This window comes from Malus domestica, chromosome 11 (genome assembly GCF_042453785.1).
Source record: "Malus domestica chromosome 11, GDT2T_hap1".
NCBI lineage: Eukaryota > Viridiplantae > Streptophyta > Magnoliopsida > Rosales > Rosaceae > Malus > Malus domestica.
Window position 1 is genome coordinate 10,640,550 of NC_091671.1, and position 70,793 is coordinate 10,711,342.

At 38.0% G+C, this 70,793-nt stretch overlaps 6 protein-coding genes across 9 annotated transcripts; 1 reads left to right on the forward strand and 5 right to left on the reverse strand.

The window, feature by feature from the left end:
- Window positions 1-2,173: 2,173 nt before the first annotated feature.
- On the reverse strand, window positions 2,174-14,521 carry LOC103412999 (phototropin-1). 3 transcript variants are annotated; one of them, XM_029088457.2, is made up of 24 exons: window positions 14,054-14,521; window positions 10,517-11,282; window positions 9,142-9,324; window positions 8,142-8,233; window positions 7,224-7,503; window positions 6,918-7,125; window positions 6,750-6,820; window positions 6,497-6,603; window positions 6,148-6,197; window positions 5,934-6,038; window positions 5,766-5,825; window positions 5,596-5,685; window positions 5,062-5,138; window positions 4,764-4,848; window positions 4,550-4,630; window positions 4,255-4,358; window positions 4,049-4,098; window positions 3,838-3,944; window positions 3,623-3,745; window positions 3,468-3,519; window positions 3,129-3,241; window positions 2,690-2,830; window positions 2,490-2,597; window positions 2,174-2,398 (listed from the first exon to the last, which is right to left on the reverse strand). In XM_029088457.2, the coding sequence occupies exons 2-23, from the start codon at window positions 11,278-11,280 to the stop codon at window positions 2,493-2,495; spliced, it is 3,048 nt and encodes a 1,015-aa protein (XP_028944290.1). In that variant the 5' UTR covers window positions 11,281-11,282; window positions 14,054-14,521; the 3' UTR covers window positions 2,174-2,398; window positions 2,490-2,492. The 3 variants fall into 3 exon arrangements, with proteins under 3 accessions (XP_028944290.1, XP_028944291.1, XP_028944292.1); XM_029088458.2 differs by lacking the exon at window positions 14,054-14,521 and adding an exon at window positions 13,619-14,012; XM_029088459.2 differs by lacking the exon at window positions 14,054-14,521 and adding an exon at window positions 11,382-11,576.
- Window positions 14,522-17,852: 3,331 nt separating this feature from the next.
- Window positions 17,853-20,315, forward strand: LOC103447819 (uncharacterized). The gene is made up of 3 exons (XM_017335964.3): window positions 17,853-18,914; window positions 19,237-19,779; window positions 19,975-20,315. Exons 1-3 carry the CDS (start codon window positions 17,982-17,984, stop codon window positions 20,074-20,076), a joined length of 1,578 nt encoding a protein of 525 aa, XP_017191453.2. The 5' UTR covers window positions 17,853-17,981; the 3' UTR covers window positions 20,077-20,315.
- On the reverse strand, window positions 20,283-21,869 carry LOC103447820 (uncharacterized). Its single transcript, XM_008387020.4, has 2 exons — window positions 21,507-21,869; window positions 20,283-20,708 (listed from the first exon to the last, which is right to left on the reverse strand). The coding sequence occupies exons 1-2, from the start codon at window positions 21,784-21,786 to the stop codon at window positions 20,524-20,526; spliced, it is 465 nt and encodes a 154-aa protein (XP_008385242.2). The 5' UTR covers window positions 21,787-21,869; the 3' UTR covers window positions 20,283-20,523.
- A 5,449-nt stretch (window positions 21,870-27,318) lies between these two features.
- Window positions 27,319-31,327, reverse strand: LOC103447780 (probable serine/threonine-protein kinase PBL5). 2 transcript variants are annotated; one of them, XR_001791544.3, is made up of 6 exons: window positions 31,065-31,327; window positions 29,905-30,179; window positions 29,479-29,668; window positions 28,956-29,347; window positions 28,097-28,458; window positions 27,319-27,692 (listed from the first exon to the last, which is right to left on the reverse strand). XR_001791544.3 is itself a non-coding variant. In XM_008386988.4 (5 exons), exons 1-5 carry the CDS (start codon window positions 31,150-31,152, stop codon window positions 28,156-28,158), a joined length of 1,248 nt encoding a protein of 415 aa, XP_008385210.1. In that variant the 5' UTR covers window positions 31,153-31,327; the 3' UTR covers window positions 27,319-28,155. The 2 variants fall into 2 exon arrangements, 1 of the variants encoding a protein (XP_008385210.1); XM_008386988.4 differs by having other exon boundaries at window positions 27,319-28,458.
- Window positions 31,328-36,590: 5,263 nt separating this feature from the next.
- LOC139189426 (uncharacterized) lies at window positions 36,591-38,516 on the reverse strand. Its single transcript, XM_070808375.1, has one exon. The coding sequence runs from the start codon at window positions 38,514-38,516 to the stop codon at window positions 36,591-36,593; it is 1,926 nt and encodes a 641-aa protein (XP_070664476.1).
- A 7,933-nt stretch (window positions 38,517-46,449) lies between these two features.
- On the reverse strand, window positions 46,450-49,692 carry LOC103447818 (mitochondrial hydrolase YKR070W). The gene is made up of 12 exons (XM_029088461.2): window positions 49,450-49,692; window positions 49,237-49,340; window positions 49,114-49,149; window positions 48,937-49,010; window positions 48,792-48,832; window positions 48,403-48,474; window positions 48,078-48,279; window positions 47,721-47,816; window positions 47,528-47,595; window positions 47,114-47,321; window positions 46,925-47,008; window positions 46,450-46,797 (listed from the first exon to the last, which is right to left on the reverse strand). The coding sequence occupies exons 1-12, from the start codon at window positions 49,563-49,565 to the stop codon at window positions 46,738-46,740; spliced, it is 1,161 nt and encodes a 386-aa protein (XP_028944294.1). The 5' UTR covers window positions 49,566-49,692; the 3' UTR covers window positions 46,450-46,737.
- Between the last annotated feature and the right edge of the window lie 21,101 nt (window positions 49,693-70,793).

Here is a 70,793-nt window from a genome sequence, read left to right on the forward strand (position 1 = left end):
GTTCGAGATGAGAAACTGGTATTTGGGTACAATGCCATCAACTTTTCTCAAGTTTGCTTTTGTTGTTGCGCAAAATGATTTATGAGATTACGTTACGGTCTGTTGTTCAAACGCGAGGGTGAGTGATTATTCTTGAGACAGTGCGGTTGAGTGGATGTTTATACAAGGATAAAGATAATTCATAACAGAATCAACTCAAGTGCCACATGGGTGGACCAAATGATATTTAGGACTATCACCATCGTTTAGTGTTGTGTATGCTCACTACCTTATTTATCACCGTTAGATAAGTTTAAATTTCGAGATTCGTGTAGTGGATAAGCACAAATCTCAAAATTCAAACTTATCTAACCATGATAAATAGAATGATGAACGTACACCACATAAATAGTGGCAAACAAAAACGTGCTCATCACACCAAAGCTGCTCCATTGGCCTTGTAATATTTGTGCGAAGTCAATAATAGAGTGACTGTGAGCCTGAAATTATCGGCCCAATAAATGCGTGAAAAATGGGTTGACATGTAACATACGAAAATTCTAGCATGATTTGATATATGAAGGTAATGCTAAGGAAATTAAATTTAAAGATAAAATTTACAAATTAAATAATGTGTCACTAATAGGTATGAGTATGTTTATCAACGTTTAAGTAATAAACCAATTATCAACTTCCATATCATTTAGTTTCTAAAATTTTGTTTACAAATTTAGTCTTCCTAGCATTACCCATAAGAAAATCTTGGTTTAATAAGATAATACTCATGTTTCATCACATGGGAACGTACATATCTCACTTCTTTCGAATACTGTATATTTATCTTATGAAATTCATAATTGGACCCGTTCAATTTATAATCTTCATTGGAAGATGATCCCTACAAAAAAAAAAAATATTCGAATGGAGTTTGTTTAGTCATCAAAATGTATGAAACAAATTGACGATGTGAATACCTAGTAATATATTCATAATGAACCGTCTATTTATTTGATACATTTGGTTGACTAAAAGATTTCTAAATCAAATAATTTTTCCGTATGATGATCTTCAAACGAGATTAAAAAAACCGAACGATATTGACTATAGAGTTTATATGATGAAAATACACTTATTGCAAAAGGTAGAATATGTGCATTCTCCCATTGAAAAAATGCAAGTATTATTCAGTTAGGTAAAACACAAATATTATACCGTAGGAATAAACTTCGGATGAGATTAAAAAACTAAACGATTCTGATTATAGAAAGAAAAAAAAAGTTCGTATGGAGTTTTTTTAATAATTTGTTATGGCTTTCTTGTTTTTAACACTCACGGTGGTTTCAGTTTGGTTAAAAAATTAGGGCTTGGCATCAAGTATGCAAAGCCATTCTGTTGTCATTTCGAGTGAATTGGTCAAAAAGTTTGCTTAAATTTTGAGTTTTAAACAAACCATGTGCGTTTAAATTTTGCGGAGGATGAGTTGTCACTTCCACAAGCGAATGCCGGCAGGGCTGTACACTCTCACATCACAACTTGGCATTTTGTAATATTCTTGACACTCATCATCCATTCGAAGAATCGTAGAAATTATGTACGCCCCCAATAATTTTGTGGACTCACCACATGACAAAAGACTTGCCAAAGTGAAAGGACAAGGACATGATGTGACATTTCAGCTAAAACTTGACTTGAAAATTGCTGAATCAACCGGCTCATAACATTAATCGACATACATGGTCTAGTAATTAAGGATATAATGGTTGTGGATCTCTATTCATGTTCTGAGCCGGTCTATACTAGACAAACTCAGCTTGATTCTCGCATTTTTCATGAGTCATGTCTGAGTTTGTAAGTAGTCGGCATGATTAGTCAGTTTAATATACGTTATTCGTTTATTCTCTGACATCTTATAAGTTAATTAGGTTCTCACCTTTTTCCTATGTGGTACTATTAGAGCTCGATTTGCAAGATGTCTAGGTTTACCCAGGATGATACTTGCGTTTTTTTATGGGAGAATGAATATATTCACTTCTTTTGAATAATGCATATGTGCATCATATGAATTTTATAACCAAAACCGTTGAGTTTTTTTATCTTCTTTAGAAGATCACCCTTAAAAAAAATCATTCAAGCCGAAGAGCATTTAGACCATCTCCAATGGAGAAGGCTAAAAGGCAATGGAGTAATAAAGACAGACAGAAAAACAGGTTAAATTAATTAATTAAATTTCAAATTTTTGGAGTACAAACCAACATAGATTACAGAAACATCACACTTTGCAGACATCGGACGAACAATTATTAAAAACCTTAAAGTTCTATCATCTACACCGGAATGTTTGAACGAAACGATGAGCTTTTCTTCGCAATTTCCCGAATGAGATACAGTTTAAGTACTCAAAACGTGCACCAGAAAATTCCTGACCAAGAAAGCAAAGTGTTAATCTACCAATAATGCTAGCAACATTCAGAATTCTTCGAAACCGGGTGGAGAAGATATATTATATATACCTCTTAGAATATGTTTGTTTGTAAATCTTGCATCTCAGGATCTACAGCATCTGCTCCCCTTTCGGCTTCAGTTTTTGCAAAGAGGGGAGCATCGAGTTGAGGAGGGTTCTGCAAATTTAAAAACTTTTCAGTATGAACTCCTTGAACTTTCTAAATTTTAATGCTTCAGGCAATGCAATTTGTAAGCCCTTTGGTGTTACCATGCAGCGAACAAGAGCCCAGTTGATTCCCTTGAAGAACGGATGGCGCTTAATTTCATCTGCTCCTTCCTGTGAGCCCAATCTGTTTTTGGGATCACGGTGCAACAACCGATACATTAACTGCTTTGCTTGGAGACTTGCCTGCATCAGGACACAACTCCATTAGCATCCAAACCAGGGAGGAACATTTTCACTTCGTAATTTCTAACTTCATGCATATTATATTTGGAACTCAGAGTTGCAGTTTGTTAATGAAGAAAAATGTATATGTTCGTCTGCATAATGCTCTCACTACAGATCCTAATGCCTCCACCAAAGCACATCAAACAAGCGATCATAAACGCATTGTGAGACATGTGAACCTACAGAATTATAGGTGCAAGAATACACACATTTCATATAGGTATGTGTATCTATACACGCAAACAGTAAATCTTACCGATATACTTCCTGGAAATTTAAGATCCTTGTGAAGAATATTGGCGAACGTCCTTTGCCTTGTTTTCCCCCTGAATGGTGTATATCCATAGAGCATTTCATACAGAAGAATACCTGAAAAATAGATGCATTTGATCAGTAGAGGTGGCAGATGGTAGATGAATGATTTAATTTCAGTCATGCATATGTTTGTGCTAAAGTAAATGCTACTGCATCACTTGAAGAGGTAAGACACTCCCATCATGAGGCGATGAAGATAGTTTCTTATCATTCTCATGCAGAGATGACATACTAAAAGCCGGAAAAATAATTGAAATACGAAATTGAATAAATTACGTACCAAGAGCCCACCAGTCCACTGCACTGGTATGACCTGCTCCAGTTATGATTTCCTGCAAAGGTAGTGGGAACACAAAGCAGTATATATGAAGAGTCCTGAAGTTTGACATATCTTGGAAGAAAAGAATAAAAAAGAGCGTGTTCTAAGTGTCACACCGGAGCTATGTACTCTTCAGTTCCAACGAAGGAATTTGATGCTCTCATTGGTTCAGCCATGAAGATCATATTTTGTTGAGATTTGCGTTGTTTTTTCTTTTCTTTGATGCTTGGAAGTAGAAGCTGAAAGGAAACATAATTATTACTTCAGAACAAAAAGGACTTTTTCTTTTAGTTCCCAAGTAAGATATGGTTTGTAAGATGTGGTTGGATACCTGTGGTTTGCAAGATGTTAAACACGATAGATCAAAATCTGTCAGGGACACATGCCCATTGCTCTGAAGTAAAACATTTTCTGGCTTCAAATCCCTGTATATTATCCCTGTGAAAACAACAGAAGGCTCAATACAATAACTTGAAGATACTGGGAAGGACAAACATCATTGCAACACAGAGAAAGACATGTGAATGATGCACACAACTTACCCTGACAGTGAAGATACTCCAGTGCAACAACTACCTCTGCAACGTAAAATCTACAGTTCACACAAAACAGCATTCAGTCGTTTGTTTACAATTCGGTAAAACCTTTGATCGCAATCAAATTTGAATATTATTTGACTAGAAATACTGAAATATTCAACTGCAATTGTCTGTGGCCTATTGCATCATTATCATTTCTCGTGATTTACCTCGCAGAATCCTCCTTAAGAACCTTCGTCGGTTGTCTGTCCAAAAGCACGAAGAGTTCTCCACCCGGGTAGTAATCAGTAATGAGGCAAACATGTGTTTTGGTCTGCAAAATTTATAGATGTTGAAGTTTGAAAAGAAATCCATATGTAAGTAAGCAACGTCTAACATATATAAATGATAGTTTTAATCTGAAGTCAGGTGTTGCCTTGTGGCAAAATGAATGAGGCAAAAGCAAGAGTGTGAAAGAAACAAAAAGATGAGTTCTGCAGAGAGAAATCATCCATTCTTGCTAACCTGAAATGAAGCATACAATGCAGGAAGAAAAGGGTGATCCAATATGTCGAGGATCTCTCTCTCTGCGCAAGCTCTGTGCACCTGCAAGAAAGGAACGACAGGAGTCCTGTAAAGAGATATGGAAGTGGCGGTACCATAACGTTCCTAAAAACTTGACTCCAAATAAATCGTAAAGCAAGGTAATCAAGACACATAAAATCATGGATTTCAGTACCTTGTTGCGATTGAGCATGACACCCTTATCCATAGCCTTCATGGCGAAGTAGTGACCGGTTCCACTCAGTTCAACCAAATGCACACTGACATAAGAACATACAATGTTGAATGATTCGTATGAGTTTGCAACTAAAAGACTTTTCCTAAATATCGACAAGTAAAACAAATGTATACTAAAGATCTATAGTTTTATTCAATGGATTTCGATCAGAGCCACCAAGTAATTAACATTCCTCAAGTTCATTATATTAATAGTGAAAACCGGAGGTAAAAATGCGAAGATAGAAAATACTAACTTGCCAGTATCACCAGATCCCAAGGGTTTTATAGGCCTAAAATGTTTCAATCCGATCGGCTCTCCACTGTCTAGAATCTGCAGAATCAAGGGTTCCTTCAGCAATCTACCGTAATATAAAGGGTGAAGATATTCAAGAAAATCAATAGAAGAAAGCCCTAACACTTAATAGACCAAATATATCTTTATGTATGAGATAAATCTGCATTATTAATCAAAACTTCCATGCATAGTGCAAACATAAATCCACAAAATGCAAGTGATTTTCTATACCACAAAAATGAATGCTAACCCGTAAAACAAAAAAGAAATTGCCAAAGTTTGAGCTTCTACTCTAAATTTTAGTGGATAATAAAAGGGCTAAAGTACATTCACATAAACCACGTCTCTGAGAAGAAGCATTACTTCGCTCAATTTTAGTTGCTTGCAACTCAAGGTTCTTAAAATAAATCCTGAATTCTGAAAATCGAGAGAGGTTTTCTTTTCCCACTACACGAAATCCATAAACCATGCGTAACTGAATGATGATCAGTACCTTTTGGATAGCTACCCAAGAGGGGGTATATTTTCTATGAGGCTTTGGATGAACAGCCTTCGAATGGTTCATCCACAGATCTTCTGGTTTCTGCAGTAGAAAAGGATGCTGTCAAATTCGTAAACATATAAAAAAATTTAAGATGACGAGGATTTAAATCAAGACATTACCAAATTGGCATCAGGAAGTTCTCTCGCTGCCTCATCGACATTTTCTGCAGTTTCTCTGATCTAAAAGTAGAAATCGAATACTGTATAAATAAGCTTAATTCTGAACAGAAATTCAAGAGCAGAATACAGGAATAGAAAAAAAAAAAAAAAAGTGAAGAAAGTTGAGACCAGTTTTTCGCTCTCTTTTACGGTATCTTCAGGAATAGCGTTCTTAAGAGGCTCAATATGCTCACTGCCATCTAGTTGCACCCCAATAAAATACTGCACCTCCCCCTGTTTACCGAAACAAGTAAAATATCATATGTCATTCAGTTCCGGAGTCTTTTCTATTGCAGGTAACTGTAGTTGCATTGTTTTCGTTCAATATCTGTGTAGATCATACCTTTTGATCACGCATAGGCTGCAGATGAAATACATTCCAGAACTTTTTACCTGGATCGAGTGCAAACGGATTTTAATTAATTATGGTGTTAGAATTCCTCTGTCCCACATCGGCCAGAAGGCTTGAGAACAAGCCTTTTAAATAGAATTACCCCACTCTAACTAATACCGAGATCTTTTGCAATAAAACCCCACACCTAACGGATTGAGCAGGTGGCCAAGTGGGGACAGTATCGGTGTTGCTAGAGTGGAAATTTGAATTGGAGCTCAAGTATAAACTTATTTTCCTTATTATTTGTTAAGTGTAGTTAATTGATGTGCCTTGCGTCAAATGGAAAAAGGAAACATACCGCTTTTCGAATAATTGATGAGCTGCACGGTAACTTCAGTCTGGTTGTTGATTGCATCTCTTATTTTCTTCACGGTTTCCGGATCAGTTTCAGGTCCTTGCAGGAACCTAAAGACATCCAAACAACAAAACAAATTAGAACCCTCTTCTAAGTTCCGAACATTTTGGGATGATCAGATCCCGAATGAGGATCATTGAGCTTCTTAAAGCAACTCGCCAGACAACAAAACCAGTTTATTTATATTGAAGTACACCTGCAATTTCTTCCCAATATTTCTTCGCGGCTGTACTCTGTAAGCTCTAAGAAACTGTCGGACGCAAATATCTGAAATGCAAACGCTCATAAATATCACATGCTTAAATCTTGCGTTAGTTAAACCTCGATTGTGAAAATTTAATGACAAAGTTTGAGTGAAACTTACAATGGGATTATCAGGCAGCCTTGGATCAGTAATGACAAAGTTTTTCTCAATACGTTCGAGTGTTGTAGCAAGATCAATACCCTTCCTCATTTCCTTCTGTCTTACTTTGTCGTCAAGACTGTCCGGTCTCTCCTCGTCACTCTCATAGCTATCCTCAGGGACTCCGGTGTCAAAGCTTTCCTCAATAGTTTGGCTTTTCCTAATCCTCCTAAAGTTGTGAAGTAAAATCGTAGAGGAAAGTATTAAGTCTATGCATGCCTTAACATTTTTCAGTAGTTATATTCATATGAATAGATGAAATTATACCCCATGAAAGAAAGCCGGCTAGTTTTTTTCGGTTTCTTTTCAGGCAACTCGTTGATACGCTGCATTGAGATTTTTGGATGATCCCCGCGTGAGTTTCGCCTAGGTACACCAACACTCTCAGAGTTTCTCCTAGCTGGAGGCTGATCTGTTCTCTCCTCTGCCCTGCCACCTTCTGACTTTCTAAAGAAGGGACGATTTGCTGATTCGCTAAGTGATCTTGGTCTTTTCACTGCCTGTACCAGTTCAGATACTGAGTTTGAAGCCATCTCTTTCTGACGAGCTGCAACAAATCCAATTATCAGTTAGCTCAAAACCTAAGACAATGTGACAATCATTTGCATGTTTCAGTTTTAGTCTTCGAGTCGCTATCTCAAAAACGCCGGTAGTACTTCATACTCGGAAAAAAAAAAGCTAGAGTTTGATGACAGTTTAGTACAAATTTGACTGGTTGCATAACAATACTAGCAAACTTTTGGTTTTAGAGAAAGCATATAAATTTTAGATATGTCACTGAGTGTTCATCTTCCATAAGAACTCGAAAACAATGACAGATGCTTTCATATGCAGATTTCGCAATCTATCTCTAGCTAGCTAGTACTACATTTTAATTGGAAAGAAAAGGTATTTTCTAAGTAGTATCAGTGATTTCAAAACTCTGGGAAGCAACTTTTCTGTATCACTCTCACCATGTCGATTTTTCGTTAGTCTTCAAATTCCTTATGTCAAAACAAACACCTTCGATTTTCGTTTTGGTTTATTGAGCAAATTCTTTTTACTCGAACTTATGATTTTTTGTTAGTCACTTGTTGAGCTATGAAATCTTTGTAGTTCATGGCTGGTACTAGTTCAATCATATCACCAAACAAAAAATCTGGAAAAAAAAAACAATTGAATTAGAGAAATAATTAGAATATATACCATCATATCGAATCAAGGATTCGGGCAATCCATTAGGACGCAGCATCTTATCCTTGGACCCCTCTGTATGCTTGCTCACTTCCACTTGCATTCTGCCACGTCACGAAAGTAGTAAACAAAAGCATGCATGGATAATTAGCATCGCATGCATTCCCATGCAATGCTTATATATAGTTGCTAAAATGTCCATATCCCCAACATTCTTGTCTCTCTAGGCCATGTCCATCCATCTCCCTCCCCACCCATCAAGTATCATGTCGGCAAGTGCATGCATGCATGCATGGGAAATAGCTTACTAGTTACTGAACCCTGTATTGTGTTTGTTTTTTTTTCTCACGTGATGTGTAACATGAGAAGAGAGATAGACACGAGAGCCTCACAATTGAATACAATACACGGTGCACATGTGGTCTATGACAGGAAGGTCCACACACACACGACACTCCATCACAATCATGTCCTATACAGGCTAATTGAATCTAGTAAGATTATAGAGACTAGAGAGGAGCAAGGCAGCCCCAGTTGGAGAAAAAGTAGAACAATTATTGGACCTTTACATGTGTGTCTATACCCACGTTACTAGACAGTCCATGATGCGCTCGAGCATATTTGTACTACCTGAGAGATTTTTCATTATGCCTAGAACATCGGATGGTGCACCTTATATCATTATCCAAAGAAAAGTTTTTTTTTTTTTTCAAGTATCCCTTCACTTGTATAGTAACATATGTCGTATGTACTTGTGTTTCAGACACATTGAAAAATCTTTTATACCCGACACATACATATGATTACATACAAGAAATTTGTCACATCAAACAATCTAAAATGTTATATAATTCATAACATCAGGCGACATGATATGTTATGAGACTGATAGTATGACAACTCTGTGCGTCGGTGAATCTAACCCATAAATATTATGAGACTGATAGTATGACAACTCACACTTTCAATACGAAAAAGTATTCAACATGAAGAAAGAAAGAAAGAAAAATACCCAATGAATTTGAGAACCTTCCCACTCTCGTCCTTGATGGGAGCAATAGTGAGTAAATTCCAAAAAGGGGTCCCATCTTTCTTATAATTCAGCAACCTCCCACAGTAACTCTTGTTCCCTTGCAAAGCCTCCCTTATCTGTGCAACATCTTGCGGGTCCGTACCCGCCCCCTGCAAAAACCGGCTGCAAAAAAAAACAGGAAACCCCAACAAAACCCCGAAATTGTCAAAACCACCCTCATCACACTTCAAACCGTTATTACCGTTACCATAAATATAGCAAAAAGTTGAAAATAAAATTAAGGATATCACCCTTCAACTCTTTCTCCAAATGTATAATTAGGACCATTCATTTTTTTTAGGGAACTTGAACGAAAAACATCCGGTACTGTTCACTTTAACGAAAAACTACATTTTTACACTAAAAAGTCAATCCTGGTACTATTCACTTTACCCTTTATTTTGTCCTTATCATTAAAATTCAAAGTTTTCAAACCCTTTTTATTAGTTTTCCTTTTTTTTATATCATTATCTAAATATTATCTATGGAAAAATGTATTCAATTTATAGACCATTCAGTTATACTATATGAAGTCCACACACTATGTATGTGTAAATATAAAAGATTTAAAAAGAAGAAAAATATACATGGAAAAGAGGGAAGTTGGAGAGATATGTGAAAGAGAGAAGAGAAACTTTTCAGTGTTGCAGGAACACGATCCAATACACCAAGTGTCTTAATACAAGTTGTTGGATATTTCAAAAAATAACTTCTAACCACTTGTACTAAGACACTTGGTGTACCGGACCGTATTCTCAACGCACTTAAAAAAAATTCAAGAGAAAGGGAAAGAGAGAACTTGGGATTTAAGGTTTTTATTTTTATTTTTATTTTTTTTAAATTAGAGATATGCTTTGATAATATGTGGGTGATAGAATAAGAAATATAGCATAATTTGTTTTGTGTGAAAATACTTTAATGCGCATGAATTTTTTTTTCAAGTATGCATGAAAGGGTACAATAGCATTTTCTTGATTTTTAGTTGAAAAAAAATGTTCTATTAATAGTATTTGTCTTAATTTTTAGTTAACGAAGAGTGTTCTATTAAAATTTGTATAGATATATAAAGAAAAAATTGTCGGTTTCTTATGAAAATGCTACTTATTATCATAACGGTCTACTTATTTGATGCATGCAATATAATTGTATAAATGACTTAATGGTCACTAACTTGACTGAATTCTAAAAATTGATCTTTAGATGGCAATGTAAAATAAAATAGATTATATGGTGAAATGATGAGAGGGGTAACTGAATGAGGGGTATGTTAATAAAATTAATAAAACGGTAAAGAGTAAAAAAGTTAAATAATTACCAGTTCCTGCCGATGACCTCCTTGGAGGTGTACCCGGTCATTTTAAAGAACCCGGCGCTGGCGTAAAGAATCGGGTAATCGGGTTTGGTGGCGTCCGAAACGACGAACGTCTGCTGAAACGTCGACAGCGCGTCTTTCAAGTCATTCGAAACTCTTGGAATCCCTCTCTCTTTCCCTCCGCCGAACACGTCGTCCGACGACAACTCGCCGGAGCTCCGAGTCGAGTTGTTCGAGTTCCTTCTCGAGGCCTCAGTTCCTCCGCCAAGACTCGGTTTGGAAGTCGAGTCTTCGGGTCCGCCCGAGGTCCGGACGCCGACTCCCTGCGGCTTCCCGGTCTCCTCGTCCGTCTTCAGCACCAGACCCCACTCGGCAGCCCTCTGCGCGGCGTCGTCGGACGGCTTGTCGTTTGCATCGACAGAGGAGGAGGAGATTGTCTGCTGAATATTGGACAGCGGAGATGGGGTTGGGGAGTGGTGGGCGACGTCCTTGAGGGCCATCCATGAGGTTGTGATGTCGGCGGTGCGGGTGGACTTGGAGGCGAGGTTGGGTAATGGGTCGGGTTCCGGGGTGGTGGCAAGTGGGTCTGTCCAGCTCTGCCACGTCTGCTGGGAGCGGAAGGCTGGTGAACCGGTTGTAGTTTTTGTTGGTTTGGCGGCGGTGGAGAAGGTGGAGGGGTTGAAGACTTCGAGAGAGCCGCGGGAGTCTCTTGGGAATGGCGGGATGAGGGCGGGTGCCGTTGTGTCTGAGAACTGTTCGTCTTCCATCTCTGCATGGATATTTTGTGACCAGATAATTAAAAATTAAAATATGAAGCCTTATTATATTATACAATCTAAAAAATAAAAATAAAAAAATCATGCGTCACCGGGAAAATGTTCTCGTTGATATTTGCAGAAGAATATAACAAAATTGAGGACCACTTTACGCTGCAACAATACGTGGTTTCATAATTTAACCTTCTATTTGTTCACTATTACATTTTATTTTGAGAAATATTTATGTAAAAAATGTTGGGGAACTCAAAAATTGTGTAGCAATTTTGTTAGAATCATGCTAATTTCAACGTCCACTGGAAGCACCATGTGTATGTATGACTCACTCCGCATTAGATTTTTATGATCCGAATCGTCTATTTTTTAGTTTGCATTTTATAGATCATCCTTACAAAATATTAGCAAAAAATCGAAAATGTTTTAGGCATCTAATTGAGTTCATATAATTGACGAACATTATTTTCTAAGAAACATTCAAATTTTATCATGAAAATCAGCGAGTAAATGATTTCAGATTAAATGGATTTTTTGCAAAAATTATCTATGAATAAAGACTCGAAAAATAAGTGGTTGAAATCGTTGAGCTCGATGTATAAATGAGCCCCACAACTAGTCCTATTTAAAAAAAAAAAAATCCTTTAGATAAAGGCTCTTTTTTAAAAGGTCATTAATTATATACTTGCTAAGGATAAATTTTGACTTTATTTAGTTTGTTTTATTATGCCTGATTCGTGATAATTATTTATAGTGCAGCTCCCCTTTATTCCAGAACTGCCTTCTAAATCTGAACAGGTAATTTTTTTTAATAAAGTGAAAATTGATTGTCGTTAGACTAAATTAATAGACATAGAATACTACAGAAAAAGTAATGCATAAAACGGGAAGAAGAAAAAGATAAATGGTTCGAAACAAGGACACCACATTGCAAGCTGGACTTAGTTCACAACACTTTGGAAGATATTATTGAAGATATTACAAAAATAGGAGTGAAAGAGAATGAGCCATGTCGCGACATAAGTGATAGGAACAAGATGTGGACTAATGCAATGTTAATCATGTTGTTTTCCTTGCACCCAATGCCTACACTGACCATAGCTCTTGTGGGGCTGTGAGAGTTGGGGACTGGCCAAATTTCAGACTAGAGGGACATGGACGGTGATGTGTAAACTTTTGGATTGATGTGAACTCATGACACAAATTTTGAAAGTAAATAAAAAGGATTGTCTTAGGTTTCATGAGCAAGCAGTTAAGTTCAGACAATCTCGATGGAATTAATAAAAAGCCACTAATTCAGCTGATAAATCTTGACATAATCATGCATATATCCAACTAAACATGTGTTAGGTATAGGGTTTTAGTCCTCATTGAAACTTTGAAAAGCTCCTGAGTGGAGTGATGAGCACCTCATGTTTCAACTGCAATTCTTTGTGCTATACCGGCTTATATGGTACTTTGAACAAGAGGTCAGGGTGGGAACTAGGTGGGTGTGCTATTTAATTAAAAAGGACACTACAGCAACATCCTTGCTCCCATTTCTTTCCCGCGATCGATTGTGATTTATATAATTCACAGTAGAAATGCATGGTCATATTACAATAATTAATCAATTTATGTAAGGTCATTAGTTGAAAAATATGCAACATTAATGATATAGAAAGCAATAACTTAGGCAACAAATTGACCAAAAGCATAGTTGGAGAGGAGAATCATACATACGGTTGTTATAACCTAAGGTGAATGAATTGATGAAGTAGGAATTATTAGAGTTCAAATAAACATGTCGTGAGAGCATCTCCAGCAAAGGTAGCTATACTATTCACATGATTAAATTTGATTCGTGGATAGCTAGCTAGTTTCTTGGAGAAGTGCCTTTGAGCTCATTGACTGAAAATGACTTAATTAAAAGTGAGTTTAACTAGTCTGTTGGAGATGTTCTAACTCTAAGTTTGGCATTTCATTTGGCTTCTACGTAAACTCAAAAGACAAAAATGTCATTCAAAATCTTGCAATTAGAGTAATATTTAAGGATCACATAGAAGTAGGAAGTGATCAACTGATCATGCATATTGAACTCAAATTTACCAAGCTGGATGTATAGTTGAATTTGAACTTTCAAAACTGCAAGAATCAGTGGACCCAAAAAGTTTGTTTAAGTAGTTCAATTTTCTGTCATCATGCATCTTCCTAAAAACCCATTAACCAATAGAGTGTTGTAGAAAAATTTTATTCAGCCACACAAGACTGGTAGCTCAGTAGCTGGAATGGTTGGCTATATTAAGAGGAGAGAGAGAGAGAACATTCAAAGATTTTGCATATACAGAAGAAGTACCTGATCAGCTGAACTTGTGTACTGCTAAACAAGGCAATTGGGAAATAAATGAGTTTCAATTCTTAGCAAATTCAAGAAGCTCATTTTTATGGCTTTTGTTTCAAGAAAATAATTGGTGAGAGAGAGAAGAGAAGATAGCACAATATGGGTGAGGGAGCAGTTTTTAGTGGGCAAATTAAAAGATTGAGAGAGAAAAACAAGAAAGATAACATGATTGTGAGAAAACAAAAGGTTTGGCCTCCCATCCCTCCATACCAAATACTCACATGCCCTCTTCCACATCTTGTTATACCAATCCCAATTCTTAAAGACACTATAGAGAGCGCAACGGAGGATTAGGCAAGAAAAACTACACATGCTCCATGATATGATTGAGATCAAAATTATAAACAGTATTAATTTATTTTGTGCTTCCATTATTAATATCTTTCTTACCTTGCCCCCAATATATGATTGAGCTTCTGGTATCTTTCTTTACAGACTGGAAATTGGTTGGCAGCAGCTAAAACAACAAAGGCAGGCACAGGCACAGAAGCAGTAGTAGATCTAGGAGCCCTTCATCCGACCCGTATAGCTCGATCGGCAATGCTTCTTGTGTTTTTCTGTCGTACTAGATAGAAAGTAAGATTTCTATAATTTTGCACTGGAAAAGAGAGAAATGATGAAGACCATATACCTAGATATATATACATATATATATATATATATATATATATATATATGTACACAATCTAGATATATATTTATATATATATATATATATATATATATATATATATATATATATATATGTGTACACAAACAACTCGTGGCGGTGAAACTTTCTTGAATGTTATGATTAGGTTTGTGAATTTGTCAGCATTATTTTTTTTCTTTTAATTAGGACAAAGATTTATCCTTTTTGGGGGTATCAAACTGCTTGTGGCTTTAAAAGTTTACCTGGGTTTTGGGATAAACTTTCCGAAATTGGTAAGATAAACTATAGAAGCATAATATTTTGTCCTGAGGTGGAGTGGTCATGGGTAAGAACTCTGATGTAAGTGGAGTACACATGCACATGGCAATGTTGGGAGGGCTAAAAAGCATTTACCTAGGTTTGTCGAAGTTACCAAATTTGCTCATGCTAATGGAACAATGGAACATGGAAGAGTTTGTTCAAAATAGCAGGATTCTCTTCTTTTTTTTTCTTTCCCCTTTCCCTCCCTCAATTGGCGGAGAGAGAACCTACTTGATCAAATTAGTTCCTCAAGTATGCGTTACTATATATTGGATGGGTTGAAATAAAAATAAAAAAATTGACAATGAAATTCTTAAGGAAAAAAATCAGTGTAAGTGCTGTGGTTATACCAAAGCATAAGGAACTTGAAGGAAACTGTACAAGTCTTACCCTATCCTACAGGGTATTGTGTGTTTTGGTTTTTAACACAATCGATATTAGCAGAGGGAGATGAATGCTAACATTTATGTTACAATTTGTGATATAATTCGATGCTATGGAGTACAAGGAATTGAGTTTTGCTTCAATACACGAGTTGATCATCGCTAGGGTTTTGTTATCGATACTGGTGGCAGGTTTTCACGAGGGCGACTGAAAAATATTGCCCTCACTACTCACCGTTTTTACTAACCTTGGAGTTCCAAGTCATGAGGCAAGGTATCAACAGTAGGAAAAATAAGCAGTGTGTGTAGACTAGGCTAATTATAAATTAGAAACTAGAATTTGTGGTAAATGTTATATATAGAACTTGATTCTTGGGGAATAGAGAGAGATGTTTTTGGTTTGAAATCCATTGCCAAATCGTGAGTTACAAACCTTGGCAGATACGAACAAGAAGTGGCTAGCTGCATATATTTCTCTTCAAAAAGCACAAACTTTTAAGTTATCGATTTTTGGCTTATTTTTAGTTATGCTAAACTCTATTTTGATTTCACTGTGCCTCTTATAATTACAATGTTATCACTTTATTTCCTAAAACTCAAAATTCGTACTACTTTGATATGTGGACTCTCTTTTCTCCTGAAAACTTATAAGTAACCTCCTAAAACATAAGTGAGACCTAACACTCAATAAAACCCACAGTTCAACAATCAGAGAATGTTAAGTTTAAAAGAAATTGAAGAGATGAAAAAGATGAAAAATAAATAAATTACTTAGCATGGCGCACTCAAATCAAACCTACATAAAAAATTAATAGATCTAAGGCAATGTGAAGCGAATTTCGAGTTTTATAGAGATGATTTTCAAGTTTCAGAAAGCAAAATTGAATCAAAATTGAATGCCAAAGAACAAAAGAACAAAATGAAGTGAATTTTGAATTTCAATAAGTAAAATAATGATCTTTGAATTACAGAAAGTAAAATAAAATTAAAATCGAATTCTAATAAACGGAACTAAAAATAAGCCTCAGTTTTTGTTAACTTAATATCAAATTTAAGTTGGGGTGAGATTTCTGCTTTTTCCAGTGACATATATGATACTCACCTTTAATTATGTGGTACTCACACATGTGGTAGGTCCTAGAACCACGTGAACAAACTTTTCACACAGAGACATCTTATCCGTTCACGGCCTGAAAGGGTCACATCCGACGACACAACCTCCCCTCATGCTCAAGTGCAGCCCCTTTCCTTGGTAGGCCCCAACCTCTAGTCTCTCTGGCAGATAGAACCACCCCCAGAACATGGTCCCTCCCGGAAGAGTATCCTCTCCTAAGCTCAGGATAGCGATTCTTCTGACCAACTTATCTAGACCATTTAAATTTAATCCAAAGATTTCAAACAGTAAATTTTTTAAAAATTATAATAATTACAACCGTTGGATTAAATTTGAACGGTCTAGATGAACTAGTTAGGAGAATCCTATCCTGAGCCCAGGAGAGGATCCTCTTCCGGTCCCTCCCAACGATTGTGATTGCCTCAGAGAGAGAGAGAGAGCATGGGAGTCACACCACCATGTGTTGCTATAACGTTGTAAAGGGAAGTTACACAGCTACGAACTAACTTGGGTTGTCTGATGTCACACTGGGATTACAGCTTCAAAAAAATTTAGGTGCTCCGGAGTATCTTGTATTTTATGTCTTTCACGGAACTTCCTTCTTAGGTGTTTTCTTGCAGCCTTATCACTTTTTGAATTCTTCTTCCTGATCGCTTTTTGAAAAGTGGGAACGTAGAGGTCATGATAATCCAATGAGAGGGATCTTTTCACAAAGTCCGAAAGAGTTTTGAATTTTTGAATAAAGATTTAACGGTTAAAATATAAAAAACACTAGATAGTGGATACACCAAAAAAAAGTCTCAGCTATTTCTTTTATCTCTGTCACTTTCACGTCATTATATGGGATTGTTGGGTGATGGCCCAAACTAAAATAAAAAAAAGGGCTTTTTTCAACATTTTGGCACAGTGATAGCTCAAGGACTTGAGGTGAGTTTGGGGGGCTCCAGATTGCTTCATAACCAAAAGAACAAAGAGTCCAAAAGGCAAAGAAAAGAGATTTCTGAGTTCTTGTGGGCTCAAGGTGGACCGTGATCATCTATCAATTACTTTACCTATACTAGTAACATGCAAAATGGAACGTTCTCGATTTATATTGTCACGATATATGACTATAATCGTACAATTCTCTCTGGTATTGAGATTTGGGAGAGAAGACTCAGAAGAGGGGGAGAGATAGAGACAAGGAGGAAGAAATAGGAAGAGGGAGGAAAAGAAAGTCGAAGAAGAAGGGAAATAAATTAAATCAAAATCCGACTGCAAGATCTGAATCAAACGGCTAATATGACTTGGTCCTCAGTATCTGGAGGCACGGGTTTGGAGAGGACCTGAATCCTACAATTCTATTGAAGAAGACTGGAGTGGAGAGTGCCATTTTCACCTAGCACACCAAGTGGTAGGTCCAATTCAGTTCACAAGTTACAAAATTTGAGTTATTAAAACACAAAATACTTATAACACATGACAACTTTTGTCACTCAACTTGCCATGCCCACCCAAATTTTGCTAATCATATGACCAATGTTTTTCATTTCGGTTACAAATCGTAAGACCAAAATCTTCATGAGAAAGAGGTTGGTGTGCAAAAATATTTCTCATAAAAACTGCCTGCTCTCCCACAAACCATACAATTTTTCCTTCTCCTAGCAATTTAGACATGATCAATATGTGTCATTTTGGCAGAAAGGTCAATAAACTTCCAACTTCCTCGCAGTCAACTTCGTTCATTCCATAACAAACTTTAGGACACAACACACATCCCCCTCCCTCTCCTCTCTCTCTCTCTCTCTCTCTCTCTCTCTCTGATCCGAACAATTTTGAAAGGAAACCATCTTTCTGCCACCTCCTTTCTTGAAACCAAACTCAACAGAAATGGGAGGTAGCAGCACCAACAGCAACCACAAACTCCAAGACTCCGAAAAGAAATCGTCACCTGCACTAGTGGCTCCTCCAATGATAGGCTTCAGAGCCACCCTCACTTGGGTTCTCCTCACCGTTTCTGTTCTCTATGTCATCTACTACTCCAACCGCCTTCTCTACGACCGCCAAGATTGTCCAACCACCGCTGTAGATCCCTCCACCGAACGGCACCTGGAATCCATCTCCAATGCCACTACTTCGGCTGATCTAAAACTCGGGGAGGACCACAAAGAAGGCGACGAAGAATCCCCACAAGTGGCTGCACTTTATCAAAAGCCTCGGGGATACGACACGGAGCTTAAACACATTATGTTCGGGATAGCTGCTTCCTCAAATTTGTGGCAGAAGAGGAAGGAATACATCAAAGTTTGGTGGAGGCCTAACGAGACTAGAGGGGTAGTTTGGTTGGACAAAAGGGTAAGGACTAGAAGAAGTGAGGGGCTACCCGAGATTCGGATTTCAGGAGACACAAGCGGATTTAAGTACACGAATCGTCAGGGGCGGCGATCTGCATTGAGGATTTCAAGGGTGGTTTCGGAGACATTGAGGCTTGGAGTGAAAGATGTGAGATGGTTTGTGATGGGGGATGATGACACGGTTTTCATCGTGGAAAATGTGGTGAGGATTCTCAAAAAGTATGACCACACGCAATTTTATTACGTGGGAAGCTCGTCGGAGAGTCATATTCAGAACATATTTTTCTCGTATTCTATGGCGTATGGTGGAGGAGGTTTTGCTATAAGTTACCCTTTGGCAGTGGAATTGGAAAAGATGCAGGACCGGTGCATTCAGCGCTATCCCGCATTATATGGCAGTGATGATCGAATGCAGGCTTGTATGGCTGAACTAGGCGTGCCACTGACCAAGGAAACTGGATTTCATCAGGTAAGAGGGAAACAAAACATGAAAAATGTTTGAAAATTGGCAACTGATCTGTGTTTTTTCCTTTTTCTCTGAGCATTGCTTGAATCCGAAAACTTTGGATCAGCCATTTTCTGTGTCATCTGCTACTTCATTTGGTGACCAGAATTTTGTGATTCTAGTACTTTGCATCAGCCATTTTCTGGCTTCATTTTTCGTGGATTTTTCATCAATGAAATTGAATGTGATGGAGTTTCAGATGTCATTTTACATTTCTTGGTATGCAAGAATTGTTGAAATAACTTGCAAATACAAACTATGAACTCTGTTTCTTGTGCTTGTGCAGTACGATGTGTATGGAGACCTACTAGGCCTTCTGAGTGCACATCCTGTGACTCCTATGGTGTCACTTCACCACCTTGATGTAGTTGAACCAGTTTTCCCGCACATGACTCGAGGGAAAGCGCTTCATCATCTATTCCAATCCGTCAAGCTCGACTCGGCTAGTATAATGCAGCAATCAATCTGCTACGATAAAGATCGATACTGGTCCATCTCTGTTTCATGGGGCTATGTAGTTCAAATCATTAGGGGAATCATGTCTCCAAGAGAACTAGAGACGCCCTCAAGAACCTTTCTGAATTGGTATAGAAGAGCTGATTACACAGCATATGCATTCAACACTAGGCCTGTGCCCAAGCACCCATGTCAGAAACCCTTCATTTTTTACTTGAGCTCAACGCGGTATGATCAAGGTGGAAAGAAAATTATTGGCTACTACACCCGTCACAAATCTCCCATTCCTCACTGCCGATGGAAAATGGCGTCACCAGAAGTAGTTGATTCCATCGTAGTCTTAAAAAGGCCGGATCCTCTTCGTTGGGAAAAGGTATGATTTTTCCAGCACATGAAATTTGACTCGTAACTCGAACGCATCGTTTCTTTTACAACACATAAAAGCATGTATCAATCAAAATTATGAATTAGGGTTACTGGTTTTACTGCATTCACATTGATCCTAATACTATCCTCATATATTTCGTTCATAATTCCGTTTCTAACTGAAAGAAACTTCCTTTTGCAGTCACCGAGGAGAGATTGTTGTAGAATTCTTCCATCGCAGAAGAACTCGACCATGTACTTATCGATCGACAACTGCAGAGTAGGTGAGGTTAGTGAATTGTAGAGGCTTGTAGGAATAGGGAACATCTCTCCTTGATCTATTTTTGTATCTGGTTCTGTTTCCCGCGGTCTGAGAGTTTAGAGGGTTATAGGAATAAAATCAAATGGCAAGTTTTGATGGGAATAGAATACGAAAAGGTCCCTTGTTAAATTTAGCTTCAATAGAAAGTTCATAAAATATCATCAATGGTGAAATCAGACAGCTACGAATTGGAAATTCATTGCTCTTATTTTTTATGTAAATTTGAACCGAGTACACTATTCACCGTTGTTATCTCTGTAAAGTCTAACTACGACAAGTTCCTTGCCGGTGCATCAGCGTATCAAGTAGATACATCTATGAACGTCTTCTCCTAGCTTCGCATGAATCGCAGTTCTAAGTTGTTTACAAGATTGACAAAAATAGATTCGTAAAGCTGTTTTACTGTGGTGAAAGAAAATTGGTTATCTTTCAGTTTCGCCCACCACTTGGAACTTCAGTTGCATTGTTGACCGTGAGATTCTGAGGAACTGTGGCTACTGGTGACATGGCCACGGCTGCCAGGATTGCAATATCAATTCGAGTCTCGTTGAGAAGGAGCGGTATCTCAGTTTCGACTACAGATGTAATTCTTCCGTCGATGTTCACCACTTTTACTGCTTTCGAACAAAGGCAACAGATGGTTTATCAGAAAAAATTAAATTCCTCTCACTTACACAAACAACCACATGATCATATTCAGAGGTATCATTTTCTTGAAGAATCAAAGAAATAACTCAATTTTCTTTCCCGATAAACCAGTTTAGAGCAAAAGAACAATACCCCATTTCCCCAAATGGTAATTTATCTTCACAAACGTAATGAACAAGAAATCGAAACAAGCAAAACCAATTAAACCAAGAGATTGAAACTTTGTCCAAATCTGCAAGCCAGAACAACCACCCCATAGTCATATACAGAAGTAGCGATTTCAAAAGAATCAACGCAATTTCTCAAGTTTTCCTCCCAAGAAATGAAGTTCGGAGCAAGAAAATACCCTTTTCCCCAAATGGTAACTTGTTTTCACAAACAGAATGAATTATGAAGTAGACATCAAATAAGCATTTATCAAGAAACAATAACATAAACCCATCAAAGAAATCAAGCAGAGAACCCGAAGAGATCGAAATTTTTGACCCCGTTACAGTACCTGATTCTGAACAGAAATCACATGTATAGCAAAAAACTCATAATTCATATACAGAAAGGACCAATTCCCCAAAGAATCAAGGCAATTAGCAATCACCCAATTTTCTCCAACCAAGAAACAAATTTCATATTAAACAGAAAGTTCCCATCTAACCAAACAGAACTACAGAAATTTATCTTCAGAAACAGAATTAAGAAGGAACCCATCAAAGAAATCAAGCAGATAAAACCAAGAAACCCAAATTTCGTGTCGAAATTTGCAATACCTGAGACGGAGAACCACCAGAGCACGAAGAGGCAGAAGAACACGATCACCGGAATGGCATGGACCCACTTCTCCACCGACCTTGAAGAATCCTCTTTCTTTCCCGCGCCGGATCGCGGGTCGTAGACGGGGAGTTCATCCGCGCTGGCTCTTGGAGTGCTGTTGTGGTGGTGCTTCAGCTGTGGCTGCTGCTGCTGCGAAGCTGCGCCGCCGCCGACAGTCGCAAAAGCTTGATCTTCGGGTACTCGAGAGGAGTAAGGCGACCAAAATCTCTGCTGCATTTTGGGTTGTGAAAATTGTGACCGAGAATTTGTGGGACTCTGAATTTCTGAGGATCGCGATTTGGGTTTCTTGGGACTGAGGATTCTCAACGACTTTGGGCGGGAACGAAGTCTTCATCACGTGCGTTGCACGTGAGTTGGATAGGTCGGCGACTTCTAGGAGTTTTATTTTCTTTGTTATGGGGCAATTGGGCCATAGGCCCAATATAGAATGGACACCCAAATTCTTTGCCCTTTCCCACTATTTCTTGTTCTGCGTCAAATGAAATTTTAAGTTTGTTAAAGAGTTGAACCTTATTGTGAGAACGGGTTAGTACTAACTTTATCTTATTGTATATTGGAGGGATTCAAATTTGGATTTTGTCAAAATTCTAATCTGTATATCACCTTCCTTCACCACTTGAGCTAACCTCAACTAAAAAATCAAAATCGAAGAACAAGCAAGAATAATCCAATCAACATAAAGTAGAGCTGCATCAGGCCGAGCCAAGTCAGGCGAATAACAATTATTTATGAAAACTCATAAATACGTTCAATCGACAAGCTAAGCGCTTAAATGTATTTCTTCTCAAATCAGATGACTCTTTCTCCGCCGGACAGTGGTGCTCTCCATATCTAGTCCCTACAACCGTACAAGCCTAATTTAGGAGGTACAAGCTTTCCAAAGTGTATGAGACAAGACATTATAGTAAAGGGCTCCGAAATGTGTATAAAAATTTTGAGCCCGCCACGTGAAAGTTGCAAAGCATAACTTTCTCGCATCGTCAGTTGTAGGCCCCTTGCACACATGTTGCCCTCTCTCTTTGTTTTATTATTGCAAAATTTACTGCAACTTCATAACTTATACTCAATTCTCTCATTTTATATAATTCGTTTTGCTTAGTTTCCTGATTTATTTTATCCCTTAATGGAGGGTTCAAGTCAGGCTCTAACCAAATGTGGAATTACTCAATTGAAGAAGATGTTGCTCTATGTCATGCTTAAGAAAAGAAATAATTGATCATGACATAATCCCATAATGGAGCCATTTTAGTTACGTTATTGTGAAGAAAAAAGTTTGGTGTCAGAATTTAAATTTTTGTTTGTCTAAATGTTCACAAAAAAAAAATTATGACAACGTAGTTTTTAATTAATTCGAAATTTTTAACACATACAAAAAATTGCACCTAAAAACGTAAAAACCTTAGATTTATGGTCTAAGGACTCTCACATTGGAGGCAATATTCTTTTAGGAATAGAAAGATTCCCTTTAAGTCCCTAATGAGTCTTCAAAAGTAGTGATGGGAGTTCTTATTTGATTGTGTTGAAGATGGCTAAGTTGGAAAATAGTGACTTAAGGCCATAAAGTGCTTTTAGAACACCGAAAGCACTTATGACCATGTTTGCTATAAATCGCTTTTTAAATACTAAACGTAATCCTTAGATGAGTTTCGTATAGACTATAGACACACTCCTAAACACAGAATCATACCTTCCACGACTAGAACTTGTAACCAATTATAACTCGATGAGAAAAATGAACATTGTTGATAGATTTGATGACTTCCAAAAAGAATCACTCTTCTTCTCACGCGGTTTTTCCTGTACCTTTCCTCCCTCTGTTTTCAGAAAAAACGAAACCCTTCTAGTCCCCGCTTCTTGCTCCGACTTGGGGTTGGCAGAACCCAACTCACCTCTTTCTACCATCCTTCCTGACACACCCCGATCTAGACCTAGGCATGCTGGCCGTCACGTGAGGGTGACGTAGTTATGTGCACAGTGCGGAAGCAATAGAGATAAGGAAATGCGAATGAATAAAAACCGTACTACTAAAAGTACTAGTTAAAATAAGGTGCTAGTGCGAGATTAAGTGTGAAATACACAATCATAGCATAAATAGCTTAAGTGCAGTCCGACTGGACAAATACTAATTATACAACACCCAAATGTGATCCTACATTTGTAATGTTCTGTCATAACCACCGTCGAAATCCCCGTGAGCCACCAAAGCACTTCAACCTAAAACCTGAAGGGGCACAAAACAGAAAGTGTGAGTGGGCCAAAACAAAGCTTTTCAAATTCATTTCATTTATCAAAAGCGCTAACCCCTCGCCGTAAAACCTGTATAATTTCCCACAAAAATAATATATGCTATATCAGAAATCATGCTCAGGATGAAAATCCATAGAAATATACCATGCCAAAGTATCTCAATGAAATGCCATAAGTAATCCAGTTAAAATATATCAATGCCATATATCATATCAGCTGGATCCACCTAACGTGACCTGCACGGCTGAGTCTATAGCTCATAACCAATCTTAATCATATCAAATCCTGCACACGAGTTGGAACCACCTAAAGTGGTTTGTACGACAAGACTAGGTGTAAAATAAACATGCTTTGGTGCTACGATCACGTGAAGACCATACGAATGATCGCGGGTCACCTACGAGTCGGAACCACCTGTAATGGTTTGTACGACAAGCATGTGCACCTAACTTGGATCCAAGGTGAGCATATGGTGTGAGAGGTGAACATCACGTGAATGACTGTGCCTTAACTCTGGGCGGGAGCACTAACACTGGGGTGGAGGTTTATGAGCTCTCAATGCATCACATCATATCTCCCATAACTAAAGCAATCTCATATATTTAATTTATGAACTTACCTGACACTTACTTGTGCGTCCGCAGCACCAATCATAAATATATGCAACTACTAATGCATAAATAAAAATAGGCAGATACTTTGCATGACATTTCAAAACGTATAATCATTCAAATTTATTTTTTGCGAAAAATCTCAAGTATATAGGTATATATGGAAAACCAAAAGCCCACTCACTGGTATGTTGAAGGGTTGTAGCCACCGAGCCTCGATTGATGGTGCTCGTCCTATGGATAGGTCTCACCTATATGCGAAATAACTAAATAAACGTTAATTAAAGCACACAACCAAAACTAGCTAATAACTTCTCATACAATGCTCAAATGGGGTGTTTGAATATACCAACGTGATCTACTCAACCTCATGAACATCCCCATATTTTTAAAATAATTTTTGGACCACCCACGCGTGGCCAAAGCCTAACTGAGCCTAACAGCCATTAGGAATATTCCGTTAAAACCTTAATAAAAGTTAACGGCGTTACCTGACGCCGTTAGAATATTTTGTCAGACTTGACGAAATATTCTCTTTCGTCTTCCTTGGTTCGTCGGAGACCGTCGTCGGCACCACTGCGATTGTCGGTTTCTGGAAAATATTCAAACCTTCATTTCTCACTCATTTTTGCACCAAAATCCATGAAATTTGTCTCAAAATGAAAATTAGAGTGAGTAGAACACATTCTTACCACTTTCAAGCCTTGAAATCCACAGAATCTCGCTGGAGAAACCTCGAAAACTCTGGCAACCTCTGCAACTCGATGAACTCAAGTTTCCCGACGTCTAAAACACTTCAAAATTACTCCCCGAGCTTCGTGAAGACGTCCTAAAGTTTCCTAGAACCTTAAAACTCATTGAAAATTCCATGATCACAATCACATGAACAGTGCTCAAAATCTGGGATTTATGGGTTCTCGGGTTTTCGAAGGATTCACGTTCTAAAAATGGTATGGATGTGTTCCTGAGCTCACAAGGAACGTGAAGATGGCTTCCAAAACCTTGATCTGTGCCTAAATTGATTGGTTCATGAGTTGACTGTACAATTGTACGGATAATGGATGAAAACCGAGAGAGGGAGGAGAGAGAAAGGTCAACGGGTAAGGGTATGGATGTGTGTGAGTGTGTGTGGTCCTAGTTGGCAACAAAACAACCAACCACAAACTAGGAAAAATTTAGTTCTAATTGGGTCCAAACAATTAGGACTTAACATGAATTGGACCACAACCAAAACATATCACCCACAACACCAACTAACGTCTAAGGGCAATTTAGTCATTTCACGCCATCGATAAAAATAATTCAAGACGGGTTATGACACTTCCCTCTTTCTCTTCCTTCTCCACCCTATGCTTCTTCCTCTTTCCCAATATTTTCCCATCTTTCCACCATTTTCCCCACCTTTTTGTAGCCCTCCTTCCCTCTTTCCCATCCATCTCCACCCTCTGCACCTTCCATTTCCCATTATTTCCTTCATCCTCCCCCCATCTTTCTACTTAATTAGTTTTTCATTTTCTAAATTTTTTCTCTTTTGGTTTTTATTTTGACTTCCATTGTGCTTTGTTCGTTTGAACTTTGTCTCAATTCCCATGAGATGGTCTCAGATCTGGACCTTCATGGCCCTCTCCACTCCGATGCTACTTTATGTCACACGTCCTTTACCATCGGCCTCTGCCACTCGCCCCACCTCGAGTGATAAGTACGACATTCAGTAAGAAGTAAGCCAAGTTTAGTGATCCTTGAGAATAAACTATTAAGCAGAGGAAAGAACTGATGACTCACATCCCACAACACAAGAAGGATGGAAAGTCGTGGAATTGATCAAAGTTAGCCAAGTTCTCTTAGCCGTTACGTTAGGGTGACTCGAGAAAGCTTGAAAGAATAAGATACATAGAGTGTGATCCAACTTTGGAACAAGGTATGATCTCTGTTGAGAGTTCTTCTGTTCACAATGGAACAAGTAGTAGTCTAGCCTCTTCTAATACTAGGGAGGCTGTGGTTACTGGATGTTAGGCTTTATCCCTTGGACTTGTACACTATTTCTAGCTTTTAGGGACAAATTTCATTTGACCATGACTTTCGAGGTGCTTTTTCTTGGTAGCTGTTGTAGGGGTTTTTTCACTATTTGGTAGGATTATGGGACCGCTCACTGCGCGGGTGGATCGCTCACCCCCATTTTCCGTTGATCTAGTTGTTCTGTTGGTTCTTTCCCTTGGTCGTGGTGGTGGCCTTGCGATGGAGGCGTATTTGGTGGCTGCTGCTGGTTTCCTTTCCAATTTTAGGGTTTTTTTGTTATTGTCCAGCTAGTCACTTTTGGGCCTATCTACCATATTTTCTTTTTAGTTGTTGGGCTTGTTTGTAGGCAGTGGGATGCCTTTTCCTTGTACTTGCCTTTTTTAATTAGTGGAAGTTTTTTAGTTAATTTTGGTACCACTCTTCCATAAGAGAGTTTGCACGAATCTCTCTCTCTCTCTCTCTCTCTCTCAATAATGTAATAATAATGGATGGCCTTTTGGGATGATGAATGCCTTGGTTTTATTAGACAAAGCTTTGAATGTGGTATGCTTTCCCAATTCATTAACCCTTCGAACGATTCATGGTACTTGATCTTGTCACGTCTTGTCACCAAATAGAGCACCAAAGCAATGCAAACGTCCTCTAAAACCACTTTCCCTCAGTACCCTATATATCTCAAGTGGATGACCCACTGCAAAAAATCCTATATATCTCAAGTGGATGACCCACTACAAAAAATGGCTTGACTTGTCCAAATTTTTTCTTTTCTTTTTAAATACTATGTAGCATTGACTGATACGGATTATGAGCATATGAGATTGAAAATAAAAATCGTAATCATTGTAAAAATCATATCTAATGGCTAAAGCACATGTAAAATTAAATGATACGTAACATTGATGTCATCCCCGTCCAAAAATGCAACTCTTATCCTCTTTTTACCAACAAGGTTAAAAGTTGAGATCTTTTTACAAATTTGTTCAATGTTACTATGAAATGACACAATTCATAGTACATTTGACGGCTCTATCAGCACTTCTCGTGCAAGGATGCCAAAAATCTCGAAGCTCTTTTGGCAGCCTATAAGATATTTACCCTCCTAAACCCTAAACCCTCAAAACTCACCACACTCAACCCCTGTCACACAATAACAAATCATTCACTGGAACCTCCACCGTCCCCCTTTGAATTGGGTTAACCAGAAGAGAGGCATCTTAAGCTCTCCAACAACGATGTTCCCGGCATTACCTGCATCGATGGAGACAAGAGGAAGTAGATACGTCCACTTTGTTTTTACGACAAAGCTTGTGCACGAGAACATCCATTATTTTGCAGCTATATTGTGCTATAGAAAATGAAATTGAAACAAAAGCGCAAGCATAGACGCCTGGTGGGAAACAAAAAGAGAAAAAGGAGGCAACCGGCCAAAGAATGGAACTTTTATAGAAATCAAGGGTAACTAATCCAATGGGAAAATGTTCCTACAACGAAGCATTTTACATACAAGAAACGCCATCTCTCATGTAGGTTGTACCCAGTGCACAAGGCTCCCGCTTTACGCCATCTCTCATGTACACCGCAAAAAAAAAAAAAAAAGAGAGAAGAAAAGGCAGAAATTCTCTGTGTATGAATATTGAGGATGGCGGCAGTACCTGTTATCTTCTATGATGCAAAAATTGATAACTAGGCACATTTAACTTAATCCTCCGGCTCAGTCTCTCTCTGGCCTGTCACCTCCAATCTGCGTTATATCATCATCACTCTTCAATCTTGGAGAAGATGGACCCCTTTTCGAGGTTTGACCAGGATTGGTTCGGGGGTCATATTTCTGGGATGCAAGGTAATGCAGCGCTGTAACTATGTCGGTTATGACAGGCCGCATATTGGGCTGCTCTTGAACGCACATCGCAGCAATAGCAAGAGCTTGGTATAATCCCCTGACTGGATACTGACCTTGAAGCAACGGGTCCACCATTAATGAGAATTTCTTCCGATCTTTGAACATGGGTCTTGCCTGAAAACAATATAACGGTTAAGGATACACTCGACAATTCTGAAACCAAACTACTGGTAATTATATACATTGAATTTCTATTTACTCCACTAAAAATACTACTAACAGCCAGTATTTCAAATCTACAAGGATTGCATCGGCTAGTTTCTATGCATGTGGGGGTAAGTCAGGTGGAAATACTCGACAATTCTACTTTGGATATCAAAATATAACTTTACAAGACAATAGGGACAAAAAATCAACCGCAAAATGAAAAGAAAATAAGTACAGAAAATAAGTTTCAACAAACTGAGATTATAATACTTATATCCAGCCTCTTGGGCGGTTGGGCCCGACCTAATTAACAAAGGCTGCCAGAACCATCAGCATTTCCGATATTATTGCATACCACACAATATTTCAAAGGACAGCAGCTACCATGAAATCAATATATTCAATTCCACAGAATAAAGTGCAATAGTAGATATCGAAGAAGAGTGCAACTAGAGCTATCTTACCCATGCTACCAGGTTCTGCTCTCTGATGGGTTTTGTATTATCAATAGCTTTCCTTCCTGTGATAAGCTCCAAAAGAACAACCCCAAAGCTATAAACATCTGATTTGAAAGTCAGCTGACCTGTCATGGCATAATCCGGTGCACAATACCCATACGTACCCATAACCCTAGTAGAAACATGAGTTTTATCTCCACTGGGACCTACTTTAGCCAAGCCAAAATCCGATAGCTTTGGATGATACCCCTCACCAAGCAAAATGTTTGAGCATTTCAGGTCACGGTATATAACAGGGGGCTGCATTTTCTCATGCAGATACTCTAAACCCCTCGCAGCACCAGCTGCTATCTTCATTCTTGTATTCCAGTCAAGCACATTCCTTCCGGGTGAAAGACCTGTAAAGCAAAACAAATGTGATACTTAATTCAAACACATTGCGATAATAAGGGGCAGATGTAAAACAAAGTGAAAGGGTAATCTCGATCATACAACAAGAGCAGGATTTTGGATTGTTTCAGCTGCATACCATGCAAATGGTTTTCCAAAGATCCTAATGGCATATATTCATAAACCAATAGCCTCTGCTCTCCCTCAGCGCAGAATCCAAGCAGTTTGACAAGATTAGGGTCGTCAGCCAAACTAAGCGTCAATACTTCGACAACAAATTCCCTAAGTCCTTGGCATCCATTACGATCAAGCTGTTTAATAGCAACAACCTAGAACCACAAAAATAGCAAACTAAGGTCAGTCCTTGAGCTTATAAGTCATTTACTAAATGAAACTCAAGGAACAAAACACAGTTTTTGATACAATGGCATAAAAGGGTACGAGTAATGTCCCAGCAGAATTCAATTCCACGTACAAGTTCAAACAGTTGAAAACAATTGTACCAATTTGAGTTAAAAACGCTCAATTTAATGATAGAACTAACATTCACATAAACACTACAGACCTGATTAATTTTCTCCAAGTAACCCCTGTAAACTTTTCCAAATCCTCCTTCACCTACAAAGCAATCAGACCTGAAATTGCCAGTTGCTGCTGCAAGTTCAGCAAATGTAAATGTTTGTGCCCGCTTGCCAGTCGTTTTTCCATCGTTGGAACCCTCTATTATATTCAACTCCTTTACATCCAACGATAACTGGTCATCCTTCATCGCCTCCTCCTTTTTTACACCCAGTTCCTTTTCCACACCCAGTTCCTTTTTCACAGTCCCATTCGTATTCACTTCACGGATCAAAACGGGCAAATATACATCCACAAAGACAGGTAACTAAATGAGATTTGAGAATGCCAAGAAAAAAGACAAAAATACGGCACATGGAAACTAAAATCCAAAAATTCGACATTGACTAATTCTATCAATTTATGGGGTGAAAAATCGGAGTCATGCAAATCTAAATGCAAACAAAGAATACAAACTGACAAAATTCGAAACTAAAAGGGGTGTGGAAATGTGGAATATAGATTGGACCTTCCTAGCCAAGCAAAGAAACAAACAAAATGAATGAGCAACAGTCTGTCTCAATGAACAGAATCAAATTAAATTTATTAATTCAGCACCAGATGAGAAAATTAACAATTTAACATAAACCCAGATGAACAAAAAGGATTCAAATTTCATAAATGTGATTAAATCCCATTTCACTAGACAAAAATTCAGCCATAATTCTTTCCTCATCCGCTGCAAAATTTCAAAAATTGACACTAATCTCATGGCAAAGTCAAAAGCACCGACCTTTTAAATCGATTTTTAGGTGGAAAGAATGACCATCCAAAACCAAATTCAAAAAATTCAACCCAAGAATTATATAAAGTAAAAAAATGGAAGAAATTCAAGAACTCATACAATGGATGAAATTTAATGGCTTTTATTCACAGATTGAAAGACACACGTAAACCCAGGTAGGGTAAAGAGTACTACCCACAAAATTCAAACAGATTTAGAAAAAGGAAAGCAAATTATCAAATTATAGCATCCAAAAAATAAAACCCACAATGCCAAAAATAAAATAAAATCATCCAAAAAAATCAAATACGATCATATAAAACTTGGGTTTTATCTCAATGACCCCAGAATTAAATCAAATAATTTCGGAAAAGAATTCTTACCTTGATGATTGGGTTTGTTGGTGTTGATGTGGGTAATTTTCTTCTCTGATTCTTTGGTTGATTTCTTCGAGCAGCGAAAGCAGCTCATCGTCTTCCCCTTTTTCTTTTCTTCTTGTGCTCTCACTGCTTTTTATCTCAACTGGCGCACAAAAACAGAGCACCCAAAAAAAAGCATAGAAAACCAGCCAACCAAGAAAACAGAGCAGAAAGAAAGGAGAAAGCGTTTGCAAAACTCAGCCACAAAGTGACAGAACTCTCTTTGTACTTTTTTGTGACCCTTTTCTTTAATTTATATGGGGGAGGGGCTGGTTTGTGATGCAAATTAACCGCAAAATAAATTCCATTTTTTACCAATTAAATATTGCCACGTCATCAATTTCATTTTCAACACTGTTTCTCGCTTGTTTACTACCGCGTCTCTAATTGAAGTGAATTCTACATTCGACGTTTATTGACAAGTAGATTACGCAGTGTCGTACATGTGGTGTTGCTATGTTTAGAATTATGATTATAATTCAACTGATACGAGGTGTATCAGATAAGTATACAATGTGCCCGATTTGTATACAAGGTGTATCGTAATGGATTCCATTTCCTATTCTATGTTTTATGATAGGGATGATATTTATGTTCAACGTTTCTTGACAAGTAAATGCGCCATACATTACATGTAGCATTATTCAACTTTAAAATTATATTCATAATCCGATTAATACAATGTGTATGTATACAGTATGGATATAATTTGTATTCGACGTGTATACAATGTGTATTTGATATAACACGTTTAACCTTTCCTTTTGTATTTAGGAAAGAAGCAAAAACAAAATCTCTTTAACCAAATAATTCAGTACGTTTTAGTTAAAGTACATAGTAGAGTTAATTATAAGGCTGTTTTTGCTTGTTATTAAGTTTCTTGTATGTAAGCTTTGGTTTGATTTGTGAGTAGGAAATTTTAAAGCGAATATTGAACGACACTCTTATATGGTAAACACATTACTGAAAATCTGATGCTTTTAACTACATATATCGTATACAAAATTCCGACTAGGTATGTAATTTACATGCCTCGAGAATGCGTTTCTACGAATCAAAATTAATCTTAGGTATAACTTTTCATATACTAAAATTAAAAGTACCCTACAATTTTTAAATTTTTTACAGGTGCACTAAGGACAACATGGAGTTTGAAAATAGTGCATATTTGCTCACCATCATATATGTGGTGTATGCTCAACATTCTATTTATCACCGTTAGATGAGTTTGAATTTTGATATTTGTGCTTATCCATTACACGAATCTCAAAATTCAAACTCATATAATTATGATATATAGGATGGTGGGCATACACCATACTAAATGATTGTGATAAAAAATACTTCCATTTGAAAAATAATCACTAATTTTACTTCTAGAAGTAGAACGACGGGGGCCGTAATCTGCTGCATGTGTCCGCACTTGCAACAACAACCGCGCCGAGGGCCTCGTTCCGGCGCAGAGGTTTGTTTGGTCAACTCCCATTACATGTACGGTATTTTTGTTTTGTCTTTTACGTGTTCCTATCACCCAAATGCTCTGCCGACGTGGCCGTTTCTCATTGGCCAGCGTGATTTTAGTTGCGAGCTGGTTCGCAACAAATCTTTGTCCTTTTCCTCCGGCGAGCAACCAAGTCTCTTCCTTCTCAGAATTCGTCCTTCTTACCCGCAGGTGATGCTCATCAGTCACAGATCGTCCCCGCAGCCGTCGGATCTGTAATAAAGAAAAGTTGATGTACGGGGAAGGTCCGACTGGATTGCATTAAAGGGGCCCCTCTGACTGTACGCGGTTCCCCATGATATTGCTCTGCTGCGAAAGGGAAGGTCCCAACGGTGATCGACGCGCTCGCCTGCCATAATTCCGCTGCGTATTTCCCAGGGGAAAAAAGTTGGAAAAATAAGTGTTCAACAAAGTTAATTTGACATGTGGCGATCCCAGCCGGCACTCGGGTTTGACTGTCCGTGTGAATTTTGAACCGACAAGTTGTTTACGCGGGTTAATTATGAGAAATATTTTAGTGTGTTGGTACAAGTGGTTAGAAGGTTTTTTCAAGTATCAAATTACTACTATAATGATGCTTTAGTATATCAAGCTGTATTTTCAACATGAAAAATGTCTTGTAAATTAGGAGAGAACATTTTAAGCAAAAGTATGACAAACGTGAACAAAAACACTCACATAATAGCGTTTTGTACTAATAAATAAAGATATATGTAAAGTTTTGTTCAGATATTATTAACTCACTAACAAAGAATATCAAGTGACGCTGCACTTGTACCATATAAGTTGTTCTTTTTATGTAGATGAAAGAGTACATGCATTGAGAATCTTCTTAGATGAATTTGTCTCCCCATAGTTTCATTCATAATGCAAAGCATTGTATAGTTAAATGCATCAACGTTATGTAGTTAAATTGTTGTGAAACACTACATGTTCGTTAGTTATGAGAGTTATTATGGACATTCTACAATATGTTTATCAAACACTTGCTTTTTTTGGTATAACGTCAACCCGTTTGTTGATATAGTAGGGGAAGAGATGAAATTGATCCTATGACCTATATAAGTAATAATCTTAATCCGTACTTGAGTTACAAGTTCCTTACACGTAAGAAGTTAACTCTTAACTTTTAGAAGATGTGATTGATTAATGTTAGTAAAAATAGTTTTATTACTTAATGGTAAGAACATTCATTCCCGTATTTGAAAAATATACGATTAAATAAAAAAAAAACTATAAAAAATGACGATCTAATTTAACTTTTACGCGCCAGGAAATTCTTTTGGATGTATAAAATAAGAGCTTATTGTTAAAAATAATAATAATAAATCCCCTACTAAAACAAGCAACATGTGCTACAATCCTTTCTTTTATTATTAATGTTTTTTCTTCGTAACTCCGAAAAAACATTATTTATTTTATTGAATTTGGAGCTTAAAGTGTCAAACCAAAGGACCAATTTTTGTATGCTTTTGCAGCTGTGACTTATGTTGGCTGTCTTCACCGCAATATGAAGTTTCGACGAAATATGTTTCAACACTTTATGTAGTGAGCACAAATGTTTTAAAGGAGAACTAATGAAAATAGTTTAAAAATTTTGAGTTTTAACAATAAAGACAAATAAAGGGTAAAATGAATAGTATAAGGATTGATTTTTTAGTATAAAAATGTGATTTTTTGTTAAAATAAATAGTACATTAGCTTTTCGTTAAAATTCTCATGTTTTAATTTACAAATGAATGATAAGCACATCATAGATCTTAGGGTATACGACTTTAATAATATAGTCTTTAATTAAAAGGAAACCAAATAATGAGGCATTTCGTGACATTGTCAAAAGAGAGCTGCTCTCCTAAAATAAGGGCCTATGAGGTTCTGTTTTTTTTTATTTTTTTTATATGAGTTGTCTGATTAATTTTACGATAGATTAAACTATCAACTTAAATAGTTCTTGTTCCATGGAAATAAAATACTAATTCATAAAATAAAAACACAATAAAATAAGAAGAGAGAAGAAGGTTTCACGTCTATCGAATCCCTTCCATTTGCAAAACCTAGTCTTCTCATCGAATATCTAAACCTAGCAAATCCAATTGGATAAACCCTGATAACTTTACACATCCAATTTCATCCAATATTTTATCAATAATATTCAAACCCATTTAGTTACAAAGCACCAAAAAAATTGACTTTGAAAATTAGAATCCCTTCTTGAACGCGTGAGCCCTTTTTTCTTATGAAATTTTCCGACGAACCTGAAAATTTTGAAACAAGTCATTCTCCCTTTATCATACGTAAAAGGAAAAAACAAAAAAAAAACTCAGGAGGAGAGAATGAAAGTGAATGATTGAGAGAGAGAGAGAGAGAGAGAGAGATGGAGAGAAGAAGGCGATGCGAAGAGAGAGACGGTAAGGGAAGAAGACAAGAGATTTCACGCAAGAATCTTTTTTAATTTAATTACTTTACACAATTATTGTGCTTTGGTGTAACATGAATTATTTAAGTTGATAACTCAATCTATCATTGCATCAATCTGATTAGTATCTATAAAAAGGACCTCACAAGTCCTTAAAATGAGGACCTTAGAAGAGCAGTTTTGCTACTTAATACATAGTTTTTGAGATGGGCTTCGAAAAGGACCGGCGGGAAAGATGCCATTCAGCACTTTCTCAAGCAGATTTTATTTATGTTATTCGAGAATTTTCTCTCCCATTTACTATTACCTTACGTTTTATATTTAGAGAGATTATATTAACCACCCCAATTTACTTCTCACACATTCTTTTAATTTTTTAATATTTTCTAGACACCATTAACACTTGACAAAAAAATATTAAAAAATTAAAAAATATGGATAAAGTAATTTGAGGTGTGTGTGAATATAATCTCCTTTTTATATGCACGCCCTAATTAAGTATATATACTACCCATCACCAAATAGTACACCAATCCAAACCAAATTAGGATAACTTTAGGAGCCCTTAATTCCTAAGGCAGCCAGGTATATGGTTGAACTGTTAATTGAATTCTAGTATTTACACTCTTAACAATAGTTTAATTAACTGTTATACCAATTAGGCATATTTGGCGTTGAATTATTGCTTTCAAGGATAATACTTGCATCCTCCTATGTTGGAATGCATATATCCTCTATTTGCGAATATTATATCTTGACTGAATGAAATCAATGATCAAAGCAGTTCACTTTATTAACCTTCATTTGAAGATCGCTCTTACAAAAAATCATTTGAATTTGAGATCATTTAATCATCCAAACACATCAAATAAATGGATGGTTCATCATGAATATATTACTTAGTAGTTAAACTGTAAATTTGTTTCATCCACTTGAATGGCTTTTGTTTTTTCTAAGAAAAATTTATTATTATTAAGGGGAAATGTGAGAGTTCGAAACTGTTACAATAATCTAAAAGAGGGGAGAGTTTCGAACTCGGGATGCATGGGTGAAAACTCAACACCCTATCTATTGGACCACATGCATCCTACACTTGAATGACTAAATGATCTCCGAGTGAAATAATTTTTTGTAACGGTGATCTTCAAATAAAGATTAAGAATTGAATGGTTCCAACTATAAAATTTGTACAGTAAAGATACATTATTTGCAAAAGAAGAATTAACTCAAACCCCCAAAAGGGGAATTAAATTATTATCACTCACACTGTTAAATAACTTCTGTTGTTTTGGTTTGATTATTCAATCCGACGACTCTAAAAATAGTGTGAAAAACTAAAAAACAAGTATGAAAATCACCTCCTTCAAGTAAATAGTATAAACAGTCAAATATATTTACCATAGTTGCATAGGACAAACAACAAGAGGAACTTATAGCCAGTGGCGGAGCCATGAATCTTACCACAAGGGGTCTTAGTGTAAAAGTCCAAATAAAAATTTAGGATGGAAAAACATATTGAAAATGAAATCATAGTACTTTCATTCATAATTCATAACGGAAACAATATTACAAGCTATAATTGTCCATGACGAGGTTTCATATTTTGAAAACGAAGCATTATAGCTTCATTTTCAATACAAGCAAAAATATCTCTCTCAATATAAACAAGCCAGCTATCACTCAACCATTGATCTCCTATTTTGTTCCTAAGTGGACCCTTAACAATATTCATGACACAAAATACTCTCTCCACTGAAGCAGTTGCAACTGGTAAAACTAAAGACAATGTAATGAGCAAATATACATAATTGAATACTTGATGCATCATTGTCTCCACCATTTTTTTTGCAAAATCACCAATCCCTTCCAATTGAGAGAAATCACTACTGGAACACACATAATGAATATAAATCTCAAGTTGATCTTCAAGTGCCAAACGATCCTCATCCGAAAAGTCTTGAGGATAAAATTGAGCAAGACGAAGTAACTTTGGTTTATCAAAAGCTACATATGAATCTTTCGGATTCAAACATGCCAAACAAATAAGCAACTCAGTATTTACCTCATTAAAGCGATCCTCTAACTCCGTAATTTGCTCATCAATGACATAAATAAAGAGCTCTACACGATAATGATGATGATTTGTCTTTATTGGAGCATTACGCCTTGACCTCCCTGGAAGTATAAATGCCTCTTCCATGTTAGGAACATCAATATGATGTTTTTCACAAAAAGAAGATATTTCATCAACCAATGCATCGAACCCATTATTCCTCATCCAATGTAGCTTTTCCTTGCATGATTTCACTAAAGCCATTGCATTCACAATTTCTTGATCTTTCCTTTGCAATGCTTGTGACAAATCATTTGTGAGTCCCAATATGACTTTCATCAAGAAAAGGTGAAACACAAACTCAAAAGTACGTATTTCTCTCATTAACTTATTTGCTTCACCCGCACTTTCATTGGGATTATCATCAATAACCATTTGAAGCACATGAACCACGGATGAAAACATGGAAATGATGCTAATCAAGGTACCATAGTATGAGTTCCATTGTGTGTTATCGGCACGTTTGAGACTTGTTTCTTGATTTAAGCCTCGCCCCGTTATAAGACAATCATTTTCAAAAGCTATCACAAGCTCTTCTTGAAGTTGCTGTCTAAGTAAATCACGCCGCTTACAAGATGCTCCAACATGATTAACCACACTATTAGCCGTTGCAAAAAAAGAGGCAATATCTATATTCTTCTTTGCTACGGCAACAAGAGCTAGTTGAAGTTGATGAGCAAAGTAATGAACATAATATGCACAAGGTTGTTCTCTCAATATCTTTGTTTTAAGGCCATTCAACTCACCTCTCATATTGCTAGCACCATCATAACCTTGTCCTTGTAGCTTGGAAATGCTCAAACCGTTGCGAGAAAAGAATGTGTCAATAGCATCCTTTAGTGAACTTGAAGTAGTGTCGGTAACATGTTGGATACCCACAAATCTTTCAATTACATGCTCGTTGTCATCCACATAACGTAACACCATAGCCATTTGCTCTTTCACCGACACATCACGTGCTTCATCCACCAATATTGAAAAGAATCTATCTTTTATACCATCCATGATAGCATCAAGTGTTTCAAGGGCACATGAATTCACAATTTCTTTTTTAATGGAAGAAGCTAGTAATTTGAGATTCCTCAGAGCATTTTCCATCACAACTTCTCTAACTTTATCATCATTATCTGCAATGAATTGCAATAGCTCCGAGTAATTTCCCCTATTGCTTGAAGTGGCACTTTCATCATGGCCACGAAAAGTAAGACCTTGTCGAAATAAAAACTTAGTGCACTTGATTGATGCATTCAAGCATGTGCGATAAGCCTTACGAGCTTGGTCGGAGTATTTTCTCACTGCCGTTTCAATAAGTGTAGGTTGATTCATCAAATTTGTAGCAGCTTCTCTAGCCTTATTATGAACACTCCCAACCGGTCCAACATGCATCTTAAATCTTTCTCTCCCTTTCTTCCATGTCTTAAATTCATCTCTAGTGAAAGCTTCACTACCCACTTGTTCAAAATTGGTTTTAAAGAGATAGCAATAGAGACAAAATGTCGCATATTTAGATATACTATATTCCAACCAATCAAACTCATCAAACCATTGGGGAATGAAGCGTCGATTAATTCCCGACATATTAGTTATTGGGAAATTATGACCTCTAGGTTGATAAGGTCCTTTTTGTAGATACGATATTCGGACCTCATCTCTCATATTAGCATCATAATCTATCATTTGAGTTCTTAATCCAGAATCCGCTTGAAGATTACCCAAAACACCATTAACTGACTTTGTCTTGAACTTGGAGTTCTTAAACTACCAACAGTATTTGAACTATCAACATTATTCGAACTACCCGAACCCGATGATGACTTTCTCTTAAAAAACCGTTCCATAATAATTCTACATATACAAAATATTCAAAATAAATACTCACAATATAAACAAACCATCAACATAATCAAAATAAATATGAATTGGATTTCAATTAAATTAAATATATCATACATTATACATAGGGTTTAGAACTTACTTGAATTGTGAAATTTCACAATAACAATGAGCAAATAACAAACACAGGAATCCACTAAGCCACGTAACGAATGATAACCACCAAAAACTAAACTGAAAAAAAAAATCAGCATACCCTGTGACATAAAGAGACTGAAGTATACTCCATATTATGTAACAAACTAACTTTTCCCAGCTCAGAATCAAAAGTAACAGAGACAATGCAATCAAGCAGGCTAACAAAAAAATTTAACATGCGCCAAACTATGAAAAAGGGGATTAATTTTGAGCTGCAAGAACCATGCTAACATATATTCGCTCGAAATAAGGCTTCTCATAGATTAATTAAATCAGCCCTTAAAGCAAGCTCATCGAGATTTCAAGGCCTCGAAACCATGATTGATTCTAACATTGAAACTTATCACATACATATTCTGGCAGCAATTTAAAATAATTAGCCCCTGTGCTATACAAATAAATGTGAGACAACGGTTTTATCATTTTCTTTAAGACTAAAGGAAAATCAAGATTACCCAAAGGAACATACTTTAACCTAAAGAAATTCATTGCATCAAACATATCCAGAAACCCTAATTCCAATGCATGAAAAATTGTAAATCTGAAACTTACAGCCGAAATAATACCACAATTTCGGCCCATCCCAAAAAGATCTTACCAGAAACGAAAACCTAAAACCCTAACATTGAAAGCGAGAATAACCAGAACAAAACTGAAATCAAGACAAAGGGCAAACCTTTTTGCAGGTGAGAGGGGAGGCGAGAAAGTAGACAAATTTTGGGGTTTTGGAATGGGGGAGTCGGGTCTGTGAGCAGAGGAAGGAGAGGCTGCATTTTTTTTTTCTTTTCAGACCTGGCCCAAAACGACGTCGTTTTGGCCAGGTCATTTAAAAAAAATTCCCTGGGCCAAAATGACGTCGTTTTGCCCAGGTTGTTTTTAAAAAAAAGGGCTCGCGGCCTTCTTCTTCAACCTGCAAGGCTGCTTCTTCTTTCAAACGTTTCATCGAGCACGTGGTGTGTAGCTCCAAGAGGTCGCACCAGCAACTCCAAGGGGTTGCACCAGCAGCTCCAAGGGACCTCTAAGGTTATTTCCATGGCTTCCAAGAGGTCGTGCGATCCCATTGACCCCATTGTGGCTCCGCCTCTGCTCATAGCCATACATTAGAACAACTTGAAAACATATAGGGCGACTAGGAATTGCAATAGCATTAACAAGAAAATTGGCTTAAGAAAGTACATGCTTAACTTGAATGTGGTGGCCTCTACGTGACTTATGAGGTATTTCATTTGCTCCCAATATATATATAACTTAAGAAAGTACATGCTTAACTTGAATGTGCTCCTTTCTTTTAGGTTAAAATAAAGGTTTAAATGTTAAATTTGATCCATATGTTTAACTCAATTAGTCAATGTGCTCCTTTTCCATCCAATTACCGTTAAAATTTTATAATCATGTTTAATATTAATTAAAGAAAGAATAAAATTAAGAAAATAAAAAAACTATGAAAGAATTCAAAAATAAAGAAAATAATAATACCTTCAAAAACAACAAAATTGAAACCCTCCCACCTTCTACTTTTCCCCTAACTCCAGCCACCACCGTCATCGAATCCATCCAACACTCCAACCACCATGAATCGCCCCATAACCACTCATCCTAATTGCACTAAAGATGAAATCAGCAAATCCTTTGTCCTTGGAGAGTTGCATGGTCGGTGCAAGAAAAAGGAAGAAACAGTATTATAATGATTTTATGATTGGTTTATGGAAATTCAACTGTTCATGCAGCGGACACACCAAGAGAAATTTTATCACACGGAAGGCCAAGATCAACCACAATAATTAGGTTTAGTAACTAGTGGTTTTCATTCTCAAATAATACACTTAAGAATATAGAATAAAAAATGTTACACATATTTTTCATACCACATTTATCTCACATCTTTAATAAAAAGATAATCCACTTGTATTGGTGGGTCCTACCTCTATTTGAGATGTGATACTCTATAGAGTATTATAGTTTGTCTAAATTAAGCAGGGTTTTGAAAGAAAAACGTGGTAATGTTCATATTAAATTATAAGTTGGATCCATGTGTTAACACGTGGATCCAATTTTAACTGAATAATATATATGTCAGTCAGTTTGTCGCGTGTCAAAGAGCTAGGCACCACATTTCATCTAAAGAATTTTGGGACTTCGATTTTAGTAATTATCTTATACCAAAACATTTTTGAGATTGTTTCAGGCTATTTGATGTCTCTTTAATTAAGACTTGTTATAAGTTATAACCAGTCTTAATTAAAAAGATGTCACAAACACTTTAGAATAGTCATTCTATACTCGTTTCATTCCAACATATGGTCAATTTCATTCCAACATATGGTCAAGTTATAAGTTATAACCAATCTTAATTAGGGAGATGTCCCAAAGTTTGATTCCAATATCTTGTTATAAAACAATATAGGAGTCCAAGATGATTGTGTCATATATTCTAATACCACACGTGTCATATTCTAAGCATATTACGAACAGTAATAATTTGTATTAGTTGTATAGAGAGTGAGTCATCTATACTATATTAGTTGCACGTTAATGGGTAGTGATGATCTCGTGCATGGATTTAGAAAAGCTCCGCCATCCACGTATAGCTACAAAATAACTTTTTTATTCTAACTAAACCGAAAACCAACTAAAAAAACTTTTATTTGGAGATTGCACTACCTACTCCCTATTTTCATTGGACACTAATTGAATTAGCAACTTCTACTTCATACTACGGTCTAATGATAAGGATATTATTCTTTACTTGTAAATGAGAGATCTTATGTTCGATTTTCGTTAAAGTCGAAATTGAACCACTTTATTATGGTTAACATAGTGTGAAGCTTAACCCCATTTCACACTCTGATCGTTTGTTAAAAAAAAATTTGAATCCGCTGGCTGACCATTTTAAAAATTATAACGATATGTTGTGATGTATCTAAGTAAGATATTATCCGAACTCAATGAAATGCCAAAAGGAAGAGGTCAAATTTCTAAAAATGAGTAGCTTGGGAGGGACTCAGTATATAGACCATCTATATGGGGATAGAAATTCTAGGGCAGTTTCACACTAGAAGGCACCTTCCCACGTTTTAATTTGCCAATTGTAAGAGCATATTCAACTGCCATTTAGTACTACAGTCTAGTGGTATTCCTCTTCATTTATCAGTGAGATCTTCAATTTTCACCAAATGCAAATTTGAATCATATTATGATAGCCTATTATGAGGCTTAGCCCACATTTTCCATTTAGTGCAAATAATATCGTTTGTAATAAAAAAAAAAAATCTCCCCTATGAAATGAGATCTTAGGGGAAAAAACAGGAACTTCTGAAGCATATGTACACTTCGAACACTTAAAACAAATAATGTTTTAGATTAATTGTCGGCACAGTACTCCAAAAATAAGCAATAATTGGTGGCAATGATATAATGTCAATTTCGTGTATACCACTCGGTTTACATTCTAATTTCATTTTTGTGTCACCGCTCTGCTTTGCAGCCTGCAGTAGTACGTTGTTTTCTTTCTTGAATCATTTTGTTCAAGTACAAACTTATGAAATCATGATAAAATCCAAAGGGAACAGAATATTTAAGAAAGTACTAACCTGGTAGGTGGGTAATTGATGGGAAGTGAAACGTTTGAGTTAAATAACTTAAGTTGCAACTGCGGTTTTTCAATAAATAAAAAATATGAGAGATTTGATATTCCAAATAGGTGAGTATGCTTGATTCTGATCAAGACTATAGTGAAATTCTCCATAATCCTTTCGAGTCCGAGAGGGGGAATAACCTTAACTTATTAGCAGTTGTTCCATTTTTTTCAAAGACAAAAAACAAAAAACGTTGGAGTTAATTGCAAATTGAATAAAGTGCAGTGGTTAAATTGGCAAAATTGAAATGTCGGTGACCGGATGTATTTTCCACCTAAACACAGTGAAAACAATGTTTTACTAAGAAAAAAAAAATGTTTAACTGCTCTAATTTCTTTGGTCGCAATTAACTGCTCTAAAGTTGAAATGTGTCATTAAGCTTGAATTTTGAGCTACAGTGGTTTTTCTTTAGGGAAAATAATTTCATTAGAAATAGTAAAAAAAAGTACATACAACAACATATTAAACGTGTCTCTTAGAACAATTAAAGAGATCATACATTTCAAAAGAATATCATAACCCTACAATTACAAACACATCAATTTACAATACCATTCTTCAATAACAGAAGACCCTTAATCCTAAACCCTAGTTGCGAGGACCAAACATTGCAAGCCCAAGAATTAACGTAGAGGGTCCACAAGAAAAAGACCGCAATAATCTATGATGATTTTGCAATTGTTGGCAAAGAAGCCTTGCTATGAGTTCCCCTCCAACAAACATTGAGTTTCCTTCCCATAGTCTTTTGCTAAGCGAACAAACCACAAACACCACCACCTTAGATCTAAATAACAAGCAATGCTCTAAAATTTGATATTGAACAAATCATGACCATGACCATAACTACAAAATCTCTCATCGACAAAACGAGAGAGCAACCACAATCACGAACTAAATACTTTCCTTGACAAAGCGAGAGAGTGACTAAAACACATACACAGTAATAAACAACCCTTCTGATATTAACCGAAACGAAGGTTTTTTCTCTTTTATTTTATGGGTTCAGTCTCATGTTTTATTTATTATTTGATTGGTTGTTAAAAAAATGGAGTTAAATTTATTAGTTTTAACATGTGCTCCTATTTGTTGCTTCATTTTTAGGAGCAATTTTTCGGTTTATCTAAAACACGGCCACATGAAGTTAATATTCCACATATACGATAATTGAATTTGTTATTTATTTATTTATATATCTTATATGTGATACATATCAATCATATTGTACTCTTACTATAACACATGAAATCCTTGACCATACGAATTTTGTTGGTACTCATAGCTTGTTTTAACAAATTCGAATTTAAAGTAACATGAGTAAACAAAGCTGCAAAATTTTTGTAAGGTCATATCTTGAGGGGGGTTTTGAGTTGAACCACGAAAAAAGGGTATAACCTGTGAGGCCACATGTTCCAGCAGTTGGAGGATATGAAGGCGTAGGAGAGGTACATTCAGTCGGGTTCGCCTTCTTTGTGTACATTCTTCATTTCAAGATCACATTTCCTTACATTTACGGTGGTGAAAACAAAATATTTGCATGCCTTGGCAGATGTATATTGTGAAAGATTAGTGGGTATGGTACAAGATCAATAAAGATACACCCTTGGAATATGCTGCCACTATTACGGTTTAACCTATGTACTTGTGTAAACCCTTCACAATTAATGAGAACTCTTCTATTCCGTGGACGTAGCCAATCTGGGTGAACCACGTACATCTTGTGTTTGCTTTCCTATCTCTATCCATTTATATACTTATCCACACTAATGACTGGAGCAATCTAGCGAAGATCACAAAAAGCGATCGTTTTCGCTACCTAGGATCTATCTTGCAAGAGAACGGAGAATTAGATGGAGATCTCAACCATAGAATACGAGCTGGATGGAAAGAGTGCATCCGGCGTGTTGTGTGACCGTCGTAGGCCACTGAAGCTCAAGGGAAAATTTTATAGGACGGCAATAAGGCTAGCGATGTTGTATGGCACAGAATGTTGGGTGGTGAAGCATCAACACGTACACAAAATGGGTGTAGCGGAGATGAGGATGCTTCGTGGGATGTGTGGGCACACGAGAAAGGATAAGATTGGGAATGAGGATATCCGAGGTAAAGTAGGAGTAGCCGAAATTGTAGGAAAGATGAGAGAAAATCGGCTCCGGTGATTTTGAACATGTGCAAAGAAGGCCGACTGACGCTCCGGTTAGAAGATGTGACTACGGGACAGAGGTTCAGGGCCGAAGGGGTAGAGGAAGACCTAGGACAACTTTGGAAGAGACTCTAAGAAAAGACTTAGAGTACTTGGATCTAACGGAGGACATGACACAAAACCGAGCGCAATGGCGTTCTAGGATTCATATAGCCGACCCCACTTAGTGGGAAAAGGCTTTGTTGTTGTTGTTGTTGTATTACGGTTTATCCGTTGACTGCACTACGAATGCTAGAAGACTTCACAACTTTAAAGAAAGGTAGAGCAACATCTGTAATTCCCATTGTGTTTTCTTAACCTTCTTGTCACTGACTAATTTGTTTGAATATAGGAGATGCTATCGTTCAAAATGGATCTATTTGATATTATGATAGACATAATTTTCTCGAGCCGTATGAGGAGAAAACTTCTTATACGTTTCGCGGGCGGGGGGGGGGGGGGAATATTGTTCATCTATCCCAATAAGCCATTTAGATAAGTCACCTTAAATGCCACTCTACAGAACCGTACATGCGATTTTCCCCTTGCATGGCTCCTCGTTCAACTCTTTTGAAGTCATTGGGTCCTTGGTCTCGTTCGAGAATCTCTTCCCTTCTTCCACTCCGTTCTGAAGAGTAACTAAGACCAATTTAGTCATGTTTTCATTCATTTGGATTGAACGAATTCTTTACGGAAGAAGACCAAATTCTTTCGTTAATCTTCCAAGAGCTTCTTATACTTTGGGGAAGAGGATCAAGTTGGCCCTTGCCAATAGCTTGATGCACTATTTCCCCCATGATTAGGGATATTTGAGGATCTGTTTGGTATCCTATTCGAAATTTTTTATTATTTCTCAAAATATTTTTCTTTAAGACGAGGGGGAAAGAAAGTAAGAAATGATTGGAGGAAAGAGAAAGAAGAGAGAGTATCGGAGGAGATTGAGAGGAAGATAAGTGAGGGAAGTAATCGAGAGAATGAAGAGAGCGGATTGGAAGAGAGACGAAAAAGGTAAAAAAATTGAGGACGAGAGAGAAAAAAAGAGGAGAGATTTGGAGTGAGGGGAAGAGGAAGAGAAAAGAAGAGAGTGAGATGAAGTTTAACAACTCTAAAAACTCACTTTTTGTTTGTGTTAGGATTTTTATGTCGTTTTGTAATTATTAGAATTTTTTTGTTTGTTTTGTTATAGATTCGTACAGCTGATTCTGCTTAGTGAGATAAAGTTTTATTGTTGTAGAATTATTTCTTTGAGTCCCTTCCCTTGACCACAAAATGGCAATCGACGGACGAGAATCTTGATGTGCTTCATGTTCAACAGCAGTGGCATGTTTACTTAGGAAAAATGAATACGCAATGTGTTGAGCATCATTTCACGTATGGTGCATCCTGCATTAACTAGGACTTCAGAATACAAAGTGAGGCACATGTGGGATTAGGTATGCCATACTTGAATAACGATAACGAATACAAGGGGCTGTTTGTCCAATATACGAACAACCGTGTGCCATTCTCATATCATTACCATTCACAATTACTCCCATTTCGTAGTAAGTAAACACGATAACGGTATACACCACGAATTGATCCGAAAATGAACACCCGACTGCGGTTCATCTTTTATTGATTTAGATCAATTGTCTTCCCCCAAATTTTCTTTCTTATAAAATGTTCAAAAAATATATGTATATACTGATTAAGTGATCAGAAAATACTTGAACCTGGGGAGAGGAGGGGGAATGAAAAAATTAAGTGAGCGAACGAAATTCTAAGAGCTGCACTCCTTTCTCAAAATAAAGTCCACAGCTTCTTCCACAGTGTCAACAACCTGCAGAAGCATCATGTCATATCCGAACAAATTTGAATATGTATTATAGATCATAGGGGGAAGAACTATAAAGTAAAAGATGATGCTACATTTTCATAGTATTGCAGAAAAAGTTATTAAGCACTACCAGATCCGCCGGAAACTCAGCATGATTTTCCTTTCCCTTGAAAACCCCTGTCCTTGTCAGAATAGAAAACCAGGGATGGCCAGCCTGAAACGAAAAATATAATTAACCCTTGCAATATTGTTTGATTTTAACCCCGTATCACTAGTGTGAAAACTATGCAACCAAATTTCTGGCCCAAGAGAGGCAAACCTGCCGTGCGCCATTGATGTCAACTGCAGGATTATCTCCTATCATATACAGTGTTTTGAAATTATGGCTTCCAGCATTTGCTGGATTGAGAACTTGAACCTTGTCTTGAAGAGATAACACAAGTTGCTTAAGTACAAGTTCTGCATTCTTGAATACGAATGGATTTGGCTTCCCGAAAGTTGTATACTCCAGAGCATGAGGGTGGATTCTGCATATTTAATTTAACAAACAGGTTTAGCTTGAAGCACAAGTAATCACATCAAATCATTATCAACATCAGCATCCTTGCCTTTGTCACAAGTAATCACATCAAATCATTATCAACATCAGCATCCTTGCCTTTGTCCTAGTATTCACATTTGTATATTTCTAGGACAAGAACACGGTACACTTTTTTTATATTTCTTGTCATACCTATTAAAGATGGATTCCAGTGCTATTCTGAAAGCTCCCATTCCAAAACGCTCAGAAGGAAAAGCAGCCTACCTTTAGGGGCACCTTATCAGTACATCATTTTTTTTTAATCACAAGTAGTTCCATAGAAACTCAATAAGGTATACTGGATTAACAGTACAATTAACTTACTACAAGGGGAGGGGGAACCAACCTGGTATGCAAGGTCATCATTCGCAAAATACAGCTGTGGTTGGTGTCCAATTCCCCGACCAGGAAGACCACCGGTTCTTAAAATGTCGCATAGAACCTGAAATCACCGTCATTATTCATTAGACACTTGATACTTTAAAGCTTCTGAAATTACTAAAACAAGAAAGCGGGAGAATAAGGATCAAATGACTGGAATCGTTTGAAAATATTTAAAGACCAGATTGATGACATTTTGAGTAATTCACATCTAGCTAACCAACAATGATGCATTGTGAGTCACGCATCCTCTTAGTATAGCTGAATGTGCATACAAGAAGTCCCTATAATATTATGAACAAATAAACTTGTCCAAGATAACCTGAATGTCTCTGCTCCAATCAACAGAATCACTAACTACAAACGCCGCCTGAACTCTTTGTGAGAGAACAAGATCTTTGGCAGCAACAGCCTTAACTGTGCTATACTGATCAGCAACTTGCTTAGTTATCCATTTTTTATATGGTGCTAGCGGGTCAATGTTTTCGAAGCAGGATGCATATTCATCAATTGAAAGAACATTTCTGAAAGGAAAAAAAAAAACCATTCAGGAGCAAAAGCTTAGATCAAATTAGACATTTTGTTCAAGCTTGTGAAGAAACTCGACATGCCAAAATCAAATTTGGACAACCAGATCAGAAACTTACTTAAATCCATATTCAGCCATCACAGCAGCAGGTTCTCCTTTTCCCACAGCAACAATGAGTTCATTCTCAAATCTGTACAACACAAACCAAAAATCTTGAATAGAAGAATATAAGGAAATCTTTCTCTCAGACAAATTACGTAGTGAGTCTATTGACCATTTAGTTAGGTTGAAACGCATACGCTTAGATGCAGAATTCAAGTTGATTTGCACCATGTATAACCATTCATTCCCACATTTAGCCTAGAGGAATATACATGTAGCACAGAAAAATGAACTATGCCGGCACTGCAAATACTCGATCAAACGCAAAAGAAAACACTAAAAACTTATACAGCAAGAATTTACTTTCTGACCCATAACTCAGCTTATATGCATCATATTACATACCTGTTTACTAACTGCTTAAAAGGTGTATGGCCCTGTAAAACCTGCGTCCAACACCAGGCAATCAACAAAAAGGTAAAAAGTACACAAATCTGGATAAAAGAGGTAAAATTATAAAAATTTATGAAAACCCTCAACAAAAATATACCTGTAAAGGTGAAATCTTCACTCCTAAAAGTGAACTTAACTCAAGGGCTCTTTTGGATTCACTAAACCCACCTCCTATCACAACCAAAAAACCCAAAAATTTAAAACAATTTATTTAAAAACAAAAACAAAAATTTAGATTATACCAGGTAGAAAAATTACAACTTAGAAAACTAACCATTTGTCAAGAACACGTATGGAATCCTGAGATTACCTGCCAAAAAAATTTAAAATTCCAGAAATTAATTCCCAGAAAGATACAAAATTGGGGGAGGGAGATGGGTATAAGAAATGGGCGTACCAGAATTTTCGTACAATCTTCCGAAGGCCCGAGGAGAGCCTCCGATGGGAGCTTCGCTTCGTAAAACGACGCCGTCGATGTCGAACGCAATGCCGAAGGCATCCCTGATGAAATTAAAACTAATCAGGAGGATTAAACCCAATTGAATCTCGCCGTAGAACATCATCATTAAATTTATGAAAAATAATAAATAAAAAGAGAGATTGATCGTACGGTGTGGACTGCGAGGAGAGTTGCGAGAATGAGCGTATGATGATTTGGGAGAAAGCGGATGACAGTAGGTCACCGTTTCGGCTCCGCCAAGCATTTCTCAGAATTCGGAGGCTCATTGGTGTTCTTTCTTACGAGTATTGAGTACTAGCGTAGCCGACGAGGGGTGAATATCAGGCTGAAGGCTGATGGCTCATTTTAAAATTTGGGGTGCAATCCCTTCGAGTATAAAAATATCAATGTATTTCAAAAAATATTTTTGAGGAAAAAATATATTTCTGTGTTAGATTTTCCTCAAGATTAGAAAATCTAATAGGACCGCAACAAGTTAGGCTGAAGGCTGATGGCCCATTTTACATGCCTGAGGGTTTAGAACTTTGATCTGATTTAAGTTGTGACTACATATTCCAATCGGATTCAAGCATTGAGGAGTCTTTTAATCATCAACTTGCTGGAACTAACTTGGATACAAATGGAAGTATACAACATATTACTAGACTTATAAATGAAAAGACCAAAAAACAAAGAGGGTCGGGCAAGGTTTCACCTTGTCGGGCGTCTTGCTACTTCCTATCTTTGTGATTTATGGAGGGACTTGAGAGCTTTATAAAGAGGGATAGGGGGATGAGTTTACAGAAGGAAATCGATATTACAGCAGGATTTATGCAAGGTAGCAGAGCTTTTACAAAGGCTTTAGGTGAGGGTTGATCCCGAAAGGGATGAAGACTTGGGCTGACTACAGCTTTGTTGAAAGCAAATCTAGCTTAAGCAGAGTTTGTGCTTGTATTTGTTTGTTTGTTTGAGTGTCCTCATCTCTGATTTCTCTTTCTTCTTTTATAGACAGTTTGGCTTGGCCTCATGTAGCTTTAATCTTGCCCAAATGCAGCTTGAAGGGCAATGACTCATCAGCTTTTTACTTGTACTGCCACTGTAAAGTGCTTTTGGGTTGATTAGCTGGCTGGTCTACACCACTTGATTTCTAGGTAGGTGAACAAGTGGTGCAAATGGTCTGCACCTAGTCAGAAAAAAGCCATTTCTGCCTTCTGGGCTTTGGCTGGGCTTCGGGCTCTCTTCCTCCTAGTCTTCTTGTTGGGCTGACTCCCTTTTGAGCCCAAAGTTCAAGTTTTAATCCAAACAGTGCCCCCTTCAATTAATATTCAGGCTGGAATTCCAGGCGCCAATATTGATTGAATAGCTGCATGCCTGTATACCTTTGTCTTTCTCTTGGGATTTGAACTCTTTCTAAAGATAATTATCACTTTCTTGCGATCTTTCCATTAACCCACGAATCCTCTACATACTTAGCACGAAATCCCATTTCCTAAAAAAATTCTATCTTCCCAGACGTCTTACTCCTTTCAAACTTACAGACTTTTCTTTGTTCTTTGCCCGATATCTTTTACTCTTGTCATCTTCTTTATCGTTCTTCCCCCAAACTTTGTTAAATGGCTTCAGGATCCAGCCAGGTCCAACTATCATACGAATCCGGCAAAGGCATAGCTACCTTACGCCGCTTACTCAATGGACTGCATCGCCCTCTGGTAGGTTTGTATTCTGAACTTTTCTTTGAAGCGCATGGGACACAATCGTTGGGTCCCGCCTGGATTTCTCGTGTCCCTGCAGTGATAGAGAACAATATGCCCAGGGGTAACTGGTTTTCCCCAAATCCTTTCTTGGCTGAGTCGGGCATTTCTTCAGTCAAATGGTCGTCATATTGTCGAGGCTTTCCTCTAATGAATGATCTGGCTTGGGCTTAGTGGATTGATGAACTAGAGCCAACTTTTAAGAAGAAATGGATGAATAATGGTATCTACGAACTAATAATGCTTTCAAAAACTACCATTATTCCCAAGCCCGAGCTACTTGCTACTTCTCTTCTTTTCTGGAATTCGGGCACAAATACTTTTGACTTTCGCATAGGTCCCATGTCTCCAACTGTTCTAGACATGGCCCAAGTCTTTGGGCTAAGACCATCGGGCATGATATTAGATGTTACTCAAGATTGGGTTCCTCCTTCAATTGCTGAAAGCTCAGGTTCCTCCGCCTCTTTCCTTTCACTGGAATATAACTCTACAACCTTCAAGAGTTACGGAACTTCTTTCAAAGGGTTCATCCCTTTCGTAAAGGAGAATTTTAAAGCAGATTCTTCTTATGTTGATAAGGATCAAGAACACATGTACTTCCTTTTATACTGGCTTAACAAGCATGTCTTCCCCAATAAGTCTAAAGGGGTGAAGGTTGAATGGATTTCCTTAGTAGAAGCTCTCCACAACTTTGATGATGTTGCTACAGGTCCATTCCTTCTTTCTCATCTCTACCACCTTATTTTTTAAATGACTCAAGGAGAGCCATTTGAAACCAATCTGAATGGACCCATATGGATGATCCAAACATGGCTTTAATGGTATTTCCTAGAGTTTCGGGTTGTTAACTTAGAGTTCCCAGAAGGTGTGGCCCCTGCCCGAATCTTAGCTGAAGCTGCTCCTACAGATCACTCCACCTTTGCCTGCTTCTTCTTCTTCAAAGTTTGTAGAACCCGATCATACTTGGAATGGGGTGCGTCAGTTTTGAGGAGATATCCTTGGTTATCTGATCAAGCCTTCCAAGACGTTCCCGGGGAAGATGCCATTTCTTTTTGTAGGGAAAAATTCATTAGTTGTATTCAACTAAGAGACATAGCCTGGGGAGTTCGGGGCAACCGATATGATCGAGGGTTGGAGGTGTATCACCCTAACTTTTGTAGTAGACAACTAGGCTTTATGCAAGCCATTCCCATTCTGTTCTTTGATTCTGTCCACTGTGGTACTTCCTTCCGATTACCATCTTCTTTAGAAGCGACCTTCCGAGTTGCCCGACGTAGTCTTGAAGTTATGAATCAGGCCACCTGAAAATCCATAGTTCTCAATTTTGAATGTACTCCATTCTTTTCTGCTTGGTGGGAAGACAAATGGACCAAGAAATATGGAGGAGACTTGCGGGAAACTCATGACCGACTCTTCAGTCAACTTTCCCTCAAGTCATACCCTAGTTCGGGCGAACTTGAAAACTGGAAGGAAATGATCCAGCAGAAGAACCGATCACTTTTGATAGGTATTTCTGTTCTTAACTTGACTCTGTCCCCCTTCTGAAGTCCTTTAAATCTTACTTTGCTTGATCCTGCAGCCCAAGTAGATGTTGAAACGGCACCCATTGAGTCCGATGATGACTTAGCTGATGCGGCAGTTCTTCATAGAGCCGCAGTAGAGGCTAAAAGACGAGAAGCTGGAGGAGGTGAAGATGTTTCAGAATCTTTTGGAGATTTAGAGGCTGAAGAAACCCCTGATGTGAACATTAAAGCACCTAAACGAAGGAAAGTAGTTGTGATTGAGACCTCAGAATCTGAACCTGCATCCTCACCCAAACCTCAGCGACCAATTCCCACTAGAAAGAGTAAAAGAGCAAGAACCATCAAGACTTCCAAGCCTTCAGTCCCGTCTGCTCCAGTTTCTGAGGCAGGCAGAAAGAAGCAAAAATCTTCAAGTAAGTTTCCTGTTCTCCTTTATCAAGCTGCCATCCTTCTTCCTTATCTAATTGTTCTTGTCTTCTTTGAAATTAGGACCTCAAGCCTCCAAAAAACCAACTATTGCTTCAAGGGAGGATCCACTAAGAGCTGAAATGTATCAAAAGGCTGAGGATCTGCGAAATATCACCCTCAAAGAGCTTGAGGTATTTTGCTTGTATTTTTATCTGCATAATCTTCCTTAAACTCTGAACATGATTGCTTGATCTAGGCTGCGAGGGAGGAAAAGATCCTTCCGCCTGAGGCCTCTTTGTCATTTGCCCGAGAAACAAGCATTTCTCCTCATCGGGTTAATCATTCAGAGGTGCATTTCCCTCAATCTTAAATCTTGGATAACTTTATGGTTTCTGGACCAAATGCCTAATTCTTTCTCTTCTGCTCTCTTCATCCAGGTCGGGGTATCTGCCCCCTTGACTAGTCAAAGATCACCTTCAAAATCTGCAATTTCTCCTTTTGCCCTAGAGGTAACTCCATCTTCCCAATTTGATCCATCCACAGGAGTCATGTTGCATTTTGTGGATGAGGGCAGTAATTCGGTGAGAACTTGTCCTATCATTGAGTTTCTGTACATTGCGTCCATATTAACTCCTGTTTATATTTTCTTCAGCCTTCCCTCTTATATGGACCACAACAACCGTCGGTGGTAACACGTGACGAACCCGTAGTCCTTGAGATTCCTGTGACCTTAGGGGCATCTATTTTGCAAGTGCTTGCTTGCCCAATAGTTACCACTAATGAGCTTCATTCTTCTCCTCAGGGTCGAACTCAGGTATGGAAGTATTTCCTTTCTAGTTTCTTCTTATATCCTGCTTTATCAACAATTGCTGCAATCCCTGGATGTCTCTTAGGGTGTTGGTGAAGTTTCGGGCATAGCTTTTTCTTCCCCTGTTAGTGATAGTGGTTCTCCTCATCAAACATGAGTAGATATTCTTCCTTTTAAAGCTCCAAAGCTTAGTCAGGCATATTTCTTCTTCCCAAAACTTTTCTTTACTTCAAACTACATTTCTTGCCTCAATGTGGTCTTCTCTGTTTCTTACAACAGGCCCTGAGAGAAGCTTCGGGCAAATCTCCCCCGCGTTTGGTGAGTAAAATGGAGCTCCCCCGACCTCCTTCAACTTTTGGAGGTACATGGATTACCCTTTCTGGGCTTGAGAAGACTGGGAAGACTGAAATTGCCCCATCAGTGGTTACTATTCCATTAGAAGAAACTGGAGTGCGAACCTCTTCTGCTTCTTCTTCATTTTCAACGACTGCCAACTTACCCGAACTTTTTGAAGAATTTGGGCAACTTGAGACAAGACTGAAATCTTCAAAGCATTCTTTAGCACCTTCCAGCTTTCAAGAGCAACACCGAGCTTTCCAAGAATGGGCTAGGAAGGACTTCTCAGCTTCATTCAGCCTCAAGGCTCTTTGTGACCTAGAAAAGGTTACGATTGAGCTCTTTAAAGCTGATCAGTTATCCAAAGCTCAACATGATTCCTTTCTTTCTTATTTTGATAATTTGAAGGCTCTTAGGGAGCAGCATCAGAGAGCTGATAGATAAGCCAATCTTGTAAAATGCTTTAAGGAGAAGGAATTAAGTACTTCTGCACATGTCAAGCAGTTGATGAATGATGGTTTGCTGACAAAAGAAAGGATCGGAGTGGTAACTTCTGAAATCCAGAAGCTGGAGAAATAACTTGTTGCTCTTAAAGCTGAGCAAGCAACTCTTCTTGGCACCCTCAAACATCAAATCGAAGAAGTGAAGAAGTCAAACTCGGAGCTAGAGTACACCAGGTCTCAATTTGAAAATAGCAATACTGTTCTGGCCGAACCTCGTAGAATTAATTATGCAGACTTATCATTCCTGAATAATCACTCTGAGTAAAGATGTAAAATTGTTAGACTAGGATCGATCGTAACCCTTTTTTTAGCAGAATGAACATGTATTTTGCCTCTGCTTGCTTTGCTTATGGCTCTCGTCTGAATTGACTTCGAGCAACTCCCTGCCCCCTTTTATTTTCTTTTTCTTCTGCTTCCCTTACTAATACCAATTTTGGGACCTGATCACGATCACTTGGTCCCTCTTATGGTACTACTATTTAAGCAGGGGTGTGGAGCAACTTGGGATCTATCTACTTCTTCTTTTATGACAAATGATGAGCTTGGCTTTTATACCAAAATCAGGTTGACCATGTTGATAGGGGCTTCTGGGAAAGGGTTTGTGTCAACTATTATACTGGTTTGGGGTTTGTCCAGCAATAGCTTTCCCTTCACTATAAGGTCTTGTATCCAATCTCTGAACTAGACACAATTGGCTATGGAATGATTGAAGGTATAGTGTAACTTGCAATATTTCTTCCCTCTCAGCTCTTCTGGCTTGGGCATCTTTTTAGTACTGTCGGGCAAAATTACTCTTGCCCGTACTAGTTCCTCATAGATCTCAGGAGCTTTGGCCACGTCAAAAGAATAACTCTAGTACTTGGAAGGCTTCATAGGAACAAACCCTCCATCATTCATCACTATTTTATGATCTTTGATAGGTTGAACTAACCCTTTCACCATTAATGGTTTGAAATGAGTAGTCATCTCAGCAGCACAAACATTAATTTCCTCCCTATCATGACCATCTTCATGCTCTGGCCGTGTTTCTTCTATCTCCACACGATGAATTGCAGCTTTGTTTTTGTAAAAAAAGGGAGCCTTGGAAGTGTGCTTCACTTGTTGTTAGCAGCAGCCTCTCATACTTTGTGGCAGCAATTACCAATTCTTGCAACTTATTGAATTGCGTATCATAGAACCTATTCCGCAAAGGTAATCTCATAGCCCTTTGGGCGATTGATATGAGCTGAGCTTGGTTGACGGGGAATTGGCATTTCATCCTTGTTTTCCTGAACCTCATCATGAAGTCCTGGGTAGACTCATGTTCGTATTGTTTGACTTCAACCAGATCATTAATAGTCATCTTTGGTTTTATTCTGTAAAACTGTTCATGGAAGGCCATCTCTATCTGCCCCCAGTTGGCAATAGAGTTAGGGGGTAACAGAGAATACCACTGAGATGCTAATCCCGCCAATGAATTTCTAAACAACCTTAACTTGTAGTTCGGGTTGTCTTCATATGCCACACAGTGATTGGAGAATTTGAAAATGTGGTCTCTGGAGGACACACTACCATCTTCACCAGTAAATGTTGGGAATGCAGGCATTTTGAAGTTAAGAGGAAACGGGTTTTGCTCATCAATACTCAGGGTAAGGCTTTTGATAGGTAACCCTGAATACTGGGCAAACTCGTGGTTGAGCATTATGAATCACCGTCCTCCTTAACTCAGCCAGTTCCTCCCTCAGTTGTTGAGTAGCTGCATTATTATTTTGGAAGAGAAAGGCATACTCGTTCTTCGGGCTTCGGTCATTTCCCGCGCCTGCTTCTTTCTTTGTCTTAGGCTTCCTCCAGTTGGCTCCTCCTCTCTTATTAGCCAGAGGAGGTGGCCTATAAGGAAGAGGTTTATCTGAGATGACAAAGCCTTCTTTTCCGCTGACTCCTCCGGTTATTATGGGCATCCCATACCTCGTCATTTCTTGTTCATTATGCTTCCTATTATTAAATGATAATAATGGAAAGCTGGGGAACTCTTTCTCTAGAACCGGTTCAATCATGGGTTGGCTTCCTTCGGATACTTCTTTTCCCTTTCCCTTATCTTGTTTTTCTTTTAATAACAGAAATAGGGGAATAACTGGTTCACTTCTGATGGTAACCTGGCCTATCCCACTTCATTGAGCACATTTTGGAGTAGAAAACTCCAGATCTAGTATTCTTTGTAGATTTCCTATCAAGGTACACAGTCTACTTACTTCCCCCTTAGTTTCCAAAGAGATTATTTCCATGCTCTTCAACACTTGTATCATAGTAGACTGCAATTCTTCATTAGTTCCTTTTCCTTCAGTTCTTCCAGATGAAGTTAGGTTTTCCAGGACCACCTGTCCTAATAGAGAAGAAGGATTTCCTAATTGATCTGTCATTTTTAACAAATGTTGAAACTATTCGTATTTTGTCCTTTTTTTGACACACGAGATTGAAACATAGGTCCCACTGGGCGTGCCAAAACTATGTTCGTGGCTAGAATTTCCGTTGAGGATGTTTCCTAGCTGACGAGCACACAGCTCCCCGAGAGGTTGATGCCGGTTGATGCTTTCTGTCGAGCTTCTGCTTACTGGCGGGCTTGTCGGGCAAGGCTGAAAGAGAAGGACATGGTTAACTTTGAAGGTGCCTTTGTAGGGCCTTAGGTGTAGGCCTTGAGGCTCACAATCAAGATTAACTTTTAGGTGTTCAGGTGTGCCATTGCCATCTTTAGCATGGTAGATGTAAAACGGATGTTGAGTTTTAATTGTATATATACCCGAAAGGCTATTTTAGTTATGAAATGTGCCTTTATGGGGCCTTAGGTGTAGGCCTTGAGGCTTCCCATCAATAACTAACCCAGTACTCGAACATATAATGTCTATTTCATTGGTTGCAGAAGTGTTATGACTATTATACTTCTAATTACCCGAGCTCGAAGAGCAGAATGCATCCAAATAGGTGCCTTTGTAGGGCCTTAGGTATAGGCCTTGAGGCTTCCCATCAGAATTACTTTTATACTCAAACGTTATACGATAATCATAATATAACAGAAATAAAACTTAGGAAATCGGTCGATTACTTGTGCCCCAAGTAACTTCGGACTTCTTGTTATCAAAGACTGTTGTGGATGGGTTAAGTCCACATAAGGTTCTTTTTTATGCCTTGAGACCAAGGACTTTTGAATGGTCAATCTTACATGCCTGAGGGTTTAGAACTTAAATCTGATTTAAGTTGTGACTACATATTCCAATCGGATTCAAGCACTGATGAGTCTTTTAATCATCAACTTGCTGGAACTAACTTGGATACAAATGGAAGTATACAACATATTACTAGACTTATGAATGAAAAGACCAAAAAACAAAGAGGGTCGGGCAAGACTGGTCGTCTTGCAACTTCCTATCTTTGTGATTTATGGAGGGGCTTGAGAGCTTTATAAAGAGGGATAGGGGGATGAGTTTACATAAGGAAATCGATACTACAACAGGATTTATGCAAGGTAGCAAAGCTTTTACAAAGGCTTTGGGTGAGGGTTGAACCCGAAAGGGATGAAGGTTTAGGTTGACTACAGCTTCGTTGAAAGCAAATCTGGCTTGAGCAGAGTTTGTGCTTATATTTGTTTATTTGTTTGAGTGTCCTCATCTCTGATTTCTCTTTCTTATTTTATAGACAGTATGGCTTGGCCTCCTGTAGCTTTAATCTTGCCCGAATGCAGCTTGAAGGGCAATGACTCATCATCTTTTTACTTGTATTGCCACTGTAAAATGCTTTTGGGCTGATTAGCTGGTTGGTTTACACCACTTGGTCTCTAGGTAAGTGAACAAGTGGTGTAAATGGTCTGCACCTAGTCGGAGAAAAACCCTTTCTGCCTTCTGGGCTCTGGATGGGCTTCGGGCTCCCTTCCTCCTAGTCTTCTTGTTGGGCTGACTCCCTTTTGAGCCCAAAGTTCAAGTTTTAACCTAAACAGTTACCAACCCAAATTAGGGTTCAACGATGTGGATTTTCCAGGGGATAATGGTGATGGAGATGTTACTGATTTTGAGTGGTTTTACTTTTACAGCGTTTCTTTAACCCAATCATTTATTACAGATAATAACATTCTAGGACGTGCACTTTTTTCCGGAGGATTTGTTTGGCTTGCAGGGGATCATGAGTTTCAATTGTACGAGTGTGAGAGAGTGAAAGAAGCAAGAATACATGGAATTCAAACTTTGGCTTGTATTGCGACTTTGAGTGGGGTGCTTGAACTGGCTTTCTTGGATGTGATCCAGCAAGATTGGGGTCTTGTGCACCTAACAAAGTCACTATTCCGTTCTAACGACGACGACCACAACAGGCTCTCAAACCAGCAGGCCACCTGTGAGGCCAACGTATTGGTTCATCCCCTAAAAAATGGATGGTTTTTAGGACCTCATGAGGAGTTGACCACACAAGGTATCTAGAACGCCAATTTTTTTTCTTAATAACACAACAATATGTTATTATAATAGGACTACTATATATAGTTTATGTCAATTTAAACATAAGGTTAATAATTAATTACTAGCATATGTCAATATTTTTTGTTTGTTTGTTTTTAAAATGGTAAGAAGGGAGGGAAAAAGGGAACCAGGGAGTGGGAAGAGAGGGTTTTGTTTGTTATTTTTAATATAGGATATATGTTTTGTTTTTAAAAGAAATATGAGATATATGTTAAACTCACATGTAGTGAGACTTAAATAAAAGATAGCAAAATTTGGTTTTATAAAATTACGGTAGTGTGTTCATAATATTTTTTGTTGTGATAAAAGACAAAGAAAATTATGTTAATAGGTAGTTTAGATGTGTGATATTTTGATTTAACATGAGATACAATATTTTTTGTCGTGCTAATAATACAACAACACATATAAATCAATCTCCACTTATTTTCATAAGAAACCACAATTATAATCTGCTTGTGCGATATAAGTTGCAATTACATTATTCATGCAATTTCATTATTGAAACTTGTAAGTCTATATATAATCAAGGCTGGCCTTAAGGGTAGCCCAAGTAGGCGCCCGCCTAAGGCCCCCACTTTGGAAGGGCCCCAAAAAAAATTTATATCCTGTAATTAATATATAAATACAAAAAAAGTAAGAAATATCATAATTCATTTGTTAGTGCAGTGGAAATGTTGGCTTCATTTTTCTTTGGGGTGTTGAGTTTGAAACACGAAGCTGCCTTTTTAGTCACTAGATTTTTCTTGTTTTTCAAATGTACTGCTAATCCATATGTCCAACTCCCAATTCATCTGTCCAAATGCATATAAAGTTATAAAACTCAAGTCTCTTTGCAATTTTTTTTTTCTTTCAACTTCTCATTCTCTCCATTTCTACAAATGTTTAAACCAACTTTTCATTATCTTCATTTCTATTGAATGTTTAAATCAACTATCATATGGTCTTAAAGATTGCACTTTAAGGTAATCAAAACTTTGAATTATATATTTTTCTTTTCAATAACTTTTTATTCAATGGATTATTTAATATTCAATTCATTAGTGTGATGTTGATTTTAGAAGAAGAAAAAAAAAAACACAAGAGAAACAATTGGCGTTGAATTTATTATACTTGTCAATCAAGTTTTATTGTTATTTATTCTCTTGATCATTAAGTTTTATTGTTTTTCACTCTCAATCTTAAACTCTTAACTGCAAACATTTAGTACATTTATGTCTAAAAACGTGAATCGTGTAATGTTTAAATAATTTTTGTGTATTTATCTTCCTTGATATTAATTTTTTATGATATTTGATGTGAAAATAAAACTTTTTATGTATTTAGCGATTTTTTTTTTATACAAATCAATATACAAAGAACCGGAGATCAGTGAATTTTAGGGCCCCACTTCGAAGGTTCGCCTAGGGCCCCAAATTCTCAGGGCTGACCCTATATATAATCATAATACTTTTGTATACTTAACCCAAGTACGAAAATCAAATTGCATTATCTGACACCAACTTTTTCGAAGAGGATTGCCCTAAATTTGTATCAATTTGAATCATTGACTGATTAATTATTTTTACATTTTGATCAGAAGGTAGAAGAAACGAAGCTACACCTAAAAATATATCATTAGGTGCTTTAGATTTTGGCCCTTACAATTCATGATTCTTAGATAAAAACTCATCTACATATAAACGTCCAATAAAAACCCAAATTTAAAATTTGCAGCCACATCGAAACACTATTGACTTACTAATACAATTTATTTACACCCATGCCACTTTCCAAGATCCCTAAATTTATTCCAAATTAAAAGTTGTAGAAAAAAGTGAAATAAATTATATAAACTGTTGTATTGTATTAATTGTATCCATATCATACCAAAAATTTACCTTTTTTGTTATATATATATTTTGCATTAATTGAGAAGTAAATTAATTTGTTCCAATTATTAAAAAAAATTATACTAAATCCGTATTATATATTTTGAATCAAATAGCACTTCTTTAACTTGTAGGTAAATTATTTTCATGCATTCTTACATATATTATGTAACATCTCACATTGCCCAGGGGAGTGGATCCTCTAAGCCTTATATGTACGTGCTCACCTCTTCCTAGCACGAGGCTTTTTGGGAGTTCACTAGCTTTGGGTTCCGTAGGAACTCCGAAGTTAAGTGAGTTCGCGTGAGAGCAATCCTAGGATGGGTGACCTACTGGGAAGTTCTGCTCGCGTGAGTTCCCAGAAACAAAATCGTGAGGGCGTGGTCGGGGCCCAAAGCAGACAATATCGTGCTACTGCGGAGTCGAACTCAGGATATAGTGGGAGCCCAGGCCGAGATGTGACAATTTGGTATCAAAGTCAATCCTTGACCGGAAGTGTGCCGACGAGGACGTCGGGCCCCTAAGGGGGGTGGATTGTAACATCCCACATTGCCCATGGGAGTGGATCCTTTAAGCCTTATATGTACATGCCCATCTCTTCCTAGCACGAGGCCTTTTAAGAGCTCATTGGCTTCAGGTTTCGTAGGAGCTCCGAAGTTAAGCGAGTTCGCATGAGAGCAATCTCAGGATGGGTGACCGATTGAGAAGTTCTGCTTGCGCGAGTTCCCATAAACAAAACCGTGAGGGCGTGGTCGGGCCCAAAGTGGACAATATCGTGCTACTGTGGAGTTAAACCTGGGATGTGGTGGGGGCCTAGGCCGGGATGTGACATATTAGGCACGTTTTACTGTTGTATAAATATAGGTATGACATAATATTTTTCAATATAATACATCAAATTATATTTCTTCTTGTTATGGGTAAATTATTCTCCATGTATTAGTGAAAAAAGATATTATATTACACACAGGGTAGGTAAATTAATTTGTAGGTAGGTAAATTAATTTGTTCCAATTATATAAAAATATATATATACTACACCTAGATTATATATATATGATTTTTTTTTTTTTGAGAAAACCTAGGTTATATATTTTGAATCAAATAACATTTTTTTATACATGGTAGGTAAATTATTTTTCATGTATTATTACATATATTAACCTATTAGGGGCGTTTTTTGGTAAAAATATATAAAGTAATATGTATATGATTGTTTGTAGGTAAAAGATAACATCAAAAGCATGATCCAATTCCTAAGTTTATGTAATATTTTGTTGTTGGTATACAATATTTTGCATAATTGGAAATGAACATTTCAAATAGTAGGTAGGTAAATTAATATGGTCTAAGTATATGAATACACACACACACACACACATATATATATATATATATATATATATATCTCAGTGTTCTAAAAATCGGCCTAGGCGCTGGGCGGAGACCAACAACCCCGATTAACTTGTAATCGGTTGCAAAATTGGAGAAAGTATTAGACGGACGTTGGGCGGGTTTAGGTGGAGCTATGCAAGTCTGCATGGGAGCTAGACAGGGCTAGGCGAAGTCTAGTCGGTCGTATTTGAAGACATCGGAACCAGGAAAAATTTTGAATTTGGAAAAGTCAGGTTGTAGTCGAGAGGAAGAAGATGACTGGTGGGGTCCATCTTTTTTTTTTTCAATTTAAATGGAAAAATGTGGTCTTTATGGTCCCACCACACTATTTGGTTTCACGTTTCCATTATTTTATGTTCTTTTATTTTTGTTTTTTTTTGTCAATATTCTTTTGTTTTTTTTCTCACCCAAATCAATTATCATTTTTTACTTTTTAAATATTTTTGTATTGTTTTATTATTCCTTTTAAGACCATTTATATTAAAAACCCTAACATTACATATATATTATTTAAAAAAAACATATTATTTATATAATAAATTTAAAATTTATATTAAATTAACCTAAATCCGCCTAGGCGCTAGACCCCTTCTCGCTGCTTGACTAGCGCCTAGCATCTTTTAGAACATTGATATATATATTCATACACATTTTGAATCAAATAACATTTTTGTACATGGTTGGTAAATTACTTTTTTTTATGAATAACATATATTAGGCTTTTTTTTTTGTAAAAATATATATATATATATATATATATATATATATATATATATAAACTCATAATGCTAGATACATAGAATTAAGCCAACAATTCTCATATTTGATATTAATATGCAATGAATTTTTTAACATTAATGTCTTATTTTTCTTTTTGAAAATCATTAACTCTCTCTTTACAATCTGCCACTACTACAATATTAGCTTTAAGTGGCGGATGATGGTGACGGATATTAAAAAAAATCCTGTTGAATAAATTATATCCGACACATCATTTAATTAGTGGTGGATATTAGAAAAAATCTTGTTGGTTATATTCGACATAAAGTCCTGGCGGATACCAAAAAAATCATGTCGGATATAACCGACAATATTTTTGAATACAACAACAAACAACAACAAAGCCTTTTCCCACTAAGTGGGGTCGGCTATATGAATCCTAGAACGCCATTGCGCTCATTTGTGTCATGTCCTCCGTTAGATCCAAGTACTCAAGTCTTTTCTTAGAGTCTCTTCCAAAGTTTTCCTAGGTCTTCCTCTACTCCTTCGGCCCCGAACCTCTGTCCCGTAGTCACATTTTCGAACCGGAGCGTCAGTAGACCTTCTTTGCACATGTCCAAACCACCGGAACCGATTTTCTCTCATATTTCCTTCAATTTTGTCTACTCCTACTTTACCTCGGATATCCTAATTCCCAATCTTATCCTTTCTCGTGTGCCCATACATCCCACGAAGCATCCTCATCTCCGCTACACCCATTTTGTGTACGTTGATGCTTCACCGCCCAACATTCTGTGCCATACAACATCGCTGGCCTTATTGCCGTCCTATAAAATTTTCCTTGAGCTTCAGTGGCCTACGACGGTCACACAACACGCCGGATGCACTCTTACACTTCATCCATCCAGCTTGTATTCTATGGTTGAGATCTCCATCTAATTCTCCGTTCTCTTGCAAGATAGATCCTAGGTAGCGAAAACGGTCACTTTTTGTGATCTTCGCTAGATTGCTCCGGTCATTAGTGTGGATAAGTATATAAATGGATAGAGATAGGAAAGCAAACACAAGATGTACGTGGTTCACCCAGATTGGCTACGTCCACGGAATAGAAGAGTTCTCATTAATTGTGAAGGGTTTACACAAGTACATAGGTTCAAGCTCTCCTTGAGTGAGTACAAGTGAATGATTTAGTACAAATGACATTAGGAAATATTGTGGGAGAATGATCTCGTAGCCACGAAACTTCTAAGTACCGGAGTGTGGTATCGTCTTGACTTGCCTTATCTGTCTCATAGGTAGATGTGGCATCTTCTCTGGAAGTACTCTTCCTCCATCCAGGGGTGGTATCTGTAACTGGTGGAGATGCACAAGGTAATGTATCAATTTCACTTGAAGCTTACTTGTAGTTTCATGCTTGGTCAAGCGAGATACAAACCATGTAGTAGGAGTCCCCCAAGTCGCCGAGCTGGGGGATCTGCTGAAAGAGGTGACAGACAAGGTAAGCAATCAGAGCTCCGGCTGATTGTTCACATTCTCCCTATCTTGCAGGCAGCATGAAGGATAAAGAGAAGAAAAATGAGAAGAGATGATATGGGATACTTTTGCTTTTGAAGAAGTAACTTTCCACAGGCTTATTCTTGAACTGGGCTGGAGGGTTTTCTGGTTTCCTCCAGAGTATAAGGCCGACTGAAGAATTTGAGGGTCAAAACAAGTCCATCAAATCTAGAGTACGTTCGACCCTGCTGATATGGGATACTTTTGCTTTTGATAGAGTAGTGGATGTATCGGCACGTGTGCTGTTATGCTTGTCTCCACATGCTTCCTTGTATCCTTCTCACTTGCCCTATCTGTTCCTCAGGCAGATGCGGTATCTTCCCTGGAAGCATAAGATGTTGAAGATGAGTACTCGAGAGCAATGCCAGGTAAGTAATCAGGTAAGGGGTTCCAGGCAGTCAGTTCCTGGCTGGAAGCTTGATTCCAAGTGCTGACTGATTGCTCTCTTTCTCCTTGTCTTGCAGGTAAGAACAAGGCCAAAGGAAAAGACAGGGAAAAAGCATGATATGGGATACTCTTGCTTTTAACCCTGATGATATGAGATATTCTTGCTCTACTATAGCTTGTTTACAGAGGTATTATCGGGGGGAAAGAAAGCTGAATATTTCGAAAGGCTTTGTTGGGAGTGCCCTCTCAGATAAGAGAAAGGGTTGAGCATTTTTGCAGGTCTGCCTGTCCGTTAGGGATGGAAGTCAACATATATAAGAGTCTCCCTAACATCAAGTAATAATGCTATTCCTTTACCCTGCTTGGTTATAGCACGGTAGTGGGAGCTGCCAGTTTCACATGTTTTAACTCTGTCAGAGCACTTTGAAAAAGTGGTTTGTGGTATCTGGAAAGCTGATGTTGCGTGTGAAGATTACAGACCTGTCGGGGGTCTGGCTCTCGAGATTCGGAGAACGATGCCTCTTCGATTTTTGAGAAAGCAATCCTGCTGGGGGTCTGGCTCTCGAGATTCGGAGAGTGGTGTCTCTTCAATTTTTGAGAAAGTAATCATGTTGGGAGTCTGGCTCTCGAGATTCAGAGGGCCGTGCCTCTTCGATTTTGGAGCAAGCAATCTTGTTGGGAGTGTTTTCTCGAATGTGAGTAAAGGTTGGGTATGTTTGCTAGTCTACCTTGCCACGAAGCACAGAGGTTGACACACAGGGACTTTCCAATTATCCAGCAGTGGTACTGTTCCTTTACCCTCTCTTCGATTTTGAGAAAGTAATCATGTTGGGAGTCTGGCTCTCGAGATTCGGAGGGCGGTGCCTCTTCGATTTTGGAGCAAGCAATCTTGTTAGGAGTGTTTTCTCGAATGTGAGTAAAGGTTGGGCATGTTTGCTAGTCTACCTTGCCACGAAGCACAAAGGTTGACACACAGGGACTTTCCAATTATCCAGCAGTGGTACTGTTCCTTTACCCTCTCTTCGATTTTTGAGAAAGTAATCATATTGGGAGTCTGGCTCTCGAGATTCGGAGGGCGGTGCCTCTTCGATTTTGGAGCAAGCAATCTTGTTAGGAGTGTTTTCTCGAATGTGAGTAAAGGTTGGGCATGTTTGCTAGTCTACCTTGCCACGAAGCACAGAGGTTGACACACCGGGACTTTCCAATTATCCAGCAGTGGTACTGTTCCTTTACCCTTGTGGGTAATAATATGGTAGCTAGACCTTCAAAATTTATGTGTCTAAACTTTGTTAGTGTTGTTTCTTTGCAATTCTTTTACCCTTCTTGGTCAGAGCGATGTAGTGGGAGCTGCAAGCTTCACGTGTCTCAACTTTGTCAGAGAACTTTGGCAAAGTTATCTGTGGTACCCATGAGCTACTGTTGCGTGTGGGAAGTGGGTGATTGAACAGTACGATTCATGTGCTTTCTACTTCGCCAGAAATCTTCAACAGAATGCCCATAATGTCCACAAAGCTGAGTGTGCGTGTGACAGGTGCTGACAAGGCTGGAAAAGTAGGTGCCTCTTCGATTTCTGAAATCGGCCCTCGTGGTATCTGAGCAGCCCAGCTTTTGAGAAAGCAAGCCTCTTCGATTTCTGAGATCGGCCTTTGTGGTCTTTGAGCAGCCCAGCTTTTGAGAAAGCAAACACCTCTTCGATTTCTGAGATCGACCCTCGTGGTCTCTGAGCAGCCCAGCTTTTGAGAAAGCAAACGCCTCTTCGATTTCTGAGCAGGCGCCTCTTCGATTTCTGAAGCTTCGTCGAGTGCAGATTTTTATAGGGGCTGACATTAAGTTCCAAAGCACACTTGAATATCCACCAGTAGAAGCTCCATTCTTGCACTTCTAAGATCTTGATTTGTCCGACCTCTTCTCTCTTCAACACCTTTGAAAATGTCTGGCCCCTCCGACCGTCGTTTTGACTTGAACCTTGTTGAAGAGGCAGCCCCGCCTTCTCCAGACAACATATGGCGCCCATCCTTCGTCTCCCCTACTGGTCCTCTTACCGTTGGGGATTCCGTGATGAAGAATGATATGACCGCTGCGGTAGTGGCCAGGAACCTTCTCACTCCCAAAGATAACAGACTACTTTCCAAACGGTCTGATGAGTTGTCTGTTAAGGATTCTCTGGCTCTCAGTGTTCAGTGTGCAGGTTCTGTGTCTAATATGGCCCAACGCCTATTTGCTCGAACCCGCCAAGTTGAATCATTGGCGGCTGAAGTGATGAGTCTCAAACAGGAGATTAGAGGGCTCAAGCATGAGAATAAACAGTTGCACCGGCTCGCGCATGACTATGCTACAAACATGAAGAGGAAGCTTGACCAGATGAAGGAATCTGATGGTCAGGTTTTACTTGATCATCAGAGATTTGTGGGTTTGTTCCAAAGGCATTTATTGCCTTCGTCTTCTGGGGCTGTACCGCGTAATGAGGCTCCAAATGATCAATCTCTGATGCCTCCTCCTTATAGGGTTTTGTCCAGTACTGAGGCTCCGAATGATCCCCCTCCGGTGCCTTCTCTTTCTGGGGCTCTACCGACTGCTGAGACTTCTCCTAAGCAACCTTTGTGAAGGCTCCCTCTTGTTTGTTTATTTTGACTCAAGTATATGTACATATTTGTAACTTATCGGGAATATCAATAAATAAGCTTTCCTTCATTTCAACGTATTGTGTTAAATACACCAAAGCCTTCTTCGCTAAGTTCTTTGAATTTTCTTTTGCTGAAGCTTGTATGTTGAAGCTTTGTGAGTGGAGCATATAGGTTGAGGTAGTGTTCCCTTAATTTCCTGAGTGAGGAAAACTTCTCGGTTGGAGACTTGGAAAATCCAAGTCACTGAGTGGGATCGGCTATATGAATCTTAGAACACCATTGTGTTCTGTCCTGTGTCATGTCCTCCGTTAGATCCAAGTACTCTAAGTCTTTTCTTAGGGTCTCTTCCAAAGTTTTCCTAGGTCTTCCTCTGCCCCTTCGGCCCTGAACCTCTGTCCCATAGTCGCATCTTTTAATCGGAGCGTCAGTAGGCCTTCTTTGCACATGTCCAAACCACCGTAACCGATTTTCTCTCATCTTTCCTTCAATTTCGGCTACTCCTACTTTACCCCGGATATCCTCATTCCTAATCTTATCCTTTCTCGTGTGCCCACACATCCAACGAAGCATCCTCATCTCTGCTACACCCATTTTGTGTACGTGTTGATGCTTCACCGCCCAACATTCTGTGCCATACAGCATCACCGGCCTTATTGCCGTCCTATAAAATTTTCCCTTGAGCTTCAGTGGCATACGGCGGTCACACAACACGCCGGATGCACTCTTCCACTTCATCCATCCAGCTTGTATTCTATGGTTGAGATCTCCATCTAATTCTCCGTTCTTTTGCAAGATAGATCCTAGGTAACGAAAACGGTCGCTCTTTGGTATTTCTTGATCTCCGATCCTCACCCCTAACTCGTTTTGGCCTCCATTTGCACTGAACTTGCACTCCATATATTCTGTCTTTGATCGGCTTAGGCTAAGACCTTTAGATTCCAACACTTCTCTCCAAAGGTTAAGCTTTGCATTTACCCCTTCCTGAGTTTCATCTATCAACACTATATCGTCTGCGAAAAGCATACAACAAGGAATATCACCTTGAATATGTCCTGTTAACTCATCCATTACCAACGCAAAAAGGTAAGGACTTAAAGATGAGCCTTGATGTAATCCTACAGTTATGGGAAAGCTTTCGGTTTGTCCTTCATGAGTTCTTACGGCAGTCTTTGCTCCTTCATACATATCCTGTATAGCTTGGATATATGCTACTCGTACTCCTTTCTTCTCTAAAATCCTCCAAAGAATGTCTCTTGGGACCCTATCATACGCTTTTTCCAAATCTATAAAGACCATGTGTAAATCCTTTTTCCCATCTCTATATCTTTCCATCAATCTTCGTAAGAGATAGATTGCCTCCATGGTTGAGCGCCCTGGCATGAACTCGAATTGGTTGTCCGAAACCCGTGTCTCTTGCCTCAATCTATGCTCAATGACTCTCTCCCAGAGCTTCATTGTATGACTCATTAGCTTAATTCCCCTATAGTTCATGCAATTTTGTACATCGCCCTTATTCTTGTAGATAGGCACCAAAGTGCTCATTCGCCACTCATTCGGCATCTTCTTCGTTTTCAAAATCCTATTGAAAAGGTCAGTGAGCCATGTTATACCTGTCTCTCCCAAAACTTTCCACACTTCGATTGGTATATCGTCTGGGCCTACTGCTTTTCTAAGCTTCATCTTCTTCAAAGCTACACCCACTTCTTCCTTCCGGATTCTACGATAAAAAGAGTAGTTTCTACACTCTTCTGAGTTACTCAACTCCCCTAAAGAAGCACTCCTTTCATGTCCTTCATTGAAAAGATTATGAAAATAACCTTTCCATCTGTCTTTAACCGCGTTCTCTGTAGCAAGAACCTTTCCATCCTCATCCTTGATGCACCTCACTTGGTTTAGGTCCTTTGTCTTCTTTTCCCTTGCTCTAGCTAGTTTATAGATATCCAACCCTCCTTCTTTGGTATCTAGTCGCTTATACATATCGTCATAAGCCGCTAACTTAGCTTCTCTCACAGCTTTCTTCGCCTCTTGCTTCGCCTTTCTATACCTTTCACCATTTTCATCGGTCCTATCCTTGTATAAGGCTTTACAACATTCCTTCTTAGCCTTCACCTTTGCTTGTACCTCCTCATTCCACCACCAAGATTCCTTTTGGTGTGGGGCAAAGCCCTTGGACTCTCCTAATACCTCTTTTGCTACTTTTCGGATACAACTAGCCATGGAATCCCACATTTGGTTAGCTTCCCCCTCTCTATCCCACACACACTGGGTGATTACTTTCTCTTTGAAAATGACTTGTTTTTCTTCTTTTAGATTCCACCATCTAGTCCTTGGGCACTTCCAAGTCTTGTTCTTTTTTCTCACTCTTTTGATATGTACATCCATCACCAACAAGCGATGTTGATTAGTCACGCTCTCTCCTGGTATAACTTTGCAATCCTTACAAGTTATACGATCCTCTTTCCTCATTAGAAGAAAATCTATTTGTGTTTTTGACGACCCACTCTTGTAGGTGATCACATGTTCTTCTCTCTTCTTAAAGAAGGTGTTGGCTAAGAAGAGATCATATGCCATTGCAAAATCCAAGATAGCTTCCCCATCCTCATTTCTCTCCCCAAAACCATGGCCACCATGAAAACCTCCATAGTTGCCTGTCTCCCTGCCCACGTGTCCATTTAAATCTCCTCCTATAAATAACTTCTCCGTCTGAGCAATTCCTTGCACCAAGTCTCCAAGGTCTTCCCAAAATTTCTCCTTCGAACTCGTATCCAACCCTACTTGAGGTGCGTACGCACTAATCACATTGATAAGTTCTTATCCTATTACAATCTTGATTGCCATGATTCTGTCTCCTACCCTCTTGACATCTACAACATCTTGTGTCAAGGTCTTGTCCACGATGATGCCAACACCGTTTCTCGTTCTATTTGTGCCCGAATACCATAGTTTAAACCCTGAGTTTTCTAGATCCTTTGCCTTACGACCAACCCACTTAGTTTCTTGTAGGCACATAATATTTATCCTTCTCCTCACCATAACTTCTACTACTTCCATAGATTTTCCCGTCAAGGTTCCTATATTCCACGTTCCTAAACGCATTTTGCTCTCTTGAACTCTACCCTTCTGTCCTAGCTTCTTCACCCTTCCCTGTCTAATAAGA

Excerpts from the sequence above, each read along its gene's own strand:
- LOC103412999 (XM_029088457.2), bottom strand. The coding sequence starts at position 11,280 with ATGGAAGACGAACAGTTCTCAGACACAACGGCACCCGCCCTCATCCCG. Across the intron at positions 6,821-6,917 it reads GGCTGCCTGATAATCCCATT|ATATTTGCGTCCGACAGTTT; the intron begins GTAAGTTTCACT and ends TTTGCATTTCAG. Across the intron at positions 4,631-4,763 it reads TCATGCTCAATCGCAACAAG|GTGCACAGAGCTTGCGCAGA; the intron begins GTACTGAAATCC and ends CCTTTCTTGCAG.
- LOC103447819 (XM_017335964.3), top strand. The coding sequence starts at position 17,982 with ATGGGAGGTAGCAGCACCAACAGCAACCACAAACTCCAAGACTCCGAA. Across the intron at positions 18,915-19,236 it reads AGGAAACTGGATTTCATCAG|TACGATGTGTATGGAGACCT; the intron begins GTAAGAGGGAAA and ends GTGCTTGTGCAG. Across the intron at positions 19,780-19,974 it reads ATCCTCTTCGTTGGGAAAAG|TCACCGAGGAGAGATTGTTG; the intron begins GTATGATTTTTC and ends TTCCTTTTGCAG.
- LOC103447820 (XM_008387020.4), bottom strand. The coding sequence starts at position 21,786 with ATGCAGCAGAGATTTTGGTCGCCTTACTCCTCTCGAGTACCCGAAGAT. Across the intron at positions 20,709-21,506 it reads CTGGTGGTTCTCCGTCTCAG|TAAAAGTGGTGAACATCGAC; the intron begins GTATTGCAAATT and ends GTTCGAAAGCAG.
- LOC103447780 (XM_008386988.4), bottom strand. The coding sequence starts at position 31,152 with ATGAGCTGCTTTCGCTGCTCGAAGAAATCAACCAAAGAATCAGAGAAG. Across the intron at positions 30,180-31,064 it reads CAACAAACCCAATCATCAAG|TGAATACGAATGGGACTGTG; the intron begins GTAAGAATTCTT and ends TGATCCGTGAAG. Across the intron at positions 29,669-29,904 it reads ACTTGGAGAAAATTAATCAG|GTTGTTGCTATTAAACAGCT; the intron begins GTCTGTAGTGTT and ends TTGTGGTTCTAG.
- LOC139189426 (XM_070808375.1), bottom strand. The coding sequence starts at position 38,516 with ATGCATGTTGGACCGGTTGGGAGTGTTCATAATAAGGCTAGAGAAGCT.
- LOC103447818 (XM_029088461.2), bottom strand. The coding sequence starts at position 49,565 with ATGAGCCTCCGAATTCTGAGAAATGCTTGGCGGAGCCGAAACGGTGAC. Across the intron at positions 48,475-48,791 it reads TTTAAGCAGTTAGTAAACAG|ATTTGAGAATGAACTCATTG; the intron begins GTATGTAATATG and ends TGTGTTGTACAG. Across the intron at positions 46,798-46,924 it reads CTGAGTTTCCGGCGGATCTG|GTTGTTGACACTGTGGAAGA; the intron begins GTAGTGCTTAAT and ends ATGCTTCTGCAG.